General features: G+C 48.3%; 1 protein-coding gene and 2 long non-coding RNA genes across 16 annotated transcripts; 1 reads left to right on the top strand and 2 right to left on the bottom strand.

The window, feature by feature from the left end:
- Positions 1-8737: 8737 nt before the first annotated feature.
- On the bottom strand, positions 8738-11766 carry LOC129507947 (uncharacterized). Its single transcript, XR_008664106.1, has 3 exons — positions 11535-11766; positions 10679-10781; positions 8738-9138 (listed from the first exon to the last, which is right to left on the bottom strand). It is a non-coding gene; the product is annotated as an uncharacterized LOC129507947 (long non-coding RNA).
- Positions 11767-15302: 3536 nt separating this feature from the next.
- Positions 15303-38685, bottom strand: TFAP2A (transcription factor AP-2 alpha). 11 transcript variants are annotated; one of them, XM_055322193.1, is made up of 8 exons: positions 38579-38685; positions 29104-29157; positions 28723-28960; positions 25487-25538; positions 23267-23498; positions 21118-21236; positions 19048-19189; positions 15303-17024 (listed from the first exon to the last, which is right to left on the bottom strand). In XM_055322193.1, exons 1-8 carry the CDS (start codon positions 38614-38616, stop codon positions 16736-16738), a joined length of 1164 nt encoding a protein of 387 aa, XP_055178168.1. In that variant the 5' UTR covers positions 38617-38685; the 3' UTR covers positions 15303-16735. The 11 variants fall into 11 exon arrangements, with proteins under 11 accessions (XP_055178168.1, XP_055178166.1, XP_055178161.1 ...); XM_055322191.1 differs by lacking the exon at positions 38579-38685 and adding an exon at positions 38425-38572 and having other exon boundaries at positions 29100-29157; XM_055322186.1 differs by lacking the exon at positions 38579-38685 and adding an exon at positions 31530-31766 and having other exon boundaries at positions 29100-29157.
- LOC129507645 (uncharacterized) lies at positions 33958-52191 on the top strand. 4 transcript variants are annotated; one of them, XR_008664049.1, is made up of 5 exons: positions 44553-44697; positions 44836-45045; positions 46305-46467; positions 48037-48193; positions 51222-52191. It is a non-coding gene; the product is annotated as an uncharacterized LOC129507645 (long non-coding RNA). The 4 variants fall into 4 exon arrangements; XR_008664047.1 differs by lacking the exons at positions 44553-44697; positions 44836-45045; positions 46305-46467 and adding exons at positions 33958-34035; positions 34266-37887; XR_008664048.1 differs by having other exon boundaries at positions 44553-45027.
- Positions 52192-70106: the final 17915 nt, after the last annotated feature.

Below are 70106 nucleotides of genomic sequence, written 5' to 3'. Positions count from 1 at the left end.
AGCTCTGCCCCCTGCCCAACGATGCAAGCGGAGCCCTGGGGGGCGCCCGTCCGCGGACAGGTCTCCGTCCGCGTGGGGCTAATGCCTGCGCTCCCTAACCCACCCCGCACCCTAAATCCCTCATTCCCCCCCCCGGCGGGGCCTGGCTGGCCGTGCTGGAGCCACGCAAGAGGGCGAGGGCGAGCGGTGTTGACTCCAGGGGAACTGGGGAATAGGGTCTCCCAAGCTGGGCTCGATAACACGTGAAAAGGGCTCCGGGGCCCTAACACTTGGGGGAATAACCACGTCCCGAGCGCGCTGTAAGGTAACCAAGGAACCAGGTGACAGGTGCGAGGGGAAATGACCACGTAGGAACCTCGTTTCAAAAATGTAAAACCATAGGGCAGCCCTGGTGGCTCAGCGGCTTAGTGCCACCTTCCGCCCAGGGTGTGATCCTGGAGACCCGAGATTGAGTCTCCATGGAGCCTGTGTCTCTGCCTCTCTCTCTCTCTCTCTCTCTCTCTCTCTCTCCCCTCTAATGAATAAATAAATAAAATCTTTTTTAAAAAATGTAAGACCATAGTTCAAACTCAACCATCTGTGTGTCCACCTAGGTTAAAAACCCTCTTATTATCTCCAAGAAACCTCTTATTTGTGACACCGTTTCCTGCCAGCCAGCTCCCACACCAGACCTTATGACCTCTAGGACCTTTCAGCAGGTGACCCGGGCGGGGGCAGGAGCGCGTCTGCTGCTCTCCGGCCTCGGGACAGGTTCTTCGCATCAGCCGGTGTGGACGCGGGTCTCCGGGCTTTTCCGATTTGCTGAGTCAGCCGCCGGCGCCGGGGGGGGGGGGGGGGGGGCTTTGCTGTTTCCAACCCAGGCGACTGTGCTTCGCTGACTGGTGTGTCGACTTGGTGGTGTAATTATTGTTTTGTTTTCTAATATGTAATTACTCTTTGTCGTCGCTATTATGAATCCGCCGAGCCTGACTTGAGCAGCAAGATGGATTCAAGCTTGGGGTTAGGACTCGATGCGTGGGAAATACTGACTCGTCCCCACGCACAGGGCCCTGGGCCCACGCATCCCTCCACCGCCCGCACCAGCCCAGCAAGAAAGAGCGCGCCGGGGGTCCCTGGGCCGGCAAGAGGCCGCTAAGCCTGCACCCCGCACAGCTGTGCACCCCCTCTCTGCAAGCAGGAATTGCTGAGCCTCTTTTTTTTTTTTCTCTGCTACATATTTATAAAAGAGGGAGGGAGGAAAGGGAAGATTGAGAAAGAGATGGGTTAGAGTCTTGAGGATAGTGGGGGGGGGGGGACACCAGAAAGGCAGAGGGATTGATTTAGAGAGTTGAGAGACCACGGAGAGGAGGAGAGATGTTTATTTTCTAACGTTTCCTTCCTAGATTTAAAATGAGATACTGGAGGGTTCCCATTTCCCACTTGTTTTACACGCCCTGCGCTACTAAATCCCCAGCAGCACCAGCACCCAGCACCAGCACCCACACCAGCACACCAACACTAGCGCACCCGCACTCGCGCCTCCCGCTCTGAGCCTGGCCAGCAGGGTCCCCCCCACCCCCCAACCCTCCACCCGACGGGGCGACTTTCCGGAGGCCCCGAAAGTGCCAGAACAAAGAGCTGCCGCCGGGAGAAAGCGCCTCCAGCTCAGATCCAGCCTCCGGGCCCCCCGCCCTCAGAGTCGGACCGCGGGGCCAAGCCTGGCCGCGGAGGCCCCGGCCCCCTGGGCTGGGCGGGCGGGGGTTCAGGGCCGGGCGCCCCGGGACCGCCCCGCAGCGCTCTGCGGCCTGCTGGGCTTGCGGAGCGGTCAGCCCTGCGGAGCCTTTCCCAGGCCGGGAAGGGAGGTCCCCAGCCCAGGAAAGCGATGCATTTCCTCTAACCCTTTGCCCGGGAGCTGTCAGGTTAGCGCTGCCTCCTCGGCCACCCAGAGAAGAATGTGTTAAAAATCCTTTGCACGGGAGTCCTCCCCAGACCCAAATATAACCACCCTGTGGCATTCGCGGCGCCACCGCCCGTCCCTAACCTCGGCCACCTTCTCCCGTTGAAATATGCACATCGCTCTTCAATAATTTAGACACCTGGGAGACTGGACAAGTATAATTTTTTTTTCTAAACACTGGAGCGTCCGGGTTGCCATCAATCATGCTTTTGTTTTATGTGAGATGGGCTTTGTGTGTTTAGCTGCCCGGCTCCCTCCGATTTGCATGCGGCTACTTAATGGGCATTTATGTTAGCTTTGAAGATCTGCTTAAAAATCTAAACCCAGAAAAGAGAGGGAGTGCACCCCCCCCCCTTGTGGTTCGGGTGAATTTGCCTCTGGGGCCCCTTTCTTTCAGGAGACAGGGCCCTGCGGGGCTCGATTACAGATGAATTTTGATTCCGAGGTGGGACCCGCAATGGAAGGGAAAAGATATGGCCCCTTTCTCCCCTAAATCTCAAGGTTTCTCTCTAGCAAACAATGCTTCAGTCAGTATTTGCGTATGAGACAAGTAATTGTGCTCCAAATGCTTAAATAAATCATTGATGGGTGAAATTACACATGCTCACTTAAAGTGTAATGTGATTAAGAGATTATGAGATTGAAGCTAATATCTTGTCTCCCAGCTCCTGGCCCCAAATCTTGACATCAGAAATTCATCAACTACAACTGTCCTGAAATTTACAGATACAATAGGTGTCTCCGGACAGCGAGTCAAAAACCACCTCTTAAAAAAAAATTAAAGGAATAAAAATAAAAAATAGGGACGCGTGTGCCTCCATATCCTACTGGTGGTGGTTTCGTAGTAAAAGGATGGAGACAAAAAGACTGAGATGATGGGGCGTGGGGGGGGTCGCTTTTTTATCTCATTTTTAAAAAGTAAATAGCTGGGGGGGGGGGCGGGGAGGACCGTGGCGGGCGCTACGTCTGCGAGCTGATTACCCCGTGTCTGGAAGCGGCTCCATTTCCCGCACGGTGGGTAAGTCCTTTATCGGGGGAAGCCCCGGCCTCGCCCGCAGCCATCCTCCGCCCCGAGGCGCGCGCTGGGCCGGGGCGCGGGAGCCGCTCGGCGACTCCGTAATGACCCGGGTTCGCCGCAGCTGCGCCCTGACCCTTTGTGATGGCGCAGATAGCGCTCGGATGAAATTATGTCCTTCTCCGGGTGTGAAATTACCATGTTTATTAATTGAGCCAGACATTAGCTTTACCTTTTCTTTTTAAGCCGTGCAAATTTGTGATTCAGGGCAAATGATTCCCCGACAGACGCTGCGCTGCGCACCCGACCCCTCCCGGCCCGCGCCCCCCTCCCCGCCCGGGCGCTCCCCTCCCCCCAGCGTCCCGGGCAGTCGGGCGAGAGCTTCCGAGGTCCCCCAGCTGGAGAGCCCGGGAGGGCAGGGAGCGAGCGGGCCTGAGTGCGAGAGCGCGCGTGTGCGCCCGTGCGCACGCGGGTTCCCTTTCCCTCCGCGGGAAGTGTGCTCCAACAATAATAATAACACCCCCCCCCCCGAGTTGGACTGGAAGCCTTTCCCCCAGAATTCTTGATCAGTAAAACCCAAATCGTTTTCAAGACAAAGAGGCATCAATCAGCGACAAAGACAGATTTAACGTATTAAATCTTTATTAAAGTGAAGTCACTCTTATTGAAATGATGTATTGGGTGTTCAAAAAGATTGGGCTCTTTTTTTTTTTTTTTAATAATGGTGAAGATGGAGTTGGTGGCGGAGAGCCAGCGCTGTGTCCCGCCCTCATTGTGCTGGGATGGGGTTGGGTGGGTTCCGGGGGGTTGGGGGGGGGGCTCTGTCCGCGGTCTCACGCCCGGGGAACACCGCCTGGGGCCACGCAGAGGGGCTGACAATGATTGGCCCTTCCTTCTGCCCGCCCCCACTCCGATATCCCGCAGAACGAGTGCCCCCCACCCCCACCCAGGCCCCTCAAACTTCCTGCCTTTGTGACCACATTGGGGAAACTGACGGAACGCACACACGGATGTCCCTAAGTTCTCAGAAGTGAGCGACCCCGGGGGCCCGGAGGGGAAGGTCCTAGGGTGTCCCCTGGTTCTTGAGAACAAGCCTCATGTCTCTTGCTAGCCTCAAGAAGCTCCTTGAGCCCCAAGCCTGGAGAGGAAGGGGAGCCTGTGTCCGCGCAGCCCCTTCCCCGTGGGTCTCCACGTCCTTCCTTGCCTCTGGGCCGGGACCAGAAGCAAGCGCCGACCTCTTTCCCGCCTGGGCTGGACTCTCCGTTCAATCGGCCCTTCGGACCCCGGATCCCGTCAATGACTGGGGACCCCGGGACCAAAGGGAGTTCAGAGAGGAGTCCTCACTCCCCCAGGGAGAGCTGCCCTGAGTTTTGGGCATTGCACGTGAAATGGCTCAAATTCTTATCTCCCTAGGAGAGGTGGAAGGGGGAGGGGGATCTAAATAAAACCCAAGGCTGCTTCTCAGAAGGGCAGCCACAATTTTAACAAGATGTATTTGTGTCTCCACCTTCAGACACACAGACATCCACCCCACCGAAAATGCACTGTTGGAATCAATTTCCTTGGAATACTCCACTTTTTTTTTTCTATCATATTTCAGCAATGGGCTGAATGCTATAGCCACTTGATTCAATTTAGTATTTGCATAACCAGGAGAAGAAGGTGCCTTTGCAGACTCAATGAATGGGCCTCTTGTTTGTTGTGTGTGTTGTGGGGTTGGACTTTTAAATACAGGTAGGGGAGGAGGGCAGTGGGAGGCCACATGTAGGACTGTGTCGCTGCCCCCAAGGGTCAGAAACAGAGAAGTCACTGCTGGGATGGTAAGAGACTATTGTTCCCTGGCCCTCCCGATTTCCTCACTCTTCCCTTATACCCACCCAGAGAATCCTCTACTTTCAAATATTCATGAATTGGATCTTTCTTTCGTTTGTTCCAATCAGTCCTGCTTTTAAAGAGAAATTACTTTGGTAAACTGTTCGAAATAATTCAGTGGCAGGGAGAGATGGCAGTGCTGTTTTATACTCTGCACGTAGGAAAGGAACAAGCAGATTTTCAGGACAGTCTTCAGAAATAGAGCCAGTTTTAATAGGATCCCAACCAGCGCACTAATTAAATATTTCACAGGTTCCAAAGTTAATGTGCTAACATAAGGATTTTTTTTCCCCACCAAGTCCTACAAATTGGCCTTCTGTAAAACCATCCCCCACCCCAAAGATCCCCTCCCATCCCCACCCACACACATACACACTCCCTGCCACAAACTCCTACCCACCCGTTTTCTGAATGGCATTACAAAGAATTTTGTTAAAGAAAAGTCAGACTAATTGCTGCCAGAAGACCCGTCTCTTAGAGAAGTCTGGTTTTCATAAGCCAGATTCTGTAAGGGTTGTGGTTAAATCTAAGCCTAGTAGAAGGTTCTTAAGGTTTTCTCAGCAATAGAGGAAAATACAAAGAAACACTAAGTTCAGCCAAAAAGCTCAGTGGGGAGAGGGGAGGAAGAAGATGGGGTGGGAGGGAAATTCAGGAGGGGCCCCTGAACTTTTGTTTCTTTCTAGATTCTTCTCCTTGGAAGAGCTTTCTCCAAATGTACTAATACCCACTGAGACATCCTAAGTAGCTCTAGGGTGCATGGTCACACACCAGTGACTTGCCTCTCTTGATGTGGCTGGGAGTCAAGCTAGAGAGTAGAGCAAGAGACCTTCCAGCCCCAAGATTCTCGGAGGCAACCCCCTGCTCAGTCAGCTCCAGCCTTTCTCTCGAACCTCCTGACTCATTAGTAGCCAAAGACCCCTTCAGAAATATGCAGGTGGATCTCCCCCACTCTGCCTCCTAAGCCATGTTGTTGCAGGGGCAGTGCCAGTCCAGACATTCCTGCCAGCCCTCTCCCGGCTTCCCAGCAAGATGTTTCTCAGCCTTGAAACCGAGTTAGATGGCAGTGGTGTGTTGTAGGTGGGGTTTGGAGAGAGCAGTGTCTCTTTGAGTGTTTGAGAAAAGAAAACCCCCTCTAAGACTGGTCTCATTATCAACAGGCTGATTGAATTTTAGATTTTCCCCAACCTAACTCTCCTCTGATCTGTTGTTCCGGAAGCTTTTATAGGCACAGCCCCAGGGATGGGAAGAATCCCCCTGGAATTCATCATCAAAATGCCCCCCACCCCCACCCAGGACACCTGGGTGGCTCAGCAGTTGGGCATCTGCCTTCAGCTCAGGGCGTGATCCCAGGATCAGGGATCTAGTCTCACTGCGAGCTCCCCCCAGGGAGCTTGCTTCTCCCTCTATGTTTGATGCAGGTGACCCTGGAAACTAAAGGCACCAGCTTATGTCCTGCCATGCAAGAGGGGAAGCCCACTCAAATCCCAGCCTCCGAGAACTTCATGGGGTTCTCCAAGACCATTTTGGCTTGGAGAAATATCCTCAAAGCTCAGACTCATCACCCTCATGTTCCCTGATATTCCAGAAAACAGTTTCTTTCCCTGGAACGCATTACCTTGGGTCCTTCCAATTCAACTATTGAGAGTGTGTATGTGAGAAATAGAACATGCAACAATGATGCTCATTGAGCACCAGTAGAGCGTCCCATCACTCCTTGCCATCCCTGTCTGTAGTATTTAACTTCTTTCTCCTCCCCCAGATTCCTTCTGAATCCCCTTCCCAACCCCCCATCTTACTGCCGGGATGACCAGAGGGGCTGAGGAGGTATTGATGTTGGTGTCTTCTTTTGTTGTATAAATAACAAAAAGATCCTAATAGAAGTACACGAATGAAAACTTAAAAATCCCCTTTTTTCTCTTTCCCACTGACAATCCTCATGGTTTAGGTTTTGAAGGATTTTAAACATACTTTAGTGTTTCGTATAACCATAAGAAAGTAATTTCTTGCTCTCAAGATATAAAGCTACTTGGCTAAGAGATGTGTTTCATTTTCCAGTTTCCAGGATGAGTCAGGACAGCCTTGTCTCCAAAGTCCACCCCCCACAGCCTGACCATTTTAGAGGACACAAGGCAGCACGTTTCCGATCACCTATTAAAACTGTGCTCATGTAGGTCTGACAAAATAAACACCTGGACCTTGATATCAACAGCAAATTTGGCTCATCCACTTGGTTAAATCCAGGAGACCGCAAGGATTTCATTTGACTCCAGCTATGGATCAAGGCTAGTGGGGTTGGCATGACTGGGTCCATATGAGTGGAAAGAACCTAACCTTTTCAAGCAGTTGATGGAGGGCTTCCTTCGCCTGGGCTTGTACAGAGCAGGGGGAAATCACCAGAAAGCCCCTGGTCTTTCATGCCATAAAGCCCACTGTATTCGAGACCATAGACCACGTGGCCTGTCCATTCGCATTGCCTTTTTCCTCCTTGATCATCATGAAATAAATTGTTGCAAAGGGAAAACCACCTACCACCCCGAAATCAGTCTCAACATAGGGTGATTTGAGAGTTGAAGAACACTGTTCATTACTCTGACGTTCTCATTTTATAAACAAGCAGCAAAGCTGTGTTCCTATAATAGAACTACAATGTCTTCTGTTTGTGTATATTTGCATAATAATTGCTACACAAAAATCAAACCTCAAGCTTCTCTTTTGCATTTGGCTTCATTATTTTTTTGTTTTCCTACAGCATCAAAGAAATTTTGTATATCTGCTTCTAAGGTCTTTTTTCCAGAGTTCATCTTTTCACTCCGTCGTCCCCTCTTTCTTTTTCTCCTAAGCAATGAAAGCTTTTTCTCCCGAAGCTAGAAATCCAGTCAAACTATTAAACCAGGATCATGTGAGACTTCCATGTTTCCCAAGAAGATATTACCATAAGGCAGAGATCTTCAGATCCAACTTTTATGTGTGCCTGTCCCTGGCAACAAAAGAGAGCTTCCATATACTTGTCCATGGGGACCGGCGCTGGGGGTCTTTCACATAAAGAGACTAGCAGTAATATCCTTTAGACAGGGTGCTTCCCTGTTCTCTGCCCACTTCTGCTGAGCTTGTTTTTTGCCTTTTGCGCCCACTACGCTGCCCAAACACTCCACAGAGGCTGTCGATTTCTATAATTTCGAAGAAGAAAATAACTGAGATAAAACATGTTTTCTCTTTGAGTGTGACCTCTGACCTTTCCTTTCCAATACACCTGACACCAAGGCTTTAGGGAAAGACCTGTTTGGCTCTGGGATGCTGTTTGGCTCTGGGATGCTGATGTTGCTTTTTTATGGGGGGGGGGGGGAGACCTCCCTCTCTGTCCTCTCTGTCCGTCTCTGTCTCTGTCTCCTCTCCCCCTTGGTCCCTCCCTCCCTCCCTCTTTTCCTCCCTCTCCCCTCTCTGCCTTCTCTGAGGCCGAACTCAATGAAAAGTTGTTGCAATAATCGCAGCTCCCTGCCCCGCCAGGGCCGAGGCGGAACGCGCAGGGTGTTTTGTTAAATGCTCCCGTCGTTCGCAGGGGCTGGGACTTGATAAAAGGAGACAGTTTTCTGAAAAGATTTGATTGAAATGGCGTGTGCCAGGGCTGATGGGAGCCAGCGAGGGACAAAGCGCCGCGAATCCATGGACACTCGAGCAATTATGCCTCCACGCTGAAGGTGGATTAGCGCGCTGGAAAGAAGCATATGTTTGGCCCGGGGCGACACTTCCCCCCGGCTGAGCTTAGAGAATGAGAGCGCGGAGAGCGGCTGGACCCGGAATATCAACTATCTGCGAAGCCCCCCTCCCCAGCCCGGCCCAGCCAGTCTCCCCGCCCCCCGCCCAGAAAAGTCGGGACGCGTTTTTACAAAGAGGAGGAGGAGAGGGATGGGAGGAGGAGGAGAGGGATGGGAGGAGGGAGGGGGGAGGAGGGGGCGCAGGGGAGCTGAGAAGTGCAAATGGGCCTGGGATTGGCGAGAAGCGCCACCCAAGGCTTTTATCTCGGGTCATCCTAATGGGACTTCCAGGCTTGGGTGCTGGGACCCAGAGGAGGTCACACAGAGTGCTCCCCCACGGAATTTCCCCCGCTAAGTAGTTCGGTCCGGGATGTTCGCTCCGACCGGTCTTGGAAGGTCAACCAAATTGTTGCAATAGAACAAGGTCCTAATGACTCCTTGAAGATGCGAGTGGCTAATGGTCAATGTCGCAGGCGGGCGGGAGGCGCTGGGCGGGCGACGTGGGTTCTCCGCGTCTGGGTGGGTCTAGGTGAAGGGAAGGCCATCGGGAGAGGCGTCCGACACTGAGGTATTGGGTGAAATGGGTTGAGAGTGAGAAAAGCTAGGGAGGCCTGGTCAGAGAAAGGGGGCGGGTGCCGGGGTCGGAGTCCCACGCAGCTCTAGCAGCTTAGAGACCCAGGCCAAGGATGCTAACGCTGCGCGCTGCCTTGGGAGTCGTGGAGACCGAGACAAAGTTTCCCAGATCCTGCCTCCAATCATTAATTAAAGCACCGCTCCCGTGAAAAAGGCCCTTAAAACTCTGACCCGGAGCCTCCCGGCTCCCGCTCGCTGTACCGGCGAGCGCGCGCAGGGAGGCGGGAGGCGCAGGCACGTCCCAACCCTCTTTCTCAGGCTTTTACTGCAGCTTAATTGGGTCTAACCCGATCGCGAACGCGGGTGGCCGCCGCCCAGGCCGCCCACAGCCCATTCCGGGGCTGTCCTCCCCGCCCCCTCGGGTCCCCACCCCCGCCTGCATCCAACCCCGGGCTGGGCTCGAACCTCCAGTCCGCGGTTCCACCGTCACCGCCCCCGCGTCCCACCTCCCACCTCCAACGCCAGACCTTCAAAATCAAGTTGCCCATTGCTTCTGATCCCAAGAGGCGCACCAAGGCATTTGGGGGCGAATTTAGGTAGGAGGCGCCGGGGTCGGCGGGCGGGGTCCGAGGTGGACCCGGCGGGGCGCACCGAGGGGGTGCGGACCGTGCCGCCTCCTGGGCGGGAGTCCTGGCGCCCGGAGCTGAGATCTGGCGCTGGGGACCGACTCCATGCTGTGGACAAAGGCGCAGCCCAGACTTGGGGGCTCCGAAAAAGACAGGGGGGGGGAATCCTGAAATAGGATTTGGTAGCTGACAAAGCAGACGGAAATTTGATCCTAGCATTAACTCAGCGCCTTAGGGGGGAGGGAAAAAAAAAAAAAAACCTCTTAAGCTATATTAGGTAAATTTAGTTTGGCCAAACAGTCCAAATAAAAATATAAATAAATCTGTATACCTAGTTGTGTATATTTCCCCAGAACAGGCTGGATTCTGAAAGGGTGATGAGCGAGAACAATTCAAGAGAGAGCTCAGGAGCAGAAACGGGGGCCCAGGCTTCTTGACTTGAAAAAGTTGAGATTTGGGGTGGGCTACCGGGTGGGGCATGGTGGTATAGAGAGGCTGGACCACAAGACTCCACTTCAGTTTGAGGGCTTGGGTTTAGGATTGTTGTTGGAATTTAGCAGATATCATCTTAATTTCCATAGAAAAATCATCAGCAGAGAAAGCACAGCCTGGAATTGGGCCACTAAGGGGAAAAAAAAAAAAAAGCCCCGTCCTGCTGTTGAAAATATTCCCACCTCTAAATGGAAGTTAGTATGGAAAGTCAAACTAATTCTGCGAAGTTTCCCCAAAGATGGTCATACTTGTTTTCACATCAAAGGCAGAGAGAAAAGGAAGGAAGAGGGAGTAAGAAAGATGGAAGGAAGGAAGGAAGGAAGGAAGGAAGGAAGGAAGGAAGGAAAAGGAAGGAAGGAAATCCATGTTACAAATATGCTCAAGTATATCCTCTATGGAAAGTTCATCTCACCTGCACTTGCTTCTCTAACAGATTTTTCCAGCAATATTCTAAGGGTTGCTTTTTTGGTTGAGAAAACATCTCTCTGTGAAAGCAAAGTTGGCTCTGTGCTGTCCTTTTCAGGCATCAAGGATGAAAAAGAAACACAGTTTTACACATGAATCACTTTTAAAGTTAGTTATAGGGCCCCTAGCTTCAGCCTACAGTCCCCTTCATTCTTCCTTTTCCTTTTGCAATCATGATCCTAAAGGGCAGAATTTTTATTTTTTTCCAAACACAGGACCTCTGATATATGTGAGTTACATAGGTTCCCATCCCAATATCCTTCTCTCTTCCCAGTCTCGGTGGCCGTACTGCTACCTCAATGGGGAACACCAGTTACTTCTTTGGAGGGAGCCTTCACTTGTGTTGGTGATTTGATTGAGAGTTTTTCTCATCTATGTCCACGTGGGCAAAGAGGAGTTTGGGCTACCACTTTTGTAGAAAGAAATCAACACTCTCTATTTATAAATACTCCACCTCGGACTAATTCATCCCTGCCTTCAGAAACACAGTTGAGTAAACTCTGATCACTAATGGGGTTTTCCATCCTAACTCAGGGTTAACTTGGCAAATAAGGTTTCTAAAGACAGGCTTCTAAGAGGAACCCATAATAGGGTCAAACTTTTTCAGTTTCTCTCCCACAATATATCACAAAGAGGACAGTATCATGAAGGGTAGTAGTAACAATTGGAAACTGAGATGGCATGCCCATGCAGCAATCAAGGTTATATTAAAAAAAGAAAAAGAATTGTTCATTGACATCCACAAGGAAAAATATCCCTGAGCACCCTAAGAGGTGACGCAGAGGTGTGAGAACTGCTATTACCTGGTGTGTTGTGTGGTTTCATTCTTCTGGGATGGGTGGTTGGGTGGTGTGAGGAGTTGACTTGGATTTGGCTGTGGTATGTGGGGCATTTTCTTCTTCTCCCCTCCTTGCATTTTAGATTTCTTTTTACCCAGTGGCACTAAGCGATGGGGAAACATGGATGTGTTTCTTCAAATGCCCAACTTGGATAATCAAGTAAATTAAAGAACAAATTTCAGTACTCTTGCCTCAGGATCGCTGCCATCTCTGCACCTGTAACTCAAAGAAGGAAAATGCTGGTTATTTATGTTGTACTTTCTGCCTCTTGGATCTCTAGCGAGTTGACCTGGTTTTTATAGCCCTTTTACCCAAGCAATGAGGATTCTTCCCCTCACTTCACCTCCTCCATCCCCCCCTCCCCCCATAACTGAGTGGCTTAGGAGGAGATCTGTAACTGGGATGAAGCAGCTGTTGGCTTCATGCCGTCCTCTAACTTGATTATTCTTTGGACACGTTAGGCAAGCATTAGTGATTGATAATGACGCTAATTAACCCCTTTCCTTTCCAAACAGTAAACTGCTGCCAGCAGGATGCTACAAACAATAAATATAAAACACTGCATACATCAATATCTGTTTAAAGCACAACTTCATTTGGGCGCATTTAACCATACTGTTTTCAGTTAACAATTTCGCTATTTATTCAAGCACTTCTCCAAAAGCCGGAGGGAGGAGGCAGGAGAGAGGGTTAAGGAAAGGAGCCTGCGGCTTTAAGACCACAAAATGCTGTCATACCTGTCAGCTGCAACAAAGTTAAGCTCTAATGAAAACCATGCGTAATTTTTTTTTTTAAATTTCAGGTCAATACTTTTTTAAAACTTAATTAATCCAGCTCTGTTCTTAACCTATTTAAACTTAACACAGGGCTGATGACCACATATGATTTTTTTCTTTGTGGGGGAAAGCAGCTCTCCTACCTGACGTGGAATTATTACGAATTTACTTTTGATTGAGAAAGAAATGGGGAGACCCTGTTTCATAAAGCCTGGTGAAATTCAGATTTTTTTTTTTTTAGCAGGATTTGGGGAAACCAGGGCAAATTTGATCTGATTGTGCAGTCTAACATAACCTGAGTGGTAAAGAAATGTACATTAAATTTGGAATTTTGATAAATGAATATTCCTAGCAAGTGAATAAAATGTATTCAATTAACTAAAACCCTGTGCACTTCTGAACTGAAGTGGAATCGACTGTAATTGATTTATTTGAAACCAGAGGTTAAGGACTGAATTAGCTAAGTACAACTGGGTATTTCAAGCCACTGACTTCTCAAATGTCAAATCCCTTCTATTTTAAATATTATTTCAGCTGCGGGGCATTGCAGTCCTGATGGTAGTTCCATCAAGAACTCAAATTATATTAATATTCGATTTTGGGGAGGAATGGATTGGATTGTGATTTTTAAAGGGTGTTAGAGAATAGAAGTGGTAATAAAGGGGCATTGTGTTTTTATAAAAATTGGGTGTGGTAATTAGCATAGCCTAGCAAGCATCCTTATAATTCAAGTATGTATCCTAATTTGAGTTAATCCAAAGAGAATCGAGGTTGTTAGTATATAAACATGTGACCTGTCAAGTAACCACCATGTGCTTTAAAAAATACACATGGCTCCCAACAGATCAAGTCAAAATCTACATAGTCTCCAACTAGTCCCATAAACATTATTTTTTAATAATAACCCCTCTACTCTTCTCACCCCTTAAAGATATATATAGCTTCTTTTACATTTTTGGTAAAAAGAAAGAAAGAGAGAAAAAGAAAGTCCCAACATCCTGATTCTCAAAACGTCCAACTACTCCGGCATAAAAATAAGTAATTCTGTGCATTTGGAAACCATTGTTTATTATGACCTTGTAATGTTCTAACCCACTATTTCCTTTCTATCTTTCTCAGGATGCAAGGATTATATTGGGTTCAGGTTTTCCAACATAACAAGCATCTGTAAATCCAGATATGAATGAATGGTATTTAATAAGATTGTTTTCGTTTTAAAATGAGTATTTATGTGTCGTTGGAGAAAGAGCAGCAATGTATGGCTGTTTATGAATGCTATTGTGCCTGAGGTTAGGATCCCCCACACAATCTGAGATGCAGCCAAGAAAAACAGCCCTGATAGACAATGCTTCACTTCACCTGCTACGATGCTGTGTGCATTTCATTTCTGTCAAGAGTATGTACAGTTAGGGTTCATTCGCCTCATTATTTTGTTACATCTACGTTACAGTTAACCAGTCTCTCTAGGAAATAATAAATAACCGCTTTAAAAAACAATTGCCGCGTGGCGTTCTGAGGATACACTTTCCATTTGAAAAAAAAAATTTTTTTTTCAAAAACCCACCATTGTTATGAATTCCCTGGCTTTGGAAAATAGAATTTAGACTCCACCAACTCTGGTTCGTCTGTCGAGATTGATTTTACACAGCCTTCCAGAAGGAGATTAGAAAGCAAAAAGCTGCAAAATGGACACTGTCTAATGCTTTGCTTCCTTAGTCCTTCGGAATGTCAAACCGGATGAACAAATGTTAAATCTCCTCCAGTATGTACACCTAGACACTTTTTCTATGACTTTCCTATAAACCTTCCAGTTAACTACCTCCATTTTCTTCTGAAAAAAAAAAACCATTAGGAAGCCCCTTCACTTCCAAAGCAAAGTCTTTCCAAATCAGACTTTACAAAAGCTCTGAATTCGCCATTTTTATGTACAGGAAGTCCTCTCTGCTGTAAGAGCTAAGCATACGGCCCTGTTACTGCAGAAGACTTATAGGAAAGGTCTGAGGAGGCAGGCTTCACAGTCCCCCCCCCCCCATCATCTCTACCCCACCTCAGAGGACATTTTATATTTCTGAAAGGTCCTAGGAGCCCTGTGGTGATGGGAAAGGGTGGGACGGCAGTTAGGGGGGTAGGCAGAAAAGATTCTGGGAATCAACACAATTTCCCACTCACCTCTGCTACCTCAGGAGAGCCTAAGAACCGCATGGTAGTGAACCCATCCCTAAATAAAATACTAAAAATAAATGGGAGACAGTGTGCCCTCTCTTTCTCTGCTCCCCGTGCATTTCTGCCACCATTCCCTTTCTCCTCCCAGAAAACCAGAGCTAGATTTTGCTCATTTACAGGTCTTGGCCACTGAGAAGCCTGAGCTAGCAAGTGAAGGTTTAAGTGGGTATTTCCTTTGTGCTAATGAACTAACAATTCAAATTTCAGTTATCCTCTGAGACAGGTTCCAAAGCAGTTATGGGGGGCAGGGGTGGGGGTGGGGGACGTGTCTTCTGTTCTGTTCTCCATCTTCCTTGTCATCCTTAAGGTTTGGTTCTGAATGTTTTATACTGTGGTTTCCAAAACACAAACGAAAACCTAAAGGATCAACATAAATAAAATAAAACTTTATTTTTAATAATAAAATTAATGTTTCTAGTAAGGAAAAGATAGTATGTCATTCCTTTAGCAGTACAAACAATCTTTTATCCAAAAGAATACATTGGGTTTTATTGTGTCATTTGTCTGAATACAGACTCAGTGGAATATCTAAATGATACCCTGCTCTGAACTCCAAGTTGAAAGTAAGTTTTTATTATACTTGAGGGAAACAATGGGTTCAGCTGCTTATTGCAAGGAGCAATTGCCAAGGGAGAGTTAAACTCAATTACTGTAACCATACTGAATAAAAAATACTGCCAAGAACAAAAATACGCCTGGGTAAAGACAGCCACTGAATAAAAAAAAATCGACATAAAGCGTATCAAATATTTATTTATCTGGGTAACAAAGGACTATGATACATTGACAGGCATGGAAACTACTGCCAGCACAACTCAATACAATACAACTAGAACTGCTTCCAAAATGGCCAGTGAAAATACAGAATACCAGGTGGTCCCAAATGTTTGAAGTTCTTTGAACAAAAAGAAAGAGAAAGAGAGAGACTAGTGGGGGGGGGATCCCTTACCCTTGGTTTAAAGACAATACTCATTTATTGCTCAAATGATGCTTTCAAGGGATGACAGTGGGATAAAATGAACTTTTTTTTTTCTCCCCACCATACATAGAAGGGTTATCAAACCACTCGAGTTTAAAAATCTTTCCGGGGTCCAAGATCACTTTTTTCTTTCACTTCAATGAAAAGCTAAATGTAATACTAATTATATATAAAATTTTATTTTACTTTTTTTTATTTTATTCGTTCAGCTGTTTCATTGTCGCCTTTAACATGCTACAACAGGGCTAAATTCATGAATCCCAGAGGGGGAAAAAAAATGAAAATCCCCCAAACCTTGAATTTCTAAAGAAGTACCATAAACCACATGAAGAACTAAGAGGGAAGATTCAAAACCCACTAAACAAGAGGTAAACGAGATCACCAGATAAATAAAAAAAAAGAGGCTTAAAACAGACTCACCATATTTACAATTCCCATTAAATTACACATAAATAAATATATACAGAGACGTGAACACTGATTCCCTTATATAACTGTGAATCGTGTTGCCAGAGAAAGTTCAAGTTGGTCGCTTTACCTTGAAGAGGAAAAACTTCTACAACTGAAGACATGACATGGAGCTTCGTGTATTTGTGTTCAAGTTTATTCACAATACTGATAAAAATGTCATTTTTCCTTTTCGCCTTTTTTTTTTTCTTTTTTAGTATGGCTACAATCTGAACTGAAGTGTGGAAGGGAAGGTGATGATTCAGTCCCATGAAGCTCATATAATCTTTTTTTAAAATTTTTATGTAATTTTTTTTTTTTTTTTTAGAAAAAAAACCGTTTTCCATCTTTTTGTGGCGGTAGTCGTTGTGGAGTGGTCCTTGGGTTTTGTTTTGTTTTCTTTTCTTTAAAAAAAAAAAAAAAACTCGGTTCACAAACTTGGACAGAACTTTTCGTGGCTGGCTTCACGGCCTGTTCTGTTCTCTTAGGCTCCACAGGAGGGCAAAGGGGAGTCGGTGCCGACGGGGAGGTGGAGGCAGGGGCTGTCCCGCGGATGGTGGAGGGAGTCCCCCAGCGCTGGGGGACCGAGGGCTCGGTGGCGGCGGCGGTGGTGGCGGCGGCAGCAGCAGCAGCAGCGGGTGGGGATGTGCCGACCCCGGGCTGTCACCTGCCTGCGCTGGTCGGTGGGGTGGAGGCCGGGGCGGTGGGCTCTGGCCGGGACGGGGTGGAGGGGGGCGGCCTCACTTTCTGTGTTTCTCCTCTTTGTCACTGCTTTTGGCGCTGTTGTCCGTGTGGCTGTTAGGGTTGTTGCTGAGGTACATTTTGTCCATGGCTTTGAGGGCCTCGGTGAGATAGTTCTGCAGGGCCGTGACCGCGGCGCACACCGCGGGGCTGCCGAAGCCGTGCGAGATGAGGTTGAAATGGGTCAAGCAGCTCTGGATGCCCGGCTCCAGGATGGGGTTGGGCCTCGAGTTCCCCAGGGGGGATCGGTCCTGAGCCAGCAGGTCGGTGAACTCTTTGCATATCTGTCTGCAGCACAGGGGAGGCAGAGAGAGAGGAGGGGAGGGGGAAAGGGGGGGGCAAAGAGAGAGAGAGAGAGAGTTGAGGCTCCCCTGTGGGCAGCACCAGCAGCAAAGAGAAGAGCTTTCTCCCTGCAGTGGCCTACACCGGAACCGGGGAGCCCTGACCAGACCAGAGGCCCCAGACAGGGACTTGTGGGCTGGCCACATGTTGAAAGGCCCAGACACCCCTGGGGGCGGGGGGGGGGGGGGGCACCGAGACATGGCTCTTTCCTTCCATGCAGGCCTTCCTACCTTCCCAAGTATCTCACCCCACTCCTCACCGCTCAGCTACACCTAACTGCTAGACCCTTCCTCTCTCACTCACACCAAACACCCCTAACTCAGAAAAAGATTTCACACATTTAGAAGAGAAACAAAGGAGAAGGAGAGGGACAAGGAGTCAGAAACACCAGCATCTCGCCAATGGCCAAAAGCATGCAGCCAGCAGCTGTCCTGTTCAAAGTGTTACAAAGACCCTCATCCCGCTCTATTCTAGGGAGACCTCAGTTGGCGGGTTGAAATCTCGGCTCATTCGCCTTCAAACCAGGTGGGATGCAGACAGAAAGGCAAGCTCTTCTTGGGATTATTTTGCCTTTAAAAAAAAGGCACAAAAAAACCTGTTACTTGGGGACAATTCAGATTGGTAGAGAGAGAGAGAGAGAGAGAGAGAGAGAGCTAGCAAGCAAGGGGCAGAGGGAGAGGGATCGAGGGAATCTTAAGCAGGCTCCAGGCCTCAGCCAGAAGCAGGGCTCGATCTCGATCTCAGGACCCTGAGATCTAAAACCTGAGCTGAAAGACTGAGTGGGACACTTAACTGAGCTGCCCAGGCACTCCTCAGGCTGATTTTTGAGAAGAAATACACACTTCAATGTCAATTTCCCATTCCAGCTCTTCTCTCTCTCTCTCTCTCTCTCTCTCTCTCTCTCTCTCCTAGGGAAATTGTGAATATGGGTGTGCTTAGGAAGCTAGGGGAAGAGGGAAAGTTGAAATCTCAGAAAAGTCTTGAAAAGTCAGAAACACAGACAGAGGAGGCCTGTGCCCTGGAAGCTGTCTGAGTCTGGGAAGCAAGGACTTGCTGGGGCCTTCCTGAGGCAGGAGCAGCCTGGAGGGGGTGGGGATGTTGGTATGAGGTGGGTAGGGAGGAGGGAGAGTGGGAGTACTGGCAGGCTGCCCACTGCAAGGCCAGCTGATGTCCCCAGGCCAGAAACTGTCCCGCCTGAGGCCTCAGCCTCTGCCCCTGGGTTCCAAGCCCTCCTTGACATCGACTTTGATAATTAAGGGCTTCCAAACAAGCCTTTTAATTTCCAGAAAACATATCAAAACAGTCATTTTCTTTTCACACACCACCTGGAGAAGCCTATTCAGCCCAAGCACTGATGGGAATATAACTTGGGCCATTTTGAAACCTATTTGACATCTCGCCTCTAGGCTAAAACTTGTGGGCTGTGTGTGTGTGTGTGTGTGTGTGTGTGTGTATGACTTTCCAGGAGGGAGGGGAAAGGAAGGCAAGAAATGGGATAAGGGATTAAGGTTGAAACTAGGACAACTTCTGGCTTGCACATTTTGCAGGCCACTGCTTAATCCTTGCCCTCGAAGAACATATTGATAGGAGACAAAAAGTGATACAGGCAAGCCTGTTACCCACCTACGGACTCGATGCTGGTCTTTCTAAAACAACATAGTCACCAATCCACACTCAGCACCAGATCTCCACAATACTCCACCCCCATGCACACTATTTTTTTTTTTAACTGAGAAGGTGGAGCAGAAGAGAGGATAAGGGATGGAAACACACCACCAACCCCACCTCCACCTCCCCTTTAACATAGAGTGTGGATTCTAAGATTGTGTTGTTCACTTCGATTATTCACAACAAAGCTGATTAGCACCAAACGAAGAGGGGAGAAAAGCGAGACCAGAAATGATTTTGATTTTTGTTTCTCTTGACAGTAAGACACAGAGACCCCAGAGAGGTAAGGTAAATGCCTTACTTTGTAGCCAGGAGCATGTTTTTTCTTGTCACTTGCTCATTGGGATCGGAATGTTGTCGGTTGAGAAATTCAGCTACTGCTTTGGCAGGAAATTCGGTTTCGCACACGTACCCAAAGTCCCTGGCTAGGTGGACGGCTTCTCCTGGCAGGAGGCGAACGCAAGAGAATGAAAAGAGTTGAGGTCAGATTTTCCTCCCCACTCGCTTATTTTCTTAACCCAGATGTTGAAGAAAACACAAACTACTTGTTTTCTCGTTTCAGGCATTTTATTTCCTTTCCTGTAGAATCTGGCAGATGAATTTATCAAGGGAAAAAAAAATGGTCACTTGTCCTAGAAGGCCAAGAAAATTTGAAAATGTAGATCCCATCCACCACCCTCCAGTCCCATCCCCCACCCCAGGACATTTCCCCAACTTCTCTTTTAAAACGTCTCTTGTATTCCAACCTCACACCTATCAACACGTTCATAAATGATATTCATAATTACTCGTTGAGCTTTTCTGCAAGGGAACCACTAAAGGTTTACATTTTAACTTGATCGCATATAATTATCTGTTCATCCAAACCGATTAACCAAGAGGATTTGAGGGTCACTCCACTGAGTCTGTCTGTGTTGTTGATTTTCGAATCTTTGGTTTTAATTTCCTGAACCAGTTGGTTTTTACTGCAGGGCTTCCTGCCATTAGCTCCAGCTCCGGAAAAACGCATGCGCCAATTAGAGCATCAAAGCCCTCTCTGCAGAGCTTGTTTCCATAAAATGGAGCGGATCACAAACAATAACAGTTCTCCAGAAACTGCCTCCCTGCTACAGGACTCAACCCCCAAGCTCATGCACACTCTCACACTACACCCGAAGCCACTACTACCGTTTCCTTTGCGCATAATTCTTTGGGGGCATGGAGAGTGGGTTCTGTATGCAACTGATGTGATTTTTGATGTAAAGCTACTGTAGTTGAGTTTCTGGCACCAAACAACTGCTTATTGTCTGATGGTTATGTTATCATCTTTAACACGCCATTTACACATGCCTCGTAGGATTCCTCCTCAAGTTTAGGGTTCTCAACTTTTTTTTTTTTTTTTTAGTTCTTTAGGAAGCTGGAACTCAAATCAGTTGTAGGGTATCTCCTCAAACGTAAGATGTAAATGAGATAAAACGCCTTCTCTAAATAGAAATGGTAGTTTTGACATCTACCTGATAATTTAAGTGTCTTTTTTTTTTTTTAACCTATTGGCATAAGACATTTCCAACACAACACAAAGGAAAATGCAGGACAGCTTATACATTCGTTCCAACACATCTAAACTTCAGCTAATTTAGTATCAGAAAAACTTAACAGGAATCTAGAGGAAGCAGGAATGTGACTGGATTCTGGTGACAGGGTATCTAGAGCATGGAGTGAGAACAGGGGTAGCTTTTGTTTTGAAGGATTGGGAAGCTTGTGTGTGTGTGTGTGTGTGTGTGTGTGTGTGTGTTAAAACTGCCATGAGAAACTTTTTGCTATGCTTCTATTTCTTTTTTTCTTTCCTGGCCAAACAATCCAAAATCTAAAATTGCTCACTTTTCTTCCCCTCCACTAGGGAAGCACAATTAAATAAGAGATAAGGGAGCATATGTTTGGAAAACAAAAACCTAAAAGGGCATATAACCCTGAGCTTTCAGGACGGTCTTAAATCAGGATGCAGGTCAAAGATTCCCAAATTAATTCAGGAAGTAATGGTCACGCATTTCTCAAACGCAGATGTCAGAATAGCTTAAGTGATTTACTGCTGAGCTCTGTAGAGGAGACAGGAACTTGGAGAATATGCAGTTCTTAAATTTTCACTTTGTTTAGGTCAGGATTGGGCTAGGGAGTTGTAATTTTGTGGCAAAGCAGAAGAAGAAAGGAGGACAGGAGTTAAGTGCAAATAGTTTTTTCACATGCAAGGATTCTGTTCACTTCCAGCTATATTCTATGGAAAAAAAATGAAACTGCCCAATCGACACAAAATACAACCAAACATCTAGCCACTAAGTATTATCCATTTTCCCAGAAGACAGTTCCCTTCTTGTTAGCAAGTGGACTCGCTTACCCTCCACTAGTGATGTGAGCAGGGTGACATTGGCAGCTTTACGTCTCCCTGCTGGCAGATTTAATCCTATTTTGTCCAGTTTTTCTCTTAAAGATCTTCCTCCATTTTTAGACTTCGCCCTGTTTCACAAATATATGCAAGAAAGGGATTTAGAAAACATTGGGTTGCTCTGTGTCACGTTATAGTCATTTTGACAACTTCCTAACATGTGCTTTTTAAAATTAAGAATCATAGCCCCGAGACACTTAAGGGAGGGAAACCTGGGGAGGAACAGTACAGAAAGATCATAGGAGACAGATGCTAAACTGTAAAGCACCCCCTGTGCTCAGTTATTATTGCAGCTATTGGTGGCAGGTTGGAAGGTTTTGATTTCACAACTCTCTAAAGAAGAACCACAAACAAACAAACACAGTTCCCATCTCTAGGGTTTGAGGCATTTTTGAGTTCAACTGATTACTGTATATTTTCCCTGTTGTTACAATCACACAAATCCCAATGGGGTCTTTAAATTGTCTTTGCAAGAACCGCTGTTAGGTTGTTCAGAGTAACCAAAGTTATCATCGCTCTCACGTTTCTTGCTCTGGCTCTGGCCCCAATGGGAAATTCATTTTACCAACTGTTTACATGCCACGTCACTAGCCTAACTGGAAATGTCACACGCGGGTATCAGCCTTTAAAAATTCTCACTGGCTTCAGAAACAATGGAGGTGGTTCTAAATAGATGTCTAAATAGGCTCCCATCATCAGAAAGTGGTTAAGATAAATTGTTTAAATAAAACAGCAAATTAATTAATTTCAGATTTTATTCCCAACCCAAGTGCTCTTTAATTGTGTGGATTAGATTATACTCCCCTAGGTAAACAGTCTCCAATATTGGGGATGGGGGAAGGGGAGGAAAAAGCAGAGGCCGCATTCAGATCCGTGCCAGAGAAAGATGACAAGAGGAAGCAAAATGACGGTGAAGAAGGAGAAAGAAGAGATCAGAAAAGCTGATGTTAAGACCTTCCAAAAATAGTTTTACAGGCTTTGTGTGGGATGTGCCCATCAGAGCGGGACTGTGAGCCCATAGATGCACAGATGCACTGATGTGATGTTCTTGGTCTAGGTTCTTATTTTGGAAAAAAAAAAAAAAAGAAGAAAGAAGAAAGAGAAAGAAAGAAAGAAAGAAAGAAAGAAAGAAAGAAAGAAAGAAAGAAAGAAAGAAAGAAAGAAAGAAAGAAAGAAAGAGAGAGAAAGAAAGAAAGAAAAGAGTCACCTGGGAAAGTTCAAGCCAACAGCCACCACTCGCAGCGGTGGGTGGAACCCTAGGTGGACGAAGTCCAAGGAAGGGAGAAACCTGCCCTGAGGGAAGGTGCTTCACCTAGCATCCCCTTATCAAATCTTATCGATGACACGGATCACTGCGACCTCACAGAGGCGAGCTGTGCATCCCTGGCCACGTATGGAACATGCACTCGTGGGGAACGGCCACACCGGGTGCACGTGAACGAGTCCTGCGGGCCGCCCGGGGCACGGCGCCTGCGGCCAGGGCGACGCTGATGGGGCGGGGAGGACGGAGAGGGCGGCCGGCCCCGCGCCGAGCCACCGTCTTCCACCTACGCCCCGTTCCAGGGACGGTGGGGGGCCGCCGGAGAGCCAGGCAAAGTGAGGCACCTGAGACAAAGTTTCCCAGGGCTTGCAAGGTGTGCGCCAGAAGCAAAAAGGCGGCTGCACGGCGCCCCGCCGCTGCAGCAGCCGGGACTGAGCCCGCGGCGCGGTGAGCTGCGCGTGCGCGCGGGGAGTCAGGCGCGGGGGGCGGGGGGCGGGGGGGCGCGGAGGGCTCCGGGCGCGTGCGCGCGCGGCGGCGGCCCCGTGCGCGCGCGGCAGCACCCCGAGCGCGCGGGGCGGTACGGAGAGCGCAGGCGCGCGCCGCCTGACCCCGCCCCCAGTTCCCACCCACCCGGCTCTACGCCCTTGGCCCCGCCCCTTTTCTCCCCCCGCGAAGGGAGGGCGGCGGCGCGGCGCGAGGCCCGCTGGCGTGGCCGCCCAGGCGCAGGCGCAGGCGCAGTGTGTCCCCGGGCGGCGGGGCGGGGCGGGGCGGGGCGGGGCGGGGCGCGGAGGGCAGGGCGAGCGGGGCGAGCGGGGCGAGCGGGGCGGCGCCGGGCCTCACCTCCGCAGCACTCCGCCCAGCAGCGAAGCGTTGAGACACTCGGGCGGCGAGAGGCGCCGCTGCACTTCCGCCACCGTGACCTTGTACTTCGAGGTGGAGCTGAGGAGCGAGAGGCGACCCGGAACTGAACAGAAGACTTCGTTGGGGTTCACGACGCCGCCGAAGAGGTTGTCCTTGTTTATGGGGATGGCGGAGACGGCGTTGCTGTTGGACTTGGACAGGGACACGGGGCCTGCGGAGACACGCGGGGCAGCGGCGCGTGGGCGTCGGGGTCCCGCCCCCCCCCCAGCCCGGCACCCGCCCCGGCACCCGCCCCGGCACCGAGCCTCCCCGCCAGGCCCGCACCCTTCCTTCCCCGAGGGCCGCAGGGGCGCTGTGTGGAGCCGGCGCTGGACTCGGGACCCTCCGGGCTCTCCTCCGAGCAGAGGGGGCGCAGACGAGGTGCTGCAGCACGGGCTCCGGGGGCGGGGCTGCGCATTACGTTTGCACCCCGAGAGCAAGCTCCGCGTACCGGGGAGTTGGGGGGGCGGGGCGGGCGGGGTTAGTGTCGGGGACCAGCCGCCCCCGGGACCTCTAGTCAACAGCACAGAGGTCAGAGGGCCCCGGCGGCCTGTAAGGGAGCCCAAGGCACCCCACCGGGAGGCGGTGGCTTCTCCTGCCACACCCCACACGCGCCCCATCCTCTGGACAAACCGGCCCTGCCCTGCGTTTAGTCTTAAAAAAAAAAAAAAAAGGATCCCGACTTTTCGGAAATCCATTCCAAAGCCCCATTTTGGACTGGGAGAGGAAAAAGGACAAACAGGCTCACCGTGGCTACTAGCAAGACGCCCTTTTGTTGAGCAAATAGTTAATACCCTTGTCTTACTTAAGCGTCTTCATTGGAAAAGGGAGAGGATATCGATCTTTGCTAGTTAAAATCCTCCAGCTCGTCATCGTCGCGCCCACCCCCTCCCTCCCGCACCCCGTGCGCAGGGGAAAAAAAAAAAAAAAAGAAAAAGAAAAAAAAATTCCAGGCCCAGCAGAAAGTGCGCTACCTACCATGTTGCATTTCTCAACAACCCAACCTAATTCAGATGCATTCACAACCATTTAAGGGACTGGATGCGTTTGTATTTTTAAAATTCCGCAAGGAGACATATATAATAATATGCATACATTCTCCTCAGTACTCCTCCCTCCTTAATGGGGGATATTCTAGACGTATGGGGAGGTGGGGGGGGGCTCTAGGTTTTGGATAGATCACTTGTGACATTAATAGCTCTGGGGAGGCTAATAGAGACAATAGGAGTTAAACGAACTCTTGAGAGATTACTAATAAAAGAGCCAATTATCATGTCGACTTGGAAAGAGCATCTCTTAAGATTTATCCCTTGCACATCTAATTTGACGTGACAAAGACTTCACAGATGCAAAAACGAAACTTTAAACTAACAATATACTGATTGGGGTTAGAAATGAGAACAGTTTTATATAGCATCGTCCTCTGGTGGTGCCTAGAATCCTGAAATGTAACACTGCCACCATAACAACAACAAAAAAAGCTGCTGTGAATAGCATTTAATCCAGTGAACTTTATTTCTACTCACTAGGCACAATACAAATGACAAATCCATCCAAATTACTTGACACTTTTCAGAAACAATTTCTGCTCTGAGCAATTACGCTCACAATGCTGGCAATCTTCAAGATGCTAATTTTAACCAAAAGCCAAATTTTTGTTAACCTAATTCACAAAGTTTAAAAACCCTTAAACGGCTAACGAGAAATTAAATTGAAGAACACGAAAGTTTTTTTTTTTCCTCTTCCTCTGCTAAGGCATGTTAATGAAAGACACAACTGCTCTTACAGTAATGTTGAATTATTTGCACTGTTGTAGCGTTACACACTTCTTAACTCTCATACAACGGATTAGCTAAACTATTAAAACCATTACAAAATTGAAATGCCACTTCCAAATCAGTTCAACTATTACACATTGCATGTGTTTGTCCAGAAACTAAACTAAATTCAATGGTCAAATCATGAACAAAGCTAGCCTGTTGCCATTACTAGCATACTGAAAGCCGCTCATTTAAGCATTGCTGTTCCATGCCATCTATTTGCTAATTCTGAGCCTTTAGGAAATCCTATTTGAAAAAAATAAATACAGCTCTGCAAGTTCTTTTTAAATAGCACTATGCCTGTAAGGACATGCCTGGAATGTAGAAGGAAATGGCTTACCTTTCTTAATTACAGTTTGATCTGGGATGTTAATACCCGGGTCTTCTACGTGCTGCAACAAAAGGATACACATGGATGTAAGTGTATAATCAAAACAAAAGGAAATGAATATTCCATGCAAGATGGGGGGAGGGGAAGGTGTAGAGTCAAAATCTCCCCCTCCCGGTATAGTGACATTTATATATAAACATCTCATCTTGGCTTATTGGAATTTGAGGCTTTGGAACTCAAGAGGTTTCACTGCACACCCACGGCCAATTTCTCCTCCCCCAGCAAATAATCCATGTTTGAAGGAGCTGGGGGTGGGGAATAAAACTTTCTTTGGAAATTAAACCAAGTTTTGGAGCACCTAATCTTTCTCACAAAGTCAGTTCAACCTTTAAAAATGCACCTAGCTTTAGTTTGGCGCCTCGGCGGCTTCGGACTTTAGCGATTCCCAGTGTTCAGGCAGCAAAAGCCAGAGAAACACAATAGAAATGACAGAGGCGGGAGTAGCAGGGGAGGGCTGTAAACGTTTTGGGTAATGCGATAAAAAGCAAATGCATATACACACCCTCACTTATGGAAAACTAAAAATAAATTCTAAAGAAGACTACTGCCTAAACTGGGTATCAGAAAGGAATATGAAAACGATGAAAAAACAAAACAAAAAACCATTGAGGGTTTTTTTTTTCCCCCTGTTGTCCAGCAGCGGATTTGTTGGTGTGGTTTTTTTTTTTTTTCTTTTTTTCTCTCCCCCCCAACCTTTTTTTTTTTTTTTTTTTTTTTTTTTTTACAGATGGGTGGGTATACGTGTGTGCTAGAGTCAAAACGTGATTAGAAAGTAAAATGAAATCATGTTTTCTAATGCAGAAACTGACAGGCAATATAATGTCTGGCTGTGTTTACAAATTAGCACCAGGGCTGCTGAGATAGAAGATTTCGCAATCGTTACCAAACACAGGCATTACCATTTAAAAAACTATTACTTCCTTCTCTAGTCTTTGTCCAACAATAATACTGATTCGAACATTTTCCATTCTGTCTTGGATTTATGCTCCTGTTAATTGTGCCTGATTGCAATGATTCCGGGTGGATGGTACTAAGTTGCTTTATTACAGGTTTTATTATACTCAATGCTCTCATTTGTAACTTGCCTAAAGTGCTTCTGGATTTAAGTATAATTAAATTGAGAAATGTTCAGAAATGACTACTGCTGCAGTTCTTGTGTTTTAACTATATGGGGAAATATGATCCCTTTATGCATGCACCCTAAACCCATAAAGTAAATGTAGTGTGGCATAATACTTTTATTTGTGTTATTTCTAGACCTTGTCCATACAGAGAAGACTGTTAAGTTTAAAACCCCACTGAGATATTAATGATTAAATAATTTTCACCATCAGTTTGATTTTCTTAAATATTTAGCAGTCATTCTTATTAAAGGTTAACTGTTGCAGCAATGGGAAAATTGAAAACAACCCTTTTCCTGACCCAAATTCCTTTGAAAGAATTTTTTTTTTCTTAATAGGTGGGGGAGGGTGGGGAAGAGCAGCAACTGGGTTTCCCTGTTTTTATTTGATCTTTTGGTTAATTTCTCCTACTGACTAGTTTCGCCACAAAGAGGGACTATACAGGTGTTAAGAATTCACACCAGCCACTTTGGAATTTTTGCAAAGTAGAGCAATTCTAATTCACAGTGATTCCAAAAGGCTGCAATGCATTTTGCAATTCAAATATTTCCAAAGAGCAGGCTAGGAAAAAGGATTCAGAGGCTCCTAGGGAAGGGGAACTAAAATGATCACAACTTCCAGGTTTGCTTTTTAATTTCTTTTTCTCAACTACTGCTCCTCCCATTTTACTTCCCAAGAAATGCCCTGTTTAGTATCAGTTTCCAAAAACATTTATGAACACACACACACACACACACACACACACACAATGCTTACTAAACCCCACAATGGATCAAGTGCCTACTTTCCTGCTTTCCATGCAAGGCTGCTAAACATAACCAACAAATTTCCATGATTAACTGGGCCAAATGAGCGCCATAATAAATTTTCTATTTTCCTATGTAACTTAAATAATGTTTTAAATTCACCAAGCAAGCAGGTAAGTTCATCTGACCATTTTCTTTGCAATCTAATGCAGTAATCATTAAACTGTCAACGGACATATTGCTGCAATATTTGATGCACTAATTTGAAATAGCATTTTAGTAAAAATCACATCCAGATACATTTCCTCTCCAAAGAAAAGCAGCATTAACAGAGCCTTTACAGCTTTAATAAAATTATTGGCTCATTCTAATTCCATTTCAGGAAGGTTGTGAGGAAATCATAAATACGTAGAACTGAAACAGAGATGCTGGTTTAAATTTAATTTCAGAAAGTATTTTCAAATTATCAATAGCCTGGTTTACATTGTAAATAGTACATGTGCTAATACCATGCTTATTCAGAAATCGTTTTAAACTGCATTTATTGATAACTGAATTAGAACTCAAATAATGTATTGCCCAATAGTCTCAAAACATTTAATTTAATATGGGGTGTAGCAGGTTCTGATAGGAGTTGGGAACCCAGCTAATGATTTATGAGGTCAGCACTTAGCACCCCTAGGAGGAGAAGGAGGCTGCATCTTAATGTCCCTCTGCTCCGATTTGCTGCTCACTATTTTTTAATCAGGGTAGGGTACACACATTAACTTTTTAGATAATCACTAGTGCTTATGAAATCCGGTAAAAAAATTTTTTTTTTTTTACGTATGTCGTTCACACTTTATTTTAAACTGCCAGGGTGTCCAATGAGCTCTTTTGGTGGAATTTAACATCTTTTTCAGGACAGGCAGGAATCCCCACGCCAGACTCGGCGGTGGAATCAGATCCTCTCCCAATCGAAACAGTTTACTGTCGTGGCGAGGGGCAGATATTGTTAATGGTGACATTCGTCTGATTTATTTCTATGCCGGTGGAAATGGTAATGCAGGCATTGTTCGAAGGAGCTGCAGGAACCATTGTTCTAGGGCTATAACTCTCAACTACTTTTTGATTTTTTTTTTAATTCGGTCGCTTGTGTGGATCCCCAAAGTGTCCGCCCCCCACCCCACCCCCCAAAAAAGATAATGAAAATGAGATTTCGAACAGGTAAGTGCCACGGAGGGAAACCCGGCCCCGCAGGCTGTGCGTCCCGATTATCCGCTCCCGGGTGGGTGCGCAGGGGCCGCGTCCCCCCGGCACCGCCCGCGCGGCCTCTTACCGGGACGTCCTCGATGGCGTGAGGTAAGGAGTGGATCGGGAGGTCTCCGAGTCCTGAGCTAAGCCCGTGTGGGCCGTGCAGGAGGTCTTCGTGTCGCCGGTAGTCCCTGCGAGGATCCAGGCCCGAAAGCTGGTGGGGCAGCCCCCGGTGAGTGTGCAGGAGCCCAGACTCCTGGCTCTGCCTCTGGCCGGGCCAGCCCGGGTGCTGCGGCTGCGGCTGGGCGTGCAGGGGGTTCAGGCTGTAGGGGTCGTTGACGTGGGAGTAAGGATCTTGCGACTGGGGGTAGATAGGCTGGTAGGGCGGGGGGAAGTAAGGGGGCTGGAAGTCAGCATTGGGGGTGTGGGACAGCGGCGGGGCGCTCGTGTAGGGAGATTGACCTACAGTGCCCAGCTGGGGCAACCGCGCCGTCCCGTTGCTGGTGCCGTCGTGGCGGTCCTAAGAGAGGGAGAGAGAGAGAGAGAGAGAGAGAGAGAGAGAGAGAGAAGGGGGGGAGAACAAGAAATCAGGCGTCGAGTTACAGCTGTCCACTCTAAACCCACTCCCCAGGACTGCGTGGGAAACCGCTCATTCCCGTCGGCAGGCCGCCGAAAGACACCAGCTCTAAGTTACTCATTTCCAAAAACACCCCACAAATGCATCGGGGCTCTTCCAAAAACGCAGGGAATCAGATCGTGCAAATGTAAGGGCGCAAGAAGCTCCGGCTTAGGCGTTTCTTTCTAAGTGTGTGTGTGTGTGTTGGAGGGTGTGTGTGGGGGGGAGAGATAGAAAAAGGCCTCCCAGAACACAGCCCGTTAAAAGCAGCGTGAAACCTCCCTTTAGCAAAATTAAAATTCCTGCTAAATATTAATCAGCAGAAGCGGCCTTTTCTTTCTCCCCTGGATTTGAACCTGCCAGCAACTGCGTTATTGTTTACCCTTGTTCCATTTATTTGGAGGTTGGGGGGGTGGTAAAAAAGCACACACGTTCAAAGACTATTACCATTTCATGACTATTTAAATAGAAACATTTCGTAGAGGGGCTGTAACGAAAGCCCGCGTTTAAATTACCAGCTTAGAGAAGGTTTTAAGTGCAGGATGGGGTTCTGTCTTTTTCCCTTCCTCAGTTAGGAGCCTGTTCTCGACAGGGTCGATTTATGGTACGGATGGGGAGAGGGGAGGACCGCAAGGCAAGGTTTAAAATAGAAAGATTCAGCCTTATTGGGTTTAAAAGGGAGAGGGGCACCCCCGGGGCAGAGGCTCCCGCCCCTTGCACCCCAGCCCCAAAGGGCAGAAGAAAACGCCTGCCTTTAGGTGCCTCTACTGCAATTCGCTTGCAAAACAAGCGAACCGAGTGGATTCCAGGGAGTGCGAACCCTCGGAGGTTCAGCCCCGGCCCCGAGGGTAGGGGACACCCCGGGCCGCGTTTTCCCCTCCCCCGCGGATGGATTAAGCATCAAACCTTGAGAACATCTCAGGAACAAGTGAAGACGCAAGGAAATAAGGATGAACGTGGCGAGGAACACGCCTGGGGAAGTAGCGGCGAGGTAAGGTCTGCGCGCCGGGAGAGGTCGAGCGGGGGCGGGGGGTGGGGGTGGGGGTGGGTGGGGGGGTAATGCATTCGATTTAAGAATGAAAAAAAGCGAAAGAAAAGAGGCAAGAGAGAAATGCACATTGAAAGGGGGGGGTGCTCTAAAGGAAACCTGGGCGCGAAACCCGAGGTTGCGGGCAGCTCCGCTGCACCAGGTTTCCGGAAGAGAATTCCTAAGGAAACGGGGATAGGGGTGGGGGTGGGACTCACCATAGCTGAAAAACTGTGAACTAACATCTGCGAAGAGTCTGGGGTAACGAGTCAGGGTGGAAAAAAAACAAGCAAGCCTGGAGAGCCCGGCTGCCCCGCCGCCCGAGCGCGCCCCACACAAAAGGCGCCGAGAGCCCCGCGCCACCCAGGACTCCGGTCACGGCGCAGACGCTCCCCCGAGCGCTGGAGCCCCGCTCTGGTCCATCCGAACTTGACCACCGATTCGAGCGGCGCCTTCAGCTGGTCGAACCCACGGTCTCTATCCTGCCGCGGTGGCTTAGGATTCAAAGTTCCTTAAAAAAAAAAAAAAAGACCCCCCCCCCAAAAAAAAGGAAAAAAGAAAAAAAAAGTGTGTGTGTGTCTGTGTGTGCGCGCGCGCGTGTTCCTTATTCCGTGTCTCCCCTCTTTTCTTAGCGGCGGCTTCGCTTGAGCTTCTAATAACCGCGCTGGGCAGCGTTCCTGGAGCCTCCTAATAGCAGATATTCATGACTATTAATATTACACGAATACTTAATAAGGGAAGAATGCCTGGAAATCGAGCGTGAAGCGGAGAGGCAACTCGCGCCGGAGCCGGCTCTCAATGCAGTCCATTGACGGGAGCCTCAGTGTAGCAAATCGGAGGTGGGGAGAGGGAGCGCGAGAGACAAAAAGCGGGCGAGAGAGGGAGCGGGCGAGCGCGCGGGGGGCCGCGGCGCGGCGTCTGGCGAATCACAGGGAAGGGGCAACATTTTAAAAGGTTGCAGGGCATGCAAAAGTGAAAGAGAAAGAGGGAGAGAGGGAAACCGAGGGAGAGAGCGCAGAGAGGGAGAATGTGTGTGCGTGCGCGTGTGAGAAAGAAAGTGTGGGTGAGAGAGAGGAGCCCGGAGTGGGGAGAGGGGAGGGAGGGAAGGAGGGAGAGCCCGGGAGGAGGAAGGGAGGGAAAGAGGGAGGGAGGAGGGAGGGGGAGGGGGCCGAGCCGGAGCGCACGCAGGGGGGAGGCCGCGGGGGAGGGGAGGGGGAGGGGGAGAGGAAGCGAGCGAGGACAATCAGACCTAAAAGGCTGGGGCAGACCTCGGGATGCCGTGGGGGCCGCGCGTCGCGCGCAGGAGCTGCCGGGGCCCGCGTCCGGGCATTCATCAGGCTCTCGGCGCGGGCGGTGCTGCCCTGCCGGCTGCGGCCGCGGGCTCCTGCGCTGCGCAGCCGGGCCTGGGGCTCGGGGTTCGGCTGCCCGCCGCCGCGCCGCTCCTCCATGGCCCGGCGCCCCGCCCGGGACCCGCCGGCGCGCCCCCCCCGCCCCCTCCAACCCCGGACCGCCGGGGCCGTCCGCTCCGCCGCAGCTGCGGCCCCGCCCTCGGCTCTCGGGGGCAGGGGCTCGGGGAGGGGGAGCCGGGACGCGGCCCGGGGCGAGCGGAGACGCTCGGCGGCCCAGCCCGGGCGCCGCTGGCACGGGCTCCCGGCTCCCGGCGCAAACCCGTCCGACTGGCTGGGCCACTCCCGCCAGACGCCCCCCCACCCCCCACCCACCCCCGTGACACGGCTCGCTCTCTCCCTGCGCCGCTGGGCCGCCGCCGCTGCCGGTCCGCCCGCTGGGTTGTCAGGACAAGCGGCACCTCGCCTCCTGCGTGTCCCTGCAGAGCCCCGGCGTAATTGGACAGCCCCGAGCCGGCTCGGAAACCCGAAATCCCTGCTCCGGCGCTCGCCCGCCGCAAAGTTGTTGAAACTGCCCTCCCTCTGTTCCCTCTCTCCGCCTCACTTACACACACATTCACACGCGCCCCCACAGGGCCCCTCGAGTTCTTCACCTCCCACCTAGGTCTCCTAGGCGCCCCGAGCCGCGCGGAGGTCGGGACCCCGCCCGCCCAGGGCTCGGCGCCCGCAGCTGGGTTCCAGCCTCCGCGAGGGTGACGTGCCCGAGCCTCGGGCCACAGCGCGGGCGGGGACAGTGCGCCCTCGGAGACTGAGGAGCTCCCCCGGACCGGTTCGCAGAGCCCTCCTTCCCCACCCCCCACCCCTTACCCCTCACCCCCGCCACGGGCCTCAAAACAAAGCGGCTGGTGCGCCCTGGGGTCCCTGCGCCCCGCACCGCGCGCGCGGGAGGAGCCCCCAGGGCAGCGTCGGTCCCCGCGGGGTGTCACCCCGTGCCCCTTGGGGTGAGGGGAGGGCGGAAAGGAAGAGCCCGGGAAAGGAGAAAGATTTAAAATAGGCGGCGGAGAGGAGAGGGGGCAGGGAACCGGGGACACATCGTGCGCACAAACCCGGGTTCTGATTTCAAGTGAAGACAAGACCCACGCTGCTGCGCCCGCGCAGACCTCTGCTCCACACATTGCCAGCTCCAAAGGCCAAATTGAAAGAAAAGAACGGAAAAAGAAAAAAAAATAGCGAAAGCCGGGACTACCACCTATGTAGGTAACCCTCGGCCGCGGGCCCCCTCCCCCTCCCGTGACTCCGCCGCTCATTTCAGCAGGGGCTGCGAGGGAGCCCGGGGCCGCGGCGGCCAGGCCGGCTCCCAGCGCCTCCCGCGGGCGGGCCGGCGGTGCTGGGGCTTCCCCGGCGTGCCCCCGAGAAGCCGGGCTCCGGAGACCCCGGGTTTGCAAATGGGCTCCAACGAGGCGCGCTCCATCCGCGCGCCCGAGGTCGTGTGCAGCCCGGCCAGGATTCCCACGGTCACGCAGCTGACCGCCGGGCGCCTGCAGGGGCTGAAGCCCGGGGACCCGGCGGCCAGGCGGCTCCACGCGGTGCAGCCCTCCCACCTCCGCTCCAGGGGGATGCTCTCAGAGTGTCCCTCAGAGGGAGACGCTGCTCAGAACTTGTTCAGTAGCACAGAGCGAGCCCCGCAGCAATTTGGGAGAGGGGTGCCTCCAAACTGAACCCGAACACTGGGAGGTGCGACCCAGCTCAGACTGAAGTGTGCGGGGGGGGGGGGGGGCTTCTCCAAACGGAAAAGAGCCTCCCTTTTTAGGAAGAGGGGAGGGGGACGATAGAAAGGAAAGAATGAATAAATGAAGAATAGTAAAGATCGGAAGTTACGGGGGAAAAAAAAGGGGGTCTTCTTTTTGCTTTCTCTTCCTGGTGATTCGCCCCCCCCCCAGTCTCGCTGGAGAGACACGCAGGGTGCATAGACGCGTGCCCAATTGCCAGCAACTGCTTCCAAACCCCATGCTCGTGTCTTCGCTTCACTCTTAGGCAGACCCCCAAACTGGCCAGAAAAAAAAGGGGGGGAGTGGGACACGAGCTTCGAAGGAGAGAAATGAAGGAAGACAGCGTCCACATCCTTCCTCTCCAGCTTCTCCCCTGCGTTCTTCGGGCAAATTGGAGAGGCGGGCGCTGCGCTGGGGAAAGTTTGTCCCACCCGCATTTCGCAGCTGGCTGCGAGCGGAGGAGGAGGAGGAGCGGGAAAGCAGAGCTCGGAGCCTGCGGCCGCAGAGAGAGCCAGCGCCGCGCTTACCTCGCAGTCCTCGTACTTGATATTATCCGTCAGTTTCCAAAGCATTTTCATGGATCGGCGTGAACGGATTTGCCCCCTTCTCCGCCTCGCACCCAAGTGGAGCTACTCTCTGGGTAAGCGCAAAGTGCGGGCTGCCGGCGGTGAGCGCAGGAGGAGGAGGAGGAGGAGGAGGGGCGAGGAGGAGGAGGAGGAGGAGGGCGAGGAGGAGGAGGAGGAGGAGGGCAAAAAGGAGGAGGAGGAGGGCGAGGAGGAGGAGGGTGAGGAGGAGGAGGCGAGAAGGGAAAGAGCTCCTGTGTGCGCTCGGAGATCTCCCTCTAATGGTAGAAACTTTTCCCTTTTCCAGCTCTTTACCAACAGCCTAATCGCCTCATTAGCATATCAACAATAGTCCAATTGCTCGCCAGCACCGCAATCTGCGGCCGGCCGCTCCGACCCAGGTATAAAGGCCTCTCCGAGCCGCGAACTTGCTCCTAGAGCGCACGCCTGCCTGCGAGCCGACGAAATCTCCCCTGAGACCTGCCGTGCGCCCCGGCCCCGGCCACCCCCGGTCCCCGCCGCCGCACCATTCCACCCCAGTCCTCTCCCCCTCCGTCTCCTCCTCCAGGGAGATGCCGTCCGCAAGAACCCGGCGCTGTGCAGGGTCCGCGCCGCTGCGCCTGGGGCCCGCCTTTCAGCACCTCTCCCTCACCCCTGCCCGCGCTAACCGCGCTGTCCTTTCGGCCCCGTCCAATTTTATTAGAAATTATTATCCCTTTCGCAATTAAATATAATCATCAAACCGAGACCGGCAAAGTCACTCCAGGATTTTTGCCCAACAAGAGATCGCCTCCGCTCGCTGCAGCCACCACCTCGGGCCGCAGCGCCTTGGGAGTTTTATTGGCTTTGCTCTTCCTAACCCCCACCCCCACCCCACTGCCCCCCACCCCAGGTTGAAGATTTTGCCAAACGGCTCCAGTCGCTCGGCTGGGGTTTGCGATCCTTTAATTGGCCGCGTGTAAAATAAAAATTGTACCCTAAAGAGGTTAGTTGACAGCTCCAGGGGTTAAGTGATTTTCCTCTCGTTTGTATGAAGCTAGGGCTGACTGATAATTCAACGTGGTGTTTGGGCAAAGGGTTTCCTAGGTGCGGTGTGGACAAAATACAGAACTGTGGAGACTCACAGCCGCTCCTGGAGTTGTGCCGAAATAACCGACATGTGTGCTCCGTGTCATGCATGCATCAAAATAAATCGCTGGGAACCAACTCTTCGCTGCGCTAATCTGCTCCAGTTTTCCCAAGATCCCCCTTTTTAATTAAAGCAGGGAGAGTTCCTTCATGATTTGGTGATGTTACTAAAGCAGGCGCGCTGGCGGCGCAGTGCCCGGCTGAGGCGGAACCGGAGGCCCCGGGGCCACCTCCTAGTCCAGATTGGCCAGTCCAGGCTTTTCCGCTCCACGCAGGGACCTGCTCGCCCCAGCGGGGATTGATATATATATTTTTTTCCTTCTGCTTTTAGTGAATTGTTTTAAAGAAGAAATTATAAAGAAAGACGAGGTGTAATCCTTTGAAATACAGAGTAATTAATTTATCTGGCTGAGCTGCTCATTTGTCCTCCGTAAAAAAGTTTTTGTGTGGCTTTCTCCCTCCTGAATACTGCAAATGCACCAACGTGGGTCTGCCTCAGAGCTGCTCTGGTAACAACTTCTGGTTCCATCTAGGCCTGTTTTTTTTTTTTTTTCCCCAAATCTCCAGGCCTCCCAGGTCTCCATAGCGTGTCCCTGCAGAAGGGTAAAGGCTGTTGCAAACCCGAGCATTTCTTAACAGGTGGACGGAAGGCAAGATGAGGGAGGACCACCTTCCCTCACCCCCCACTCACCCCCCATTTGCAGAAGGGCAATTCTCCTTCCGGACGACCACAGCAAATTCTCCCAGCCAGGCAGAGTAGGCCAGAGGCCTCCCAAGAGTTAGGAAAAGGACTGGAGCTAGAAGGGGGACTTAGAGCATAAGGGACACCCTCCCTGGGGCACTCCCTACACTCCTTTTCCCCACCTGAACACTAACACAGTTCTTTGGCTGAACACAGCCCCGGGGTCAGGCACCCCGCTCGACCCGGAAAACAGTCAACTTCCAGTGCTCTCACCACTCACCCTGAAGGGCAGCCCCGGGGCCCGCCGCCCAACACAGTGGCTTGAAGTCGGGAGATGGGCCGCCGCGAGCATTTACACCTTCGCAACCAGCGGCCACAGCCACAGAGCGTGATCTGTAGGCCAAATCCCAGGCCTGGGAGCATGGGATTTTTGCACCCTCAGACGTCGCCACAGTATGCTTAAGGGAACTTCAAGTTTCGCTTTCTTTCAGCTTGTGGGCTGGGAAAGGCATTCAAGGCTCATCATCTTCTCCACCCACCCCCATCCCCCTTGCTGACCAGCGCCCTGCAGATTTCTGGCTCCGCAACCACCAGGGCCGCTAAACTGTTGTTGTATTCCTGCCGAGGGTGCCTTTGAGGTGCAGATTGCGGCCTGCGGGCTCTGCACCACAGTCCAGAATTCTGGGCATTGAAGAAAGGCCCAGGCGAGCAGACCCCAGAGCCAGCCAGGCTGCGTTTCTGGGAACGTCATTACCACGACAAGTCTCTTCATTGCATGTCAATGCTCTGTCCCCACCAGCACCCCAGGACGGTAGCGCCAGGCCTAGGGATAGAGGTTGGGGGTCCAGGCCTGAAGTGGGGGCGTGGAGAGGGTGTTGGAGGGAAAAATGTGTATCAGTGTGAGACAGAGACACAGAGAGAAACAAAGAGACAGTAAGAGGCCTGAATGACTATTTTCTCTGGTTGTCACCACTCAGTGGGACCCAAGAGCCCCACAGGCCAAGCCTGAAGGATCCAGTCCCTCTAGGCCCCAAATTCACATGCCCCACCCGAGAGGCAGGCTTCCCACCGCTTGCCAAACTGTGAGCCCTCAGGAGCCAGGCCCAGGGTTCACTCCTTTCCCCCTTGGGCCAGAATCTCACTGCTTCCCACCTGTAGGCCCTTGGGAGGCTCAGACCCAGTACGATCCTGTGCTGCTGGTGCCTTCTCAGACCCAAGGAGTTCTGCCGCGAGGTCCACTCAGTTTGTGGAGATAACTGCAAAGATCTAAGCCAAAGAACTTCCCCAGTCTACACTTTCCAGAGACCAGAGGGGAGAAGGGCCCTGAGGCCGACCAGGGCCGTGGAGGGGAAAGGTACAGATCCCCGACATCTGTGTTTGGTGTGGGATCTGCATCCTTAAACCACAAAGTCACTCAGACTTTGGGGATGAAGTTGTATTTTAGTGAGGTTTCACCGGGAGGAGAGGTATAAAAGAACTTTAGGGCTAATAAAAATAATAAATACAAGGAGAGAAATAAAAACTGCAAGATGATTTCCTTTCCCCGACTCCAAAGAATGTAGTGAAGACCAGCCTTCTCGGAACTTTACTTCTAATGGCACAAGACACAAGAAAAAGAACCCCCACCCAGAAAGAGCAGAGCCTCAACTTCTCCCCGAATTCAGTTCAAATCGCCCTGCAGGCTTTTAGGCTCACAGAATCTCACCCTAACCAGGCCTCACTTGGCCAGGGGTGGGGGGGGGGAAGAGGGCCCCCGCCATTCCCATTATAAAATCAGCCACCGAGGAGAGGCTCTTCCCCTCACCGGCCTTGCCAGAGCTTCCCTGGTTTCCGCAGGGAAAATGTCTGGAAGCTAGGAGAGGGCCAGGAGAATGCTCCCGGGGCCCGGGTGGGGTCAGGACTCCAGGAAGGCAGGATCAAGGGCCCAGTTGGCCTTGTGGTACCCGCGGCCTAAGCAAGGCCCAGTTGGGCAGACGTCGGTTTCGGCGAATTTCGGACCTGCCCTACCAACCCGCCGTTCACCCCTCATCCAGTCACCCCAACCTATAGCCCAAGCGGCGAAAACTGGCTTCACGACTCGCGCGGACCGAGCGAGACGCTAAACTTTGTGCAAACTCCTGTAAGTATGTCCCCCAGAGAACATCCTCGCGCGCGCGGGCGCGACCCGTCCATCCGGACCCCTTTCCGTTCTCCACGCCCCAGCAGGTCTCCAAACCTTGGAGACGGCGAGGGAGACAGGTGCACCAGAAGCCCACCCCCTGCGTCGCCCCGGGGTCGAGGGCCAGAACCGAGGCGTGCGGAGCGGAGCCCAGCGCCCCGCAACCCCCGCCCCGCGCCCTTCCCCCTCCCGCATTAGTCATCCACCCCGCTTTCTACTGGGGGCGGGGGGACGGGAAGGGCCGCAGCGCCAACCGCAGGTGACCCCCGGGGCCACCTGTGGAGCGTGCGCCGGCCTTCCCCAGCTCCGGGCCGCGGGCCGCGCGGGCTGTCCCTGCCCTCCTCCTCCCCGGGGAACACTCCCGGGCGCTGCCAGGCGCGCCTCGCTTACGACTCTCCTGCCCTGGGCCAAGGCTCTCCCTCTCCGCCTCCCCCTCCCGGCCCCCTCCCCCGCTCCACCCCCGCCCACTTCACCCCAGCCGAGGCAAACCCCCCGTACCTGCCAGTCCCCCATTTTGGCAAGTATGGACATCGCTGCTCGGCGCTCCTGGCGACGGGTCCCCGCCGGGCATGGGCTGTAGGGCTCGGCCGGGCCCGCTCCCTGGAATCGCTTAGGCAAATCCTCCTTTTTTACCTGCTCACCAACATCTCACCTGGTCATAAAGAGCTGGGTTGCTACCTGCCGACGCATGCGCGCTGGCCCAGGAATTCACTCCGCCAGCCCTAGTCCCAGCGCCTCGCGGAGCTGACCTGGGAAGTGATGGATTTATAGCCGCGGCAATCTCGCCATCAGCTCCGGCGGTTCCCAACAGCCCCAACCCGCTTTCCCGGTCAGTCCCTGAGCGGAGAACAGAGGCAGACGGCCTGCCGGGGTGTGCAGGGCGCGATGCGAGTGTGAGTGGGTGTATTTTCTCACTCGAGCAATGGGGGCATCTAGGCGCTCTGCCCTAGACTCTCCTCCCTCCTCGCAACTTTGGGGCTGGGAGAGTCTCCACCCCGAGGTGGGGAGGACGGGACGGGGCGGGGGTGGGGGTGGGGTGGGGTGGGGGAAGAGAGCAGGGCCGGGAGATTGGGCCCGACCCCGTAGGTCCCGCACACCTGGACGCAGGCGGTAGGGCCAGGTCGTGGTCCTGGCCTCCCCACTGGCCCACGGGGTTCAGGACACCCCGGCCCCCGCGGATCCGAGTCTGCAACCCCCAGGGCTGCTTCAGCGTCCGAGCCCAGACCAAAGTGTTTCTCAGTAGGTGAAAACGTTCGCGATTCTGTTTCCATTTCTGGCTTCTAGGTTTTTAGTCTCCTCCCACCGCGCGCACACACATACACACACACTCTTGCACACTCATACACTTACACTTCTATTTAAGGTGAGCCCCTCCCCCACTCCTCTCTGGCTTCCCAGCTTTATATTTATCTTTTCCAATAACAACTTTTTAAGGGAGAATGGGGGCGTTGGTGGTTCTGGGATGGGCAACCGAGGTTCGGGCTGGGGTTTGCTTTCCCATGACAGATAAAATCACTCAAGTGATTTCACCGCTGCTTCTAATTAGAAGGGAGATTTAAAAGAAGCCACAGGATTTGGGGCTCCCGAGGAGCTCACCTCCCCGGCAGGAACCACACCTGGTCGGGAGGGAGGCCCAGGTGAGCAGCTTAGCCTCGGGCCGCGCTCCTCGGCGACCGTGCCAGCCCCATTCCCGCAGCTACCAGATCCGGGGATCCAGGGCTTGGGCCTGTAACTCCTGGGACAGGCCCGGGTTACCCTCCCTGGCTGCCGTCGCGAGGACTAACACGAACAAAGACCCGGCTTCCAGTCGTCTAGGACACGTCAGGGAAAATGCGTAAAAGGTCAGCTCCGAAGCTGAGGTATCAAGACTCGTCCCATTCCACATCGGTCCGGTTCTAACCCGGCGCTCGAGCCCCCATCCCTGGTGGACGACCCCTCCGGCCCCGCACCCTCCCGGCATCTGCGCAGCGATGGTGCGGTTGGGGGACACTCAAGGAGTCCCCGTGTCGTCTGGGCATTTAAAGTCCTCCCTGGGCTGCGGGACTTCCCTCACGGTGTCCATTCTCTTGTGGATTTGAAACTTTCTTGGACCTGCCTTGGAACCTTGCTCCACGAGTTTGGGGTTTTGTCTGTGGGTGTGCTCTTTTTCTTTTTCTTTCCTTCTTTCTTTTTTTTTTTTGTCTTGCGAGAATTTTGAGTAATGAAAATTACAGCGTTTTTAAACCGTAGTGTCTCCACTCCACTTCGCCGACTTTCTCCACGCTGTCCAAGTGGGATGGTGAAAATCGAATTCTTCTAGGTCCCAAGACCGAGGCGTCTTGGAGATGCCGGCGGGGGGCGCTGTGCTCTTTTAAAAAGGAGCTGGGGTCGCTCGCGCGCCCCGGTGGAGCCAGGGCTGCAGGGACCCGGGGCCGGCGGGCTGGGCCAGGCCGAGCCCACGAAGGACCGGCGGCCTAGGCGAGGGCTGGGCGGGGCGCGGACTCCGGCCAGGTGCTATCTCCGACTTTGGTACTTTTTTTGGGGGGGGGTCGGGGGGGGCAGGGCGTGCGCGGGAAGGAGAAGGCAAAGCGGGCCCCGCGGCTGCGCTGGGTGGGATGGCCAGGACGGGAAGGCTTGGGAGCGAAGCAGCCCAGGCCTTGGGCAGGCACGAGGGCCTCTGCCCAGGAGACTGGGGCTGGGGTCCGGGTGCCCGGAGGGCAGAGAAGCAGGAGTCCGGGAGCAGCGGCGAGCTGGTCTGGAGCTCTGGGGTACGACCACTTGGGGTCCAAACTCAGCTCAGTCATTTATATTTACAGGCTGAGGCACCTGAGCTCGTTTGAAGCCCCATTTTTACTCATTTGTAAAATGGGGGATTTGTTTTGAGGCCCTAGAGGAAGGTGCGCTAGACACCCCGAGGCCGGTGGCCGACCGGCTCCTGCACCCCATGTCCCCCCCCCCTCAGGGTACCCAAGACGGGCTCAATTCGAGATGCGGTCAACTCCATCGCTCCTTCCTTGGGCACACTCCGCAGACACCGGGTCCACTGCACCTCCGGGGACTCCCGCCTTACAACCCTCCTCTTCCCCAGAGGTGGGCGCCCCCTCCCTTGCTCCCCTGATGCCCAATTCTCACCTCCCGGCCTTTCGACCTCCTCCCTGGCTCAGCACCAGCCTGCTTCGGCTTCCAGAAAGAGCCCTGGAGGGGTGGGCAGGGGTGACCCCTCCCAGCTTCACCTCGCACCCAGGCTCGGGTCAGCCACCCTAGTGTCTCAGCTGCACCCAGTACCAGGGCAGTTCCAAGGCCACTAACTGCCCTTGGGAACCAGCCTCAGCACCTAGCGGTCTCTGGAACTGTGGCCTCAAACCTCCAGCGAACTAGAGAAAAGTGGGATTTTTTTTTTCCTTACTGGGTTAAGGGAAGGGACCTCCTCTCCTCTCCCACCTCTCCCACCCTAAAGCAGGTTCTGCAGCTAACAGGTCCTGGGACTCCCAACCCTACCGCCAGCGTTTCTCTGGGCAGCTCAATGCAGGTGACGAGCTGCAGGAATGGGCTGCAAGACTTGGTGTCAGATGGTGCCAACCTCCCAGTTTCAGGTAATGCTCAGCCAGGCTCTCCGAGGCCCCTGGTGTCTGGGGAGAACCAGGTGGAATCTATTCGCATCCTGTAACCTGCCTCCCAGCTCCATGAGTCCCAAAGTTGCAGCAGGAATGATCTTTCCCTTAGGGTAAAGCTCTGCTTGAACCACATTCCTCCCCACCCCAGAACTTTCAGGACTCTTACATCACTTTCTTTTTTTTCACTCACCATCAAGTGCCACCCCCCAGCATTCCCCTCCACTCCACCATTGGAGGATATTTAAGGCGCTTGGAAATTTAAACTTAAATCTGAGCAATGGGTTAATTCAGAATTTCACACCTGTGGTGGCCTCGCCTTGCTTTTTTTCCCTTAGAGGAGTCCGGGATTCCTGGGACAGTTTGAGTGACTGCTCATTGTGCCTGGCGCCTCTCCCCCTGCAGGAGCTCCTCTTTCTGGCCCTTGGGCCTGACACAGCCTGTCAACTTTGGGTCATTCTTGGGCCCCTCTGAGCAGTAAACTGGCCCCCAGGACCAGAGCAGGGAAGGCAGAAGGTGTGACAACTCAGGGGAAAAGGAGCGGTGATTGCCCTGCCGGGAAACCCTCCAGGGATTCCTTCAGCACACAAAAGCCCTCTCCACTCTCCCACTGGGTTAGGGCAAAGGAAGAGGGTAACCCATAACCATAGAAGAACCTAACCTCTTACGGAAGGCGCCTCGGGAGAGTGCAGAAGGGAGGCAGGGCCCCTCTGAGCTACGCTCACCTGGGCGCCTCCCCATGCACTTTAGCTGGGAGTTCTTGGAGTAGCGGGGTACCGAGGCCCGAGGGGTGCAGAAAGACTGAAGGCCCAGAGGCCAAAGACTTAGAGACTCCCTGGAGGCCACAGGACCGTGACCCCTCCACGCGTGGCCCGGGTTCCTCCAGGCCCCAGGCGACAGGTGCAGCCGCAGCCTCCGCCGCCCGCTGTGCCAGGGCGGCCGCCGCTCACTGGTGCGGAACCACTATCGGAACGAGTTTGCGCTTCTGTTTACAAAGCAATCCTGCCATCAAAAGAGGAACAAAATCACCACTTATCACACCCTGTCATAAAGTAATCTGCCCCGGAGGGAAACCCTTGCGAAGAACCACGAGGTGTGTGTGTGTGTGTGTGTGTGTGTGTGTGTGTGTGTGTGTGCGCGTGTGTGTGCGGCCGCGCGCCTGCCCGCGTGGTGCAGGGGAGCGAGGACAGCAAAGGAAAGGAGAACTCTCCCAACTCTTCCAGAGTAAATCACTTGGACAGCCAGAGAGTCCCTCCAGGCGGGGAAAGACAGAGGGTGGACCCAGCGCTGGCGCCGGAGTGTGACAGGGGAGCCCAGCCCAGGACTGGGTAGGGCACAGTGCCTCTTTGCTCTTTGGAATCTGCTCATTTGCAGCTCTCCGTCCCGGATGCCTACTTTTCTAGGGTCTTCTAAGATGCCTCAGCCCACCCCACCCCCCAGAGATGGGCAGAGAGGGAAAAGAGTGAGTTTTTGGGAACTGCCAGTTCCCTCTTGATCTCCTTCCCTGTAGGGGACACCGCAGGACTCACAGGACAGTCTTCGTGGGGGACAGTTTTGCTCCCTTTAACCCCCATGGTGCCTCCACCCCCCCAATACTGGTTGCTAAGGAGGCTGTGGTTAAGGGCTGCTCTGGCAGTACAGACCAACTGGTCTGGAAATTGGGGGAGGGGTGCAAAAGCATTGGGAAGGTCTAATCAACCCCAGTGGGTGTCCAGTCCCTTTGGGATATCTCCATCCTTGGCTGGTCTAGAATGAGGTGATAAATCCCTCAGGCAACCAAATCTATGCCGGGTAGAGTACCTCTGGGGGCTTCCTCTGGGGTGCAGGTGGGTGCTCCCTGCCCCTTGTGTCGCTGTTGGAAGGGCAAAGAGGGCAGCTTTCCCACCGTCACCCACCCTCCCATTTCCCTTCCACTGTGAAGGCTTTTCTAGTCTCGCTGTCGGTAATTCACGACTTCACCATAGAACCAGAGTTTGGGCTTAGCACAGGTGATCCTCCAAATCCGGTAACACCCACCCCCCACCCCGGCCTCAGCCAAGGGTGCAATTTCCCCTGCAACCAACATTAACATAGCAGGACAGCATCTGGTCAATTTATATCCAAGTGCCTGTGATCTAGCTTAGATCTGGGATTCTTGGGCTCCATGGTGCGAGCAATCACTAACCCGGAGAGATGACTTTGGCTCCTAGTGGGATATTCTGAACTGGGGGAAGCAGAATTATCAGTGTTAAGCTGTCATGTGTATCTTGAAGGCCTTGGGGGAAATTGTTTCATCCTTTTTAATTCCTGTATATTTCATGAAAACAGAGAGTCAACATCGTGCTTGCATCACTGTGCAAAACATCTGTAAGGTGAAGGACTTACTCTTTCCTAAGACGGGGGAGCTAGGTCCAATGCTAGCAGATGAGCAGGGAAGGAGAAAATCCTTGTCCCCCCCCCCCACACACACAAATCGTCTTGGGACAGTAAATGACTTAGGGCAGTGTTGTTCAACCTTTGCTCTATACTAGAATCACCTAAAGGGTCTGAAGATCCTGATGCCCAAGTGGCGCCCCAAATCAATGGAATCAGAATTTTGGAGGTTAGGACCCAAGTGTCAATATTTTTAAAAGTATCCCAGGTGATGGCACTGTGCAGCCAAATCTGAGAACCAGTGGCTTAGGGCAGTGGTTCTCAAAGGGTGGTCTGCAGGACAGCAAGATGAACATCATCCGGGAACTTATTAGAAATGCAGATTCCTAGGCACCACTTCAGCTGTGCTGAAACCCCTGAAGGTGAGGCCCAGCAATCAGTACTGGAACCAGCCCTTCCGGCTGACAGGAGCAGGCGCTCAAATATCTGGGAACCACTCACCTAGGGAACTTAGTGCCTGCATTCGAGGCGGAGTGGGGGTGTGGGTGCTGACTTGCCAGTCCGCAGCTATTCCTCTTTGTCTTTGTGCAAAGCTGCCACCCCACCCCCACCCCCACCCCCACCCCCCGGCTTTTACCTGCTCATCCTTTGGGAACACAGGGGGTGTCTCGGTTTTAGGTGCGGAGAGGTGTAAAGCTCGCAAGCAACCTGCCCTGCATCGGAATCAACCAACTTAAGAACAAGTTCAACATCGCTGCGAGAGACAAGAGCCTGCAAACTCAACGTTCCCCCCCTGCGCCTGCGTCTCTCGGTGGCGGCGGCCGCTTCGGTGGGGTACAGTTTAGAACCGCACCTGGGTTTCGCTTGGGGCCAGATGGAACTTGATAGCTCAACCTCTGAGCTTCTTTTTTTCTTTGGAGTCTTTCCTTCTCTATCTACCTTTTTTTCTCTCTCCCTCCCGCCCCAGCGCCTGGGACACTGCTAGGCACCTCGCCCCAGCTCCGGGGACACTGCTAGGTGCCTCGGTCTCCCTGGCTCAGGCCACGTGTCTGGAACTCGTCCTGGGAATCTGACCGCGACTACCCTCCATCCGGCGACTTCTTCCTGCACTGGGGGAGTGCAAGCTCCCCCCTCTCCATCCTGCCCCCAAAGCCATCGGGTGAAGTCTGCTGAACGGGTGCGCACCAGTCGCCCCGGCCCTCGGACTCCCCACCTCCCTCCCACCCCACCCTACCCCCCGCCGGCCCGGTCCTAGGGCAAGCTGCCCGGACCTGGACCTAAAGGACGTTAGCTCGGCTGGGTGCAGCGGCTCGGCGCCCTTCCCTGCGGCGGCCGGCGGGCGCGCCCGGATCCCGGTGGCAGCTGGCACCGCGGGTTAGCGCGCCCTGCCCTCGGGGCTCCCCACGCGGCTGCCCCTCGGGCCGCGCAATCTAGAGAAGGGTGCACGCCCGGGTGCCCTGCCGCGCCTCGGCTGGGGCCTGGTCACCCTTCCGGCCACCTGCGTCTTTCCTTAGGAAGGGCGGTTTCTGAGACAACAGGTGGGCGGCGCGGAGGGGCCACGGCGAGCAGGGCGCCCGGGCTCTCCGCCGCCCCCATTATTTGGGGCTGCGGAAAGGTCCTGCTCTGGGGAAGTGGGGCCGGAGCTGGGGCGCCCCGGGGGCTCGGGGGCCGCGGGAGGGGGGATGGCGCCAAACCCAGGCGGCCCGGGGGGGGGGGGGTGCCGGGGGCGGGGAGCTGATGGGGCTCCTTCCTATTCAGAATCTAGGGGCTGGTGGAGACAGAGAGTCTCCTAAACTGATGCAAGTCTCCAGAAAGTCTGGGGAGGAAGCCTCAAAAGTTCCCGCGTGCAGAGCCGGGGCGGTGCGAGGGCTCGGCCGGTTCCCTTTGCGCGGCCGCCCAAATGCGCTCCCCCTGCGCGCTGCCCAGAGCTCCGCGGTCCCGGGGGACTCAGACCGGGCTGCGGGGCCGTTCAGGTTGTTTTAGTCGCCTAATGGCACAACGGGCTGTACTGTTCTCAAGGATTTGTCCCTTTAATTTAGAAATAGGAGTTTAAGGCCTCGTTTTATTTTTTAAAAAAGATTTTATTTATTTATTCATATGAAAGACACAGAGAGAGAGGCAGAGGGAGAAGCAGGCTCCATGCAGGGAGCCCGATGTGGGACTCGATCCCTGGTCTCCAGGATCACGGCCTGAGCCAAAGGCAGGCGCCAAACCGCTGAGCCACCCAGGGATCCCCAAAGCCTCATTTTAGAAAGTGGAGATCGCTAAGCTTGGCCCTTCTGCCTTCCTAAAGGAAGTTCCCGGTGATGGGCTCAACCACTAGATTCCACTGCTGTTTTTCCCACGCGACCACAGACTTTAAAAGAGCAAAATTCGGTTGCCATTAAAACCCATCAGGCTTCCATGTATTAATCTCTTACGATTTCCTAATAATAGGGCCTTACTGCTTCTCCCGTGTGGCTGGCTGGAAGCTTTGCAAGCACGGGGAGGGTGCTCTGCTGTGCGTGTTCTGAGACTGTACAAGGCTGCCTCTCAGGGATCTCCAAATAACAGGCCAGCTACCTCTGGATTTCCAATGGCATATTCCAGAATCAAAGATGTATGTATCTTGCTTCTTGAGTCTAAGGAAAAGAAATGTTTTTGGAAATCATGCTTTTTTTTTTTTTCTTCTTTGCAAAATACTTCACATGGCTCTGGAAACTTGGAGAGAGGTGTCGTTCAAATGGCATTGTCTTTTCCTGTATTTATTTCCACATGGCAAGTGGCGTTGGGAATTTAGGTGGTAACTTAGCAAGGCCGGATCAAGTGTGTGAGGTTTTTAAGAAAATTGACGTGGTACCCGTCTCTTCATCTGTTTCCAAACTCAAAATGTATTTTTTCTCAATCTTACAATGTGAATGGTACGACCTTTCTAATTGGATCATTTCAGCCCTGTGTTGTGGATGTAAGAATTATGCAGTTTTCCTTTGAAGTGTGGTGCTGAAAAAAATGGAGAGGAAGTTTTTTCTTGGGAAGCGATTGCAAACAAACACCAGAACCTGACAATTTATACACATAGCTATATACACATAGTTTATATAGTTATACACATAACTTTATACACATAGTTATGTGTATAAATTGTCCCTTTCTGACTTGACCCTCCTCTTTGAGAATTGCTATTTAAAATACCAAAGTTATGGGATACTAAGTTAACTGTGGTCTTCACTTTAAATATTTTATTTCTCATTTTGGAAAACTCGTTTTCATTTGCTTCAGGAATTTTTAAAAGCAAAATCGACTAAGACACTTTTTTGAACCAAGAGTCAGACAATAGCAGTTGGCTGGTTTTAATTTCCAGTTATCGTACAATTTTTAAATTTAAAAACTACAGCTGGAGGTACCTCTCAAGTGTATGAATAAAGGAATAAAACCTAAAAACTCTTTAAATACGTATTCTCTCCTTTCATTGTTGGAGCACTTAAGCAACTTTATATAAAATTCGGGTTAAGTAAAACATGTAAGAAAATACATACCTAGCTTACACATTCTTATTGTGTTCAAATATTTACACAAAAAACCCCCAGGATATTGACAAGATTTTCAGCACCTTTTTCTTTTTCTTTTTCTTTTTCTTTTTCTTTTACTGCTAGAAAGAGAAGCTAACAAAGCAAAACTTCTTTAAACAATAGGATTTCCTTGGCTTTGGCAGTTCTGGTGTGTCTCAATGCCAACAGTAGATAGGAACAATCTGACTTGTGATTTTCAACAGCAGCCTGGCTCAAACCTCCCAAAGAGAGGGGATTCAAGATGCTTTCCACAGTTTTATCCCAAGGGAGGAAACAATCCAAATCAAAGAATTTTAGATCCTTTTAAAAGCTCTCATCATAATACCCTTCACCACAGGTGTGTGTATTCTGAGTCCAGTACTGGTATGAGAACTGAGCCCAACACCATTCAGCTTGTTGGGAGCCTAGGGAGTCAGGACTAGATGTCCAGACTCCTGGCCTTTCCCTCACCACACCTGTTCCCTACTGAGTAAGTCCATGGTACTGTGTCTTAGAGTGTGCTCCAGATTCAAGGTCTGATTCAAATACCTTTTTGACTAAATGTTTGTAAACCTAAGTATTGAACCTGCTTTAAAGGCATTGGGATTAAATATGACCAATGTATCCATTGTTAATTGCAGGTAAGGAATGTCTGGTGTTGATAGAAATGACCTTCAAGGCCCTGATTCTGGTGGTGCTAGAGAGACGTCTCTTGGATCTAATGTTGATGTTTTGTTGGTGACTGTTTCCCACAAATGAGCTCAACCTCCACTGAAACCTAGAAGAAAACCAAAAAACGTAAGAAACTTCTAGTCTGACAATGCCTGCAGTTACCTGTCTCATCAGTGTGTCTTGAACCTTGTCCATATCCTATATGGACACATGCTTCATATCCTATAGCACACAAGTCTAGCATTTGAACCCCACAGCTAGTAACAAGGGATGGCAGGAAAGCAAGACTAATCGCTCTGGAGCCACTATTTGGGAATTATTGGAGAGTGACAAGAGACAAGTGAAAATAGAAAGAAAACATTAAATGAGCAGGAAAGTAAAAAAAAAAATTAAAAAAAATAGAAGTACCTGCCAATAGGGCATGTTTGTTTCATCAGTGATCATCACAATTAAAATGGGTTATGATAGCAGCTGGAGGAGATCTTCACCAGTAAATTCAACTAATTAAAGTTCATGTGACATCAAATTTCATGAATATCTTTAAAGAAGGTATGGTTCAATATTAAACATTCTGAAGAAGACACATTCCATTTATAAGGGGTGCTCTTGATAATCTCTTGGCAGTGGCACATTTGGAAGCAAAATCGAATCATGGTGACCACCACTTTCTCTGAAATCCCCAGTACCACATGGAAACACAGGAACCAGAAGCAACTTCAACGCCATCAAATAAAGGACCCCCCTCCCCAGAAAAATCTCTCTTCCAAACATTTTCCAAATGTATGTATAGCCTACATGGTAGAGAGAGCTGGAAGTTTTTCCTAAACATTTGCTGCCCCCCTGTGTTCCTTTAGAAAACTGAGTGTTAAGGAGAAATCCTGTTTATTTAGCACCGCTGGCAGGGCATTCAGTTTAGACACACAGAACTGCCATCAGAGAAATGCTGAAATCGTAAGAGGAAGCACCAAAAACAGGACTGGAGAAAAGTGGAGAAAAGAACTTACTTTTGCCACAGGCTCCCTATATAATCTCTAGTAATTACATAACTTCTCTGTACCTCTGCTTTTAAAAATCTTAACGTGGGTGGCAGGTTGGCAGGATGGGGTAGGATGGGAGCCGTATTCTCCCTAGGGACCCGTCTAGTCTCATATTTGGTCATTCTCATTGAGGATAATGAAACAGAAGTAGGGAAATGGAGTTATTCCTTTTCTGGCTACGCAGACAACTTGGAGGTGTGCCCAAAACTCATGAATGAACTTCCTGTTTCATCACTGGAATCCATTACCTTGGTCCTCTGTCATCTTGATAAACCTGCTTCTCAATGTCTGAGTAGCTCTGAGCCTAAAGAGACAAGAAAGAATTCATTTTCTTTAACGACCAATAATTATGCAGCAGACCGCTTGTGACTTGAAAACTGAAAATCATCTTCAGTGTTTATAGTGTGGATCAGCAACAGGTGCTTCTACAGCTCCAGCTAGTTCTTCAATCTTCTATGCAACTCCATAGTCAACTTAACAAAACTATTCTTTCCCTACTTCCTTGATAACAGAACTCTGATTTTGTTTAATTATCAGGCAACATGTTTCAAGAAAGCCTGGGTCCCTCCCTTACCCAAGGGGATGAGGATTGGTTCATCTAAGAACTAGACTTCTCACTGATTCTCCCTGCCTTCTTTTTTCATTCAGGAGTTTTTTTTTTAATTATTATCTTGAGGTATAATAGACACAACAGGTGCACAACATACTGATTTGATCTCTGTATGTATTGCGAAGTGATGGCCACCATGAGTCTAGCCATGCATACACATTTTTTTGTCTTGTGATGACAACTTTTAAGATCTACACTCCCAGGGATTTTCAAAATATGCAATAGAGCATTTTTAAGGCAATATATATTTTTTAAGCTTTTATTTATTTATTCATGAAAGACACAGAGAGAGGCAGAGACACAGGCAGAGGGAGAAGCAGGCTCCTCGCAAGGAGTCCGATGCGGAACTCGATTCTGGATCCCAAGATCATAGCCTGAGCCCAAGGCAGATGCTCAACCACTGAGCCACCCAGTGGTGGGAGCCTGCTTCTCCCTCTGCCTGTGTCTCTGCCTTTCTCTCTGTGTCTCTCATGAATAAAAATAAAATTCTTAAAAAATATATGCAATAGAGTGTTAACTAATGATTGTTGCCATGTTGTACATCTTATCACCATGACTTCTTTCTTTTATAAATTATAACTTTTATAATTTTGTACCTTTTGACACCTTCACCCATTTTCCCAACTCCCAAACCCACCTCTGGCAACCACCAATCTGTTCTATCTAGGGCCTTTTTGTTTTTAGTTGCTTTTTTTTTTTTTTTCCAGATTCCACATATAAGTGGGATTCGATGGTATTTGTCTTTCTCTGATTTATGTCACTTAACACGTGTTCTCAAGGCCCGGCCATGTTGTCACAGATGGCAAGATTTCCTCCTTTTTATGGCTAATATTCCTGTGTGTGTATACGTATACATACACCACAATTTCTTTATCCATTCATCAACTGATGAACACCAGATTGTTTTCATATTGTGTCTATTGTGAAAATGCTGTAATGAACATAGGGGTACATATACCTTCTTGAGCTGACATCATTTTTTTTTTGGATAAATATTGAGGAGTGGAATTGCTTAGGATCATATGGTAGTTCTATTTTTAATTTTTTGAGGAACCTCCATACTGTTTTCCATGGTGGCTGTGTCAAGTTACGTTCCCATCAGCAGCGCATGAGGGTACCCTTTTCTCTGTATCCTTGCCAACACTTGTTATTTTCTGTCTTTTTGATAGTAGCCACTCTAACAGGTGTCATTACTGTTAATCGGAATCTTCTGAGGAGCTCTGTAAAAATACTGATGCTCAGGGTCCCCTCCAGAGATTCTGGTTACTTGGTCTAGAGCTTGACTGTTTTTGAAAACTCTCCAAGTGATGCTAGTGTTAGAATCACCTATTTAAGCCAGTGATGATCAGTCTGCTCCCCTCTCTGGCAGTTAGTTTAGGAGTGAACACACAATGCAATTTTTCAGCTCTATAAAGGGAAGTCTGATTGGAGTGAAGCATCTGGGATAGTTTTCCTCACTCTTAGAAAGGAACAGAAGATGAGGTTTCATCTTTGCTTTCTCTTCTAGGTTTTGGTTGTTATTGTCTGAGGATAGAAGGAATGCAATGTCTGGAGCTGCTGCAGCCACCTTGTGACCATGGAGGAAGCTCCCACATGCAAGGAACAGCTGAGTGGAAAGATGGAAATAATTCTAGTCTTTGATGATCTTATTAAGCTGCCAGATTCAATGACTCTATAGCTTTTCCTACCTCAGGACTTAATATGTATGTGAGTAGAGCACATTTAATTTAGTTGGAGCCAAAAAAAAAATTAGTTGGAGCCACAATCATCCTGATAAATTGGTAGTTCCAGAAATAAAAGTAGGCACACATATATTATATGGGATTCCTTGAACCATGTGCATGGAAATCCTGGGATCCCATGGAATTCTGCTAGTATTCTATAGGGCTGATAGAAATAGGATTCTGTAATGGGTATGTATGTGTTTACATTGGAAAGTGTGTGAAGATATAAATTCAGAATGTTACTCCTTTCACTTTTGTCTTCAAACTAAAGCAGTCCATCCATTTGCAAATATAAAACAAAGGCTGGGGCAGAGATAACCTACAAGTGGAAAATTTCTTATTTGACCTGAATAAGATTAAACCTAAAGAAAAAGACATTTTTCTTACAATTCATACAAATCCCTAAACTGTCATAATATATACAATTGTAATTTTTTAAAGAATTTCTTTTTTGTTTTAAGATTTTTAAAAAATGTATTTATTCATGAGAGACAGAGAGGTAGAGGCATAGGCAGAGGGAGAAGCAGGCTCCCTCCAGGGAGCTTGATGCGGGACTCGATCCCAGGACCCCAGGATCACAACCAAGCCAAAGGCAGATGCTCAACCTCCGAGCCACCCTCAACTGCTGAGCCACCCAGGCGTCCCTGTACAATTGTAATTTATCACTGTCATCTTCCAAGTGATTATTAGTGGTATAGACTTCATTACCATTGCCTTGAAATGTAAATCATTAAACTGTTACCATCATATCAAGATTTGCAGGTTGTTTCCTTTTGTCTTTTTTAAGATTTATTTATTTTATTTTTTTTTTAAGATTTTATTTATTTATTCATGAGAGACACAGAGAGAGAGGCAGAGACACAGGAAGAGGGAGAAGCAGGCTCCATGCAGGGAGCCCGATGTGGGACTCGATCCTGGGTCTCCAGGATCACGCCCTGGGCTGAAGGTGGCGCTAAACCGCTGAGCCATCCCGGCTGCCCTATTTAGTTATTTTAGAGAAAAAAGAAAAAGCAAGTATGAGTGGAGGACAGGGCAGAGAGAGGGGGGGAGAGAATCTCAAGTAGACTCCCCACTGAGCCCTGGTCCAGGGCTCATCTCACGACCCCGAGATCATGACCTGGGCTGAAATCAAGAGTCAGAGGCTGCCCCACGGTTTGCTGATCGTTTCTTAACAGTTGCTTAGCTTTAGTCACCAAAGCATTTGAAAACGCCTGTACTCAAATCTGTTTTTCTTTTAAAGAATCCAGGTGTCTTTTTTACTTCCAGCTTTTGTTTTCATTTTCATCACTAACGTATACATTACCACTTGATGTCCAATGAAGCCCTTTAACATTTTGGTGTGCCTTCCTTGCACACATGAAACATTAATGCAATAGCTATGCATCTAGTGCATAGGATTCTAAGTCATATTCAGATTTATGAGCCCTCCTTTGAATATCATTTATTAGCGCTAGAATATTCATGTGCTGGCATACATGCCTGACAAAACAATGCGGTAAGTGATTGTACCCTCAGTTGCTTGGAGGAACTTGATTCTGCTCTCGCATTCTTGTGTTTCCGAAGCATTACCAGCATGTTAGCAAAGCATGTGTCTTGCTATGTGAATTATATGCTTGTGTACCCTGACTTCAAAATGTGCAGATGTATAAGAGAGGTATTACTTTTATCTTGATCGCCATGTATTATAATGTGAAATTAAAAAATTTGAAGCCCCAAAGGCATTAAATGCAACATTTCGGGTTAATTTAGGCGAATTTTCAAACATTCTCTCTGTTACCAGATGGCTTTATATATAACTGAACAGAAAACAGACTTATGATGTAGGAAACATTCACGTGTTCTTATCTAAAGAATGATTCTGTTATTCGACTTCTTCCTCTGTGCCAAGAAACCAATAAAATTTGTAGGTGTTATTACCCATTGTAACCAGAAGTGTCTTCCGAGAGCCGCAGATGTTAATATGTGTGTTCAGAGCAAGAGTCAGAGTGACAGGTGTGAGGCAATGACTTTTAGAGTCACAGTTCGGTTCAATGGAGGAGCAACGTGCCAGGTCTAATTGCAGTCCGCTCTTCATGATGAGGGTTTGGTCACTTTTGCAATGCTTCTCAAGTGCCAGTCCCCATTCCAGTGCTGTGTCCATTGTTTCCCAAAGCCGTATGATCTGTTTAAATACAGTGCAGTGCCTCCTAAGAAATGGTACTGTCACGGGTAGGGCCATGCTCATTTCGTGATGGGTTGGAGTGTGGATGGGTTTCCCTGGCAGCACGGGACAAGGGAAAGAGACTCAGACTAGTCTAACTCAGACCAGTCTGAGTCTGGAAGAATGAGATGCTAATGTCAGCCTGGCCACAAGCTAACCTGTAGGTCATGGGTCAAGTTGCTCTGTGTCTTAAGGTCACATCTCCTGACTTGGAAAGCTGGGTGATCTCTGAGGCCCCTTCCAGGTCTAAGAGTACTGTGAGTCAGATTCATGTATCTGTCACCTGAGTTTCCAAACAGCAGCCTAGAGATCATGGTTCTGGAAGTGAAATGTATGACTGAGAAGCCACTAGCATCGTTTAACGCATTCAGCCCCCCTGCAGAGGAAACTGAAGTTAATCATTCCGGACACATGAGAGCCAATCCTATTTTATTTTATTTTATTTTATTTTATTTTATTTTATTTTATTTTATTTTATTTTAATTTTTTAAGGAAGTGCCTCACCCAAGCATGGAGCCCAAACTCAAGGCTCAATCCCACAACCCTGAGATCAAGAACTGAGCTGAGATCAAGAGTCAGATGCTTAACTGATTGAGCCCCCAGGCGCCCCTGGAGTCAATCCTAACTTAGATTCCTCCGTTACTAGGCAAAACATTTTCACCTATGGTATCTCACTCTATATCTTAACTTACAAAATCCAGGTAAGTACTGCCTCTTCATTCCATCATTAGCTCCGCTGAAGAGAGCTATATAAACAGATGTCAGTAATATTCAGAGACATAATAAAAATTATGACATTTCCCCAAGGGAGCTGATTCATGCCAGCCTATGAATGTATTATGTATAATAATCTTTATAGGCAACTCTGCTGTATTTAAAAAATATTTATTTATTTATTCATGAGAGACACAAAGAGAGAAGCAGAGACACAGACAGAGGGAGAAGCAGGCTCCATGCAGGGAGCCCAATGTGGGACTCAATCCCGGGATCCCAGGATCATGCCCTGAGCCGAAGGCATATGCTCAACCGCTGAGCCACCCAGGCATCCCTCTGCTGTATTTTTTATAAAAACAGAAATAGGGTGTCTGGTTGGCTCAGTTGGTAGAACATGGGGTTCTTGATCTCAGGGTTGTGAGTTTGAGCCCCATGCTGGGTGTAGAGATTGCTTACATAAACTTAAAAAAAAATCTGTAATAAAAAAATAAAAACAGAATTGGTCTTATGAAGCTATTTGTTGTCTATAAAATCCTCCATGCATGTAAGAATGCTTTATTTGAATATTTAGAGGCACAAAGGTCAGATAAAGAATATATTTCTCTTGGGATCCATGGGTTCCCACGTCGGGCTCCCTGCATGGAGCCTGCTTCTCCCTCTGCCTGTGTCTCTGCCTCTCTCTGTTTGTGTGTCTCTCATGAATAAATAAATAAAATCTTAAAAAAAAAAAAGGAATATATTTCTCTTGGTTGTAGGCGTGTGGGCCTGGAAGACCAGGAGAAGCCAGTCGATCCTTCCTCTTGCCTTTACACACAGCAGTGGGAAATATCAGCAAATCTAGAAACTATTCTATGTTCTAAGGTCTTCAGGGATTTGGCTGGTTTTCTTGAGAGCTTATTGCAATACTTAAGAATCTACGATATCTGTTAGTTTTAAAAATTTCGTTTAATCCTCTCTGTTAGTGGTTTATGGTAAATTTTTGTTGTTGTTTCTGTGTGAGATGTAGGCAGTTGTTGGGATTCTTCGTACAAAACCTTTCTCATTCTTAGCAATTATCTCTGGGTGAGGCAACCTGGTCTGGTTCTTTCAATTATTCAGCATATACTCATTGAGTGTCTTCTGTGTGCCACACCCTAGTCTAGATTTTGGGGGTAGAAAAGTGAAAATAAAGGACAGACATCCTTGTCCTTGTGGAGTTTATATTCTAAAGGGAAGAAAAGGGCAATACAGTAGATAAATAAGTAAAATATATGGTATGTTAGGCAACAGTATGGGCTAAAGGAAATCTAAATGAAGAAAGGGAGTTAGGAAGTACTGGAAGAGTGCATGATCCGCAGTTTAGATAAGGATGCCCCCAAGGATAAGGTAACATCTGCATCACCAGGGAAATCATCAAGTGCAAAGACCCTGAGGCAGAAACGTGACTGGCTTATGTAGTTGGAGTGAGTGAGCAAAAGAAAGAGTAGTGACCGATCAGGCCAGAGAGAAATTGCGAAACGATGGAGGCCTAGGAGCTAGAGGTGCTCACAGCAAAGGGCTTTCTGAGCCACTATAAAGACCTTAGCTTTTCCTTTGAGGTGGAGGAGAGTCTTTGAAGGGGTTTGTGTGAAAGAATGACATGATCTGACTCCTATTTTAACAGAGATGCCTTAGCTGGTGTGTCACCTTAGTGGGACAAGTGTGGAAGCAGGAAAACCAGTTTGGAGGCTGTAGCAATTACCATGAGCCTGGTTGAGATCACCTGGGCAGTGTTTTCAGATAAACAGGAAGACTGAGCCCTGGGATTCTCCAAAGTGTAGTGTCAAGGAGATGCAGAGACACCAGTAAACACACCTGAGAAAGGAACCATCAAAGAAATAGGACCAACACCATCGAGTACTGACTCTGGAAGCCAGATTTTCAGGAGAGGGAGTGAATTCCTGTATCAAATGCTGCTCATAGTTTGAGCACGATGAACATGGAAAGTATAGACCCCTGGCTGTAGTCATAGAGAGGTCACTGCCTGTGGTGGACCCAGGAGACACCACAATCGGAAAGGCCCACAGGTTTAGCCACATTCACCATGTAATACCTGGATACTGTTAAGCTATTTGTTTATCCCTCGGTGTTCTCACTGGTAAAGACATATAACAATTCCTACCTTAGATTGGCGAGAACCTAAAAGATCATGTTAAGGAATCATGTATTCCTGTGCTCTGGCTGTTACGCCACACACTAGGGCAGGACAGAGTCTGGAGGGGAAAAAATACCACAGTCTGTGGCTTAAATAACAAAAACTGAGGGGCACCTGGGTGGCTTAGTGGTTGAGCATCTGCCTTTGGCTCAGGGCATGATCCCTGGGTCCTGAGAGCAAGTCCCGAATTGGGCTCCCCGCAAGGAGCCTGCTTTTCCCTCTGTCTATGTCTCTGCCTTTGTCTCCATGTCTCTCATGAATTTTTTTTTAAATTGCTTTCTCATAATTCCAGAGGCTGGAAATTCAGGGTCTTGGGGCTGTCATGGTTGATTTCTGGTATTATGCCCTCTTGCTGTATCTTCAAATGGCCTTTTCTCCTTGTTCCTGAAGAAGGAGATCTCTGGTGTCTCTTCCTCTTCTTCTAGGGCATCAGTCCTAGTGGATTAAGGCCCATCCTCATGACTTCCTTTAACCTTAATCATCTCCCTCCAGGTCCTATCTCCAAATGCAGTCATATTGGGGTAAGAACTGTCAACATATGAATTGGGGTAGGGGCAGACACATTTCAGTCCATTACAAAGCCTTTGACCCTTGCTAGTACTCAAAAATGTTAATTCCCGGGGCGCCTGGCTGGCTCAGTCAGAAAAGCATGCAACCCTTGATCTTGGGGTCATGAGCTCAAGCCCCACATTGAGTGTAGAGATGACTTAAACTTAAAAAAAAAGTTAATTTATATCTCACTTACCATAGTATTGTTGTTTATGTTATTAACACTCCAAGGTTTTTCTTATTTTTAATTCATTCTTATTTGATTTATTTCTTATTTAGAAATTTAAAAAATAATCAAGCTTGCTCAAACAAGGTTCAATTAGCGGCCTGAAAAACCGTACTTAAAGAAAAAAGTTGGCCAATACTGCCATCTACTGGAATTTTGTTCAAAGCTCATTTGTCGGACTTCATTTATTCATACATTATATGGTGCCTTGCTCATTTTTTTTCTCTAATGAGTGTAAAATTGGATGATTTTGTTCTCAGTTTAATCCCCCTAAAAGTATTCTAAGAAATACATAAAGACTCTAACATAGTAAATTTGGTCTTTTCCTACTTCTAGGATCCATTCTGAACGTGACAAAGGTAAGCTGTGGACAGGAAGGTATCGATGGAAAAAGCTTTGCTTTTGGAGACAACTAAATACTAGCTTTAGTTTTATCTGTAAATTATAATATGTCTGATGTTCTGGCTCACTTAGTCCACGAACAAAGAAAGCTAAATAGTCTTAGGAGTCCAGTAGTGGACAATGAGTTTTCAGATTTTGAGTTGACAAACGTTCAGTCGCTGATTCTGAGGACCAAGTTCCAATATTGCAGAATTAGTTTAGAAAGGCTGTATGAAAAAAAAATAGAAAGGCTGTATGGCAAGGGAAGGGGTGAGCAGCCCCTTGAGAGAAATGCAACTGGCGCAGTACCTTCGCAGTACCATTGTGGAAGGTGAGCGTAAATCAGCATTTTTTTGCCTTTGCCAGGGAGAAAGTAAGATGACATGGCTTTCATGTGAATTTATCCAAACAAATATGTGCATACCCATTAACTCAGTGATTCCACTTTTAGGAGTTTATCGTATATCTGTAGCTCCAAGCATGTGAAATGGGGGGTAGATAATAGTGTATCGTGTTTTCTTATAGCAAAGATTGAAAACAATCTAAATGCAACCAGTAAGATGCTTTAAGTAAATTATAGTACAGTCGTATAAAGGAATACCATTATGATACCAGGATGGGGCAGTTCTCTGTGATGAAATGGATGGACCTCCAAGATCACATTGTCAAGGAAAAAAAGTCAAAGATGGAGCACTGCGAAGGGTATACCCATCTGTTAAGAATTATATTTTGCTGCAAGTAATCATAATCTCATAACAATGGTTTAAGCAGTTTCTCTTGCTGATACAAGAAAATCCAGACATAAGCAGGTCATGGCTTGTAAGAGTCAGTGAGCCTCATGATGAGCTTTCTTTATTGCCTCGATCTGCCATCCTGAATAGGCTGTTTCATGGTGCAAGAAGGCTGCTCAAGCTCTAGCCATCAAGTACATGATCCAGCCGACAGAAAAAAACTTTTCAGGAGTCTAACATACACCTGGAATTCCATTCCAGGGTCTAGAATTCAGTTACATAGCCAACATAATTAGCTAGAAGAAAGGCTGTTAGATGTAGTTTTTTAGATGTACTGTAATGAGCTGCTCCAGGTAAATTTGGGGAGCTGTTGTAAGAAGAGTGGGAGAATGGCTGCTGGGCCAGGCACTTGCAGGCTCTTCCCTGGTATGGTAAGGTTTATGTGTGGGGAGGGGACATAAATAATATGGATATGCATTTGCTTGGAAACAGAATATCTACATATATGCAAAAACCTAGTACTAATACTGCTTTGCAAAGACCTGAACTGACTGAGAGAAAAGCCAGGAACAGAGACCATTTTTGCAACTTACCATTTTTGCATCTTTTGGATTTTATAATCCGTCCATTTCTCCTACAAGAAAATCTTGGTGGCAAAGAGGTGTCAGTTAATGCTACATCGTACTCTTATCCCAAGCTCATTGCACACCTCAGAGGTACACAATGTTATATGTCAACTGTATCTCAATGAAAACAGAAGCACTTGGCTTTGAGATTTTTACCTTGAACCTGCTTTGCTAGCTAGAATATTCCCAGGAGGGATAAAGTGGAGAGGAGAGATGAAATCCCTCTAGTGGAAGAAAAGACTGAGAGAAATATGATTGTGCTTTCATTACGCCCACTGGGAAGAAAAGAGCTCGAGTCCGGTTTCAAGTTGACTCACATCACCGTTCATATGACTATCTGGCTGTGCACGTGTTTCTCGGCGGAGATGAGGTTTGATAAGGAGTTTGCAAGAATGGAGACAAATACCAACTCAGTAAAAGAAAATGAAATCATTGTTCCTTAGCACCACTATCTTTTCCTTTATGATATACCTGTACGCTGACATATATGCCAATACATTTATAAATGAAAAATACACACTCAAACTTTGGAATCAGATAACCTGCACGGAATGCTCAGATCAGAGCATTGGAATGCTGACATTTTCTTTCCTCGAAGAGGAGGATTTAGGGAGCTTGACGGGTTTGCCCAATGCATCAGCTCACTGCCTGGACTGGCCCTTTACCCCTCTTGCTTGCTGATGCTTGAAATTCTTTGACATGAGATAAACCCTCTCATTCCACAATTTGGAGATAAATCTTAAAATCTGAGGGCAAGTCACGTGAAAAATGGAGCTGAAATGACAAGCCATAGAATGCCGGAGAAGCTGACAAGGGACAGCTAGCATGCTGCCCTCCCCACTGAGAGAGAGAGAGAGAGAGAGAGAGAAGAGAGATTGAGCATGGTGTATGGAGTGGGGAGCACAGAATGTTATCACGGAGAGGGGTTATCTCTGGGTTCATGGGGAAGACAGTCAGTCTAAGGCCCTGAGATAGAAAGAAAGACATTCTCTTGGGGCGCCTGGGTGGCTCAGTCAGTTAAGTGTCCCACTCATGATTTTGGCTTAGGTCATGATCTCACCGGTGGTGAGATACAGCCCCAGTCTGGCTCCGCATGAGTCTGCTCGGGATTCTCTTCCTCTGCCCCTCTCCCTACTTATGCAGTCTGTTTCTCTCTCCTCTCTGTGTCTCAAATCAATCAGTCAATCAATCAATCAATCAATCAATCAATCTGAAAAGGAAGGAAGGAAGGAAGGAAGGAAGGAAGGAAGGAAGGAAGGAAGGAAGACACGCTCTTAAGGGAAGAGATAGACACCCTCTATCACCTAGAGCCAAGAGGCATATAGGAAGAAAAGTAGGAAAAAATAGAACTGCATTCCATTCCTAGAGGAATATCCATTGGCACTGGGTAACAGGTTTAAAAATTTATGTAGTCAAAAGATACAGACTCCCAATTTTAAAATAAACAAGTTCTGGGGATTTAATGTAGAGCATGATGACTATAGCTGATAATACTGTATTGAATATTTGGAAGTTGCTAAGAGAATAGATTTTAAAAGTTCTTACCACAGTGAAAAACCATCTGTAACTATGTATGGTGATAGATATTAACTGGATTTATTGTGGTGATCACTATGTAATATGTACAAATACTGAATTATCATGTTATATCCTTGAACCTAATGTTATGTCAATTATTTGCCAAAAAAAATGATGCAGGGTTAGTAATAAAGGTGTCCTCTAGCAGTGGGTAGTGGCTAAGGGCTCCCATTACCAATATAACTCTTTTCCCCCATTATTTTATGTAGAGAAATATTCACCCAAAGAGTAGAGAACGTTGAGATGTTTGGTATTGATATATCTCTATCTTAATGTTTTTCTTATATCGAATCTATCATAATTTAGTGTTTTATCCATTTTAAATGTTTCTTGAAAAGGAATGGCAGTGTCTTATAAAACCCAACATTTATCTACATTATAGCCCAGTAATCCCACTCCTGAGTGTTCGCTCAAGAGAAACAAAAGCATATGTCTTCACAAAGAATTCCTGAAAAAAATATTATCGCTTTATTCAAAATAGCCCCAAACTGAAAACAGCCCAGCTGTCGATCAATAGAGGAATAGATAAACCCACTCTGGTAAACTCATAAATGGAATATGACTTAGCTTAAAAAGAGATGAACTGCTGATAAATACAATGTGGATGAACTTCAAAAATACTGTGCTGGATGAAAGAAGCCTTATGCAAAACAGTACATGTGGTCTTGTTGTGGGACAAGCAAAACTGGTCTATCGTGGGAGCAAGGGAATCCACACAGGGGCTGCCTCTGGGAGGTGGGAGGTGGGAGGTGGGGGTAAGGGGTAAGTGGGTCTGCAAAACCTTCAAGTGATCCTAATCTGTTGTATCTTGACAGGGGTTTGCATTGCACAGATGTACGGCATTCCTTGTAGCTCACTGAATGGCATGTTTAAGAATTGTGCAGTTCATTGTATACGAATTTTATCTCAAAGGGGAAAGATAGTAAGCCAAAAACTAAGCTCTAATAAATGATATGCACATTGGAGCTGATGGGGAGAAGTGTACTTCTGCGTGAGACTTATGTTGAGATGCATCAAAAAAAAAAAAACCCGATGGATTGGCAGGTGGGTAAATAGATGGATAAATACTTAATAAAGGAAGCATTAGTAGAATGTTAATTGTTGAATCTGGTTGGAGAATACATGGGTGTTCACTGTAAAATTCCTTTATTTTTTTGGTATGTTTAAAAGCTACTATAATAAAACATCGACAAATTGGTCTTGAATTTGGATAGTTCTAGTAAAGAGCTTGAACTGTGATCTTACCTATCACAGGGAGGTATTTTTGTGAGATCGGGGACAGGCTGCAAGGAGATCAGTTGGCAACTTTCATTGTGCTTTTCTGTTTCTCCAAAGTTGGCACATAATAGAGCCTCAAAAGGCTTTTTGAATGAATGAATGAAAAAAATGAATGAATTAATGAATGAGAGATCTCTAAATGAAATAAAATGAATGAATGAATGAGGCATTTCTAAACAGGTGAGTGTGTAAATTACAAAGGAAGGATGATCCTAACATGAATTTTACAGAAAACCTCGTGAGAAAAAACACACTTAGACCAAAGAATAAGTAAATGTCTGAAATTGTTGGATCTCTCTCTCTCTCTCTTTTTTTAAGATTTTGTTTATTCATGAGAGACATACACACACACACACACACACAGAGAGAGAGAGAGAGGCAGAGACACAGGCAGAGGGAGAAGCAGGCTCCATGCAGGGAGCCCGACGTGGGACTCGATCCCGGGACTCCAGGATCACACCCTGGGCTGAAGGCGGCGCTAAACCGCTGAGCCACCCCGGCTGCCCTGAAATTGTTGGATCTCAATATTCATTTCAACAAATGTCTTTAAGGAGGAAGGGGACCAAAAAGAGAAATATGAAGTGATATCTAAGACTAGCTTTTTTTCCTTAACAGTTTAGACATCTATATTCAATCATGAGGCGCACAGTAAAGAATCTCAAGAAAACATATGTTACATCTTCTTCTGAAAAAGTACATTACACCAGAGGTTTGAGGCATGGTTATAATTGATTCTGCTAAAAACTGGTATATCCTACTTTAAGGGCCCCTCAATATACAAAGGATTTGGGAGAGAGAGTGATCCATTAAGAGGCCCTGCTAAGAGAGCTGTCATTCTAGAATTTGCTTCAGGCTCAGGTGGTCCTGGGGATTTGAAAATCCCAGAGAGGGACTGGGTGTGTTCCTACAAAGTTCATTCTTCTTTCCAAGAGGTCAGGGCACAGGAAAGTGCCTAATCCAGGGGTTCCAGACTTTGGTTGCACATGGGAAACGTTAGGAGAGTTTTATTTTATTTCTTTTAAAGATTTTATTTATTTATTCAGGACAGGCACAGAGAGAGAGGCAGACACATAGGCAGAGGGAGAAGCAGGCTTCCTGTGGGGAACCTGATGCAGGACTCGATCCCAGGACCCTGGGGTCATGACCTGAGCTGAAGACATATGCTCAACCATGGGGCCAGCCAGGTGCCCCTAGAAGAGTTTTATGTAGTATTGATGGAAAAAAAAAAAGTATTAATGGTGAAGCTCTCCACCTAACCAATACTATCAGAATCTGTGGGATTGGGACTGTGATGAAGCCAACTGTGTAACCAGGATTGAGAACCAATAGGCCAAAACACTCAAGACATATGGAGAGACGTCATAGCTAGAGTCCTTGAGGCATATGCTGAACTGGAGTGGAGCCCCTGGCTCATGGTGATCAAAGGCAGGGAGGGGCTCATTCTAAAATGTGGAAGTTGGGGTGCCCGGCTGGCTCAGTCAGAAGAGTGTGCGACTGACTCTTGATCTTGGGGTTATGAGTTCAAGCCCCATGTTGGGTGTAGAGATCACTTAAATTAAAAAATAATAATAAAATAGAGGTGCCTGAGTGGCTCAGTCCATTAAGAGTCTGACTCTTGATTTCAGTTCAGGTCATGAACTCAGGGTCCTGGAATAGAGCCCCTGCATCAGGCTCCATGCTCAACGACGAGTCTTGAGATCCTCTCCCTGTGTTCTTCCCCCATTGCACGTTCTCTTTCTCCTTCTCTCTCTCTCTAAAATGAATAAGTAAATAAAATATTAATTTTTAAAAAATATTTAAATTTAAAAAATAATGAAATGAAATGTGGAAATTTGTCCAGGCAACAAATGGTTGATGTCTTGGAAAATAGAAAATAAGAATAACAATGCTTTATCCATCTTTTTTTTTTAATTATATATTTTCCTTTCAACTCACCTAGGTGTTCTGTGTTAGTCCTCCAAATGAACTGCTTCCCTGGGGTTAGGATGGCCCCTCTTTTAGGCTTTACTTACAGGCCTTTGAGTTAAAATTGTTCTACTTCTTGGGCTTTCCTCCTCAGATGTCTGTCCTCACATCTATGCTACATTTTTATCACCACTAAAGTCTCTGATATTAACCTGGGAATGTATCTGGGAAAGAAAAAGTCTGTGTTATCCCTAGAGGATGGAGCAAACAGGCATTAATCTTCCCCTAAATGTGTTAATTCTCAAAAGCTTGAAGGTCTATTATCTTTTATAGATTTCTGCATAAGTAGTGGCAAGATTGCCAAGCAGTTAGGGAATCCTGGGTGGCTCAGTGGTTGAACATCGGCCTTCAGCTCAGGCTGTGACCCCAGGGTCCTGGGATCGAGTCCTGCATCAGTTTCCCCACAGGGAGTCTGCTTCTCCCTCTGCCTCTCTCCCTCTCTGTGTTTCTCATGAATAGATAAATAAAATCTTAAAAAAAAAAAAGACTGCTAAGCAGTTAAAGTTCCTTTATTGTTCAGTGTCTGGGGTTCTTCCTTGGTTTTGCAAAAGCTTAGGGGTTGTTTCTTTAATAACAGAGTGGAATTCTACTGTACGTGAGATCTTAAAGGCCAAGGTGGTGATAGGTGTACCCATGGACAGTAGACTGGGGTGACTCAGAAAATCAAGGCGAGATTTTCTCTCCCAGAAGTCTCAAATGTTTCTTTATTTTAGCCGACTTCTGGTTCAAATTTGACACCCCACAAATTAAATCACACTGTTAAGAGCCCTTCTTCCCTTCCCTCTTTCCTTCTCTCCCTCCATCCTACCTTCTCTCTCTCTCTCTCTCTCTTTTTCTTTCTGACAAATAAAGGAACTTCTTAAATTTAAAAAATGATTTATTAGCACTGACTACACACCAAGCACTTGTGATACATTAATTAATATATTAATACAGACTCTAGACTCAGCACTTTCTTTTCTGTCCCCATACCCAATCAAGGCAATGTATTTTCCCCCCAACTTTGAAAAAATAAACTCAAATCATCGGAAAAGCTGGAAAATTGTATACAAACACCCAAATACCCCTCATCTGGACTTAATGATTGTTATCACCTTATCATTTTTGCTCATTTTTCAGATGGATAGATAGATGATATAAGATAGATACATAAATAATACACAGATAATGGATGATTTGTGCATGTGTATGTGCATGTGTGAAAGAGAGAGATTATAATTTTTCTAAGTCATTTGAAAGTGAATTGTAGAAACTATGATACATCACCTCGATATTCCTCAAAATAATCCATCAAGGCTAGATTTTTTTTTTTTTGAGATTTCATTTATTTGAGTGATCAAGAGAGAGAGAGTGAGAGAGCGTGAGCAGGGGTAGGGGCAGAGGGAGAAGCAGACTACCCGGAGAGCAGGGGGCCCAAAGCAGGGCTCAAGTCCAGGACCCTACGATCATGAACTGAGCTGAATGCAGATGCTTAGCCAACTGATCCACTCAAGTGTCGCAAGGTTAGATCTTGAGAAGAGAAAATACAATGCTTTTTTTTTTTTAGCTAGACTGGATCATTGAAGGAGACTGAGTTTTGAACATTGAATTGCAAGGAGATTGTGGGCTGGAGTTGATAGCTGTGGAGCATGCAATTTTGACCTGGACTGGATTTTGTAAGTGGCCCAACCAAATGGCACCCCTGTTCCTAATGGACCAACAGCTCATTTCTGAGCTAAGTCTTTTCAGGCGTAAGCATTCCTTGTCAAGTTAGATTTGTCAAATAAAATAGATACCTCTAACTAGCTGCCTCCATGTAGCTTGTATCCCACCCCTCTTTAATTTCTCATGCATCAAGAATAATTTTGCACACCAGACAACTGGCTAAGCATGTGTCATTTGAGCATCTAAAATACTGTATTGGAATATTGTCATGATGTAAAGAAAATTTCCTCGCTCCTTTCCCTGTCTCCACCATTACATCTTTAGGAAGTAACAGGGATTAGCAATATGCTTATGAGCACCCTGTTTGATGTAGGCTCATTTCAAGATATTAATTTGACGCAAATTATAATTCTGTCCTCAGTTCAAAACATTGGGTCTCCGGGCAGTTTTATCGTAGTTATAGCACTTCTGGATCAAATATCGCCAATTATTTCTGTTTAATGTATGGTATGACGATATCAAAATTGGTTCTAGATTTGGCCCAACATTTTAAAATGTATTTTTTGATATAAGATTTCAGAAAAAATAGTATTTTGAGATAAAAAAACATCTTTTAGGGGATCCCTGGGTGGCGCAGTGGTTTGGCGCCTGCCTTTGGCCCAGGGTGCGATCCTGGAGACCCGGGATCGAGTCCCACGTTGGGCTCCCTGCATGGAGCCTGCTACTCCCTCGGCCTATGTCTGTGCCTCTCTCTCTCTCTCTCTCTCTCTGACTATCATAAGTAAATAAAAATTAAAAAAATATTTTAGTTACTCTGACACAGATTTTATTTATTTATTTATTTATTTATTTATTTATTTATTTATTTTAATAAATTAATTTTTATTGGTGTTCAATTTACCAACATACAGAATAACACCCAGTGCTCATCCCGTCAAGTGTCCCCCTCAGTGCCCGTCACCCATTCACCCCCACCCCCCGCCCTCCTCCCCTTCCACCACCCCTAGTTCATTTCCCAGAGTTAGGAGTCTTTATGTTCTGTCTCCCTTTCTGATATTTCCCACACATTTCTTTTTTTTATATATTTTAAATGTTTTTATTTATTTTTTAATAAATTAATTTTTATTGGTGTTCAATTTACCAACATACAGAATAACACCCAGTGCTCATCCCGTCAAGTGTCCCCTCAGTGCCCGTCACCCATTCACGCCCACCCCCCGCCCTCCTCCCCTTCCACCACCCCTAGTTCATTTCCCAGAGTTAGGAGTCTTTATGTTCTGTCTCCCTTTCTGATATTTCCCACACATTTCTTCTCCCTTCCCTTATATTCCCTTTCACTATATATTTATATTCCCCAAATGAATGAGAACATACACTGTTTGTCCTTCTCCGATTGACTTACTTCACTCAGCATAATACCCTCCAGTTCCATCCACGTTGAAGCAAATGGTGGGTATTTGTCGTTTCTAATGGCTGAGGAATATTCCATTGTATACATAAACCACATCTTCTTTATCCATTCATCTTTCGATGGACACCGAGGCTCCTTCCACAGTTTGGCTATTGTGGACATGGCTGCTAGAAACATCGGGGTGCAGGTGTCCCGGCGTTTCATTGCATCTGAATCTTTGGGGTAAATCCCCAGCAGTGCAATTGCTGGGTCGTAGGGCAGGTCTATTTTTAACTCTTTGAGGAACCTCCACACAGTTTTCCAGAGTGGCTGCACCAGTTCACATTCCCACCAACAGTGTAAGAGGGTTCCCTTTTCTCCACATCCTCTCCAACATTTGTGGTTTCCTGCCTTGTTAATTTTCCCCATTCTCACTGGTGTGAGGTGGTATCTCATTGTGGTTTTGATTTGTATTTCCCTGATGGCAAGTGATGCAGAGCATTTTCTCATGTGCATGTTGGCCATGTCTATGTCTTCCTCTGTGAGATTTCTCTTCATGTCTTTTGCCCATTTCATGATTGGATTGTTTGTTTCTTTGGTGTTGAGTTTAATAAGTTCTTTATAGATTTTGGAAACTAGCCCTTTATCTGATATGTTATTTGCAAATATCTTCTCCCATTCTGTAGGTTGTCTTTGAGTTCTGTTGACTGTATCCTTTGCTGTGCAAAAGCTTCTTATCTTGATGAAGTCCCAATAGTTCATTTTTGCTTTTGTTTCTTTTGCTTTCGTGGATGTATCTTGCAAGAAGTTACTGTGGCCAAGTTCAAAAAGGGTGTTGCCTGTGTTCTCCTCTAGGATTTTGATGGAATCTTGTCTCACATTTAGATCTTTCATCCATTTTGAGTTTATCTTTCTGACACAGATTTTTAGTCACATTTATGTTTCCTTAATGTTCACTTTTTATAGTCACTACATTAGAAACTCAAGGAATAAATACATTTGGTTTGTTTACAGCCACAATAAGCAATATGGAACATTAAAAATCGGGGATCCCTGGGTGGCGCAGCGGTTTGGCACCTGTCTTTGGCCCGGGGCGCGATCCTAGAGACCCGGGATCGAATCCCACGTCGGGCTCCCGGTGCATGGAGCCTGCTTCTCCCTCTGCCTGTGTCTCTGCCTCTCTCTCTCTCTCTCTCTGTGACTGTTATAAGTAAATAAAAAAAATTTAAAAAAAGGAACATTAAAAATCATATGTATTCATAAACAAGAGCAAAGATGCTATGGCACTCTGAAATTAGAAAGGACATTACAACTGGGCTGCACGGGAAGAGCCTGACTAGTTCTTCCAAGCAATGCATTTTCATCAAAACTCATACACATTCAGCAAAACAAAGAGCACGCCGATGAATTCAGTGAGCTGCCACTGACACCAAAACATCTATTTCCTAGCATCTGTTTGTGGGAATTATGGAAAATACTTAATGCAGTGTGTTTTCACTGCAACCCTATTTTTGTTTCCCAACCTGTGAATTTTCATTTAAATCAATATGTTTCAAAAAACAAAACAGAACAAAAAAACAAACAAAAAATCAATATGTTTACCTGAGACCCGTGTGCATGCATTTATTGGAACTAAAATGCACTTATATGTATAGTATAGACGATACGTTGGCAGCCAAACCAATGCATTTTGATGTAACTCAGCCAATTTCCTACGGCGTGTGTTCTGTGTCTCTAGGAATAGGGAGGCCCTGATAATGCTAAGTGCTCTGGATTGCGAGGGAGGGCAAGAGCAATTGATGTCCTGGACCGTAGGGAGAGGCCACAAGAGCAACAGCGCTCTTAAAACCTTGCCACCCCCCCAAAAAAACCCCCCAAAAAACAAAAAAACCCTTGCTACCCAAAGTGTGCCCTGTGGACCAGTAGCATCGGCTCCCTGGGAGCTTGTTAGGCCGAATGTCAGGCCCCAGCCCAAACCTCCAGTTCTGGAATCTGCATCCTAATAAGATCCCCAGGGAATATGTTTGCATGGTAAAAATTGAGAAGCACTGTTTCAAAATAAACTCTTCCGGATGCCCTGGGTGGTGTAGTCAGTAAAGCGTCAGACTGTGGGTTTTACTTCCAGTTATGCTCTCAGGGGTGTGAGATCAAGCCCCACGTCAGTTCCCCACTCAGTGCAGAGTCTGCTTGAGATCCTCTCTCCCTCTGCCCCTCCCACTCATGCTCTCTCTCTCTCTCTCTCTCTCTCTCTCTCAAATCAATCTTTTAAAAAATAAATGAAATAAATGAATGTCTTAAATGCACACCGTTAGCTTTAGGGTGATGCTCAAAGTTCTAGGGCAAGCACCTTTTCTGCTGGACAGACAGCTTGGTGAAACCAGCTTGCTTTACACACAAAGGTGTCCCCACCCCCTTTTTCTTTTTATTGCACACACTATACATGAATGTTTTTTCTTTGTCGAGACTCAACCCAGAAGTCTGAAGAGCAGTCTTCTTTCACCAGAGTTAACCACCATCACTAGTTTCACTTCCTTTTACTTTCTCTCCTGTGAATTTATGTGCATATATATGTGTAAACACATTTTAAAACCACGAGCAAGAAATGTATTTGTTATCCATAATGCATACTTTTTCACTTGCCTGTGTGTTCTAGCATTTTCCCTTGTCTGTGTACATTGGATGAGTTCAATCTTTTGAATAACCATTGTGCACAACCGCATCGTGCTGAGACACATGGCAAAGGCCAGGAGGAGCCAGGTACTGCCCCTCTAGGGGTCCTCCAGCGCCCCCATAAGCTCATCTGAGCACAGATGCCCTTGATGGCAAGGCCTGCCACGTTCCAAGGAACATTTCCTGCCAGAGCCAGATTAAGTGCTTGCTCTCCAGCATGAGTCAGGAGTGCAATGTCTCTCGTGTCCCTTGCCTCATCTCTGGGAGCATCCACACTTTACTTCTACTCCCTCTCTTTCCACCTGGGGCATTTGCTCCAAGCGGCAGACATGGGCATTGATTGACAAGGCACCTGAGCTGGGCAGAGCAGACATGGGTTATAGTTCTGCCATGCCCTGGGTCCTTTTAAAAAAATTTTTTTTTAATTTATTTATTTGCAAAAGAGAGAGAGCGAGAGTCCACCAGCATGAGCTGGGGCAGGGGAGAGGCAGAGGGAGAAGCAGACTCCCCACTGAGTGGAGGGCCCAACGCAGGGCTCAGTCC

This window comes from Nyctereutes procyonoides, unplaced genomic scaffold (genome assembly GCF_905146905.1).
Source record: "Nyctereutes procyonoides isolate TBG_1078 unplaced genomic scaffold, NYPRO_anot_genome, whole genome shotgun sequence".
Lineage (NCBI taxonomy): Eukaryota > Metazoa > Chordata > Mammalia > Carnivora > Canidae > Nyctereutes > Nyctereutes procyonoides.
This window is presented reverse-complemented; position numbering and strand designations above follow the sequence as displayed.

Coding starts and splice junctions, on each gene's coding strand:
- TFAP2A (XM_055322184.1), bottom strand. CDS start 31,728: ATGGAGGAGCGGCGCGGCGGCGGGCAGCCGAACCCCGAGCCCCAGGCC. Junction 29,158..31,548: donor GGCCCCCACGGCATCCCGAG/GTCTGCCCCAGC, acceptor TCCCTCTCTTAG/GACCGCCACGACGGCACCAG. Junction 25,539..28,722: donor ACGCCATCGAGGACGTCCCG/GTAAGAGGCCGC, acceptor CTTTTGTTGCAG/CACGTAGAAGACCCGGGTAT.